General features: G+C 37.9%; 2 protein-coding genes and 1 non-coding gene across 3 annotated transcripts; all 3 read left to right on the top strand.

Annotated features, from left to right (window-relative positions):
- Window positions 1-19,733: 19,733 nt before the first annotated feature.
- LOC104088026 (uncharacterized) lies at window positions 19,734-35,446 on the top strand. The gene is made up of 15 exons (XM_009592630.4): window positions 19,734-20,093; window positions 26,390-26,524; window positions 26,609-26,688; window positions 26,828-26,911; window positions 27,043-27,130; window positions 27,232-27,386; window positions 27,558-29,562; window positions 29,974-30,284; window positions 30,465-30,780; window positions 30,865-31,020; window positions 31,256-31,397; window positions 31,640-31,716; window positions 32,782-32,921; window positions 33,927-34,035; window positions 34,734-35,446. The coding sequence occupies exons 1-15, from the start codon at window positions 19,911-19,913 to the stop codon at window positions 34,929-34,931; spliced, it is 4,179 nt and encodes a 1,392-aa protein (XP_009590925.1). The 5' UTR covers window positions 19,734-19,910; the 3' UTR covers window positions 34,932-35,446.
- LOC117274606 (U6 spliceosomal RNA) lies at window positions 33,506-33,611 on the top strand. The gene has a single exon (XR_004504740.1). It is a non-coding gene; the product is annotated as a U6 spliceosomal RNA (small nuclear RNA).
- A 13,311-nt stretch (window positions 35,447-48,757) lies between the features above and the next one.
- LOC138904285 (uncharacterized) lies at window positions 48,758-49,135 on the top strand. The gene has a single exon (XM_070192787.1). The coding sequence runs from the start codon at window positions 48,758-48,760 to the stop codon at window positions 49,133-49,135; it is 378 nt and encodes a 125-aa protein (XP_070048888.1).
- The last annotated feature ends 3,383 nt before the right edge of the window (window positions 49,136-52,518 follow it).

Genomic DNA, 52,518 nt, shown 5'->3' with positions numbered 1-52,518 from the left:
ATGATGGTAGCTTCGCTGATGTTGAGGAACGGCTATGAACCAGGAAAAGGATTGGGATCCTCTCTGCAAGGAATTGTGAACCCCATTGCTCCATTTTCGAAGAAAAATACCTTTGGCTTGGGCTTTAAACCAACATCAGCTGACATAGACAGAGCCAAGGCCCGCAAAAAGAATGGTTGGAATCTGTCCAAACCAATCCCTCACATTGCCTACTCTTTTGTCAAGCCACAATTTGAAGAAGTCCAAAATCCTTCTACTCAGGATGACATTGACGGAGTTTGCCAGGGTCTCAAGAAGATGTTCTATGAGATCAATATGGTTCATGTTGGGGAGGGCCCTAGCCGTGCAAGTGTTCAACTAATTGGTCCAGATACCTCGCTCAGCAACTGGGAAGCAACTCCTCTTCCTATCAGGAAGGAGTCTTGGTAGCCTGTTTTGTTATTTTTTCTGTATTTGGATTATTTTAAGGGTTGTAATCCAGATATTTTAGTTTAATTGCTTTGCTGTGATATTAACCCTTCTATCCTTTCAAATTCAATGAAATGAAGTTCCGTTTTCGTAGTAAAATTCTATCTTTTTATTTCCCTAATTTTTGTTAATTTCTTATCATTTTCAGTTTCGATAATGATGGCTTTAAAAACATGACATGCACGCGGAATTCATGCCCAGATCTTAAAAAGTTGTCTAATCTCGAAATAATGAATCAAGAAGTTGAGTATGACGAAGATGAGGCTTTTAGAGAAATTAAAAGGGAATTGGATCAATTTGAGAATAAGCCTAAGACTAACTTAAATCAAACTGAGGCAATTAACTTGGGAAGTCCTGAAGAAACCAGAGAAACAAAAATAAGCATTCATACTGAACAAAAGACGAGAGATGCCATAATTCAAGTTTTGTTCGAGTGCAGAGATGTATTTGCTTGTTCGTATGATGATATGCCGGGTTTGAATGCCGATCTAGTGGTCCATAAGCTTCCCACACATCCTAATTTTCCACCAATCCAGCAAAAACAAAGGAAGTTTAAGACAGACATGAGTGATAAGATTAAAGAAGAAATCACGAAGCAACTAAGTACAAATGTGATCAGGGTCGTCTGATACACTACATGGTTAGCAAATGTTGTGCCAGTGCCAAAAAAGGATGGAAAAATCAGAGTTTGTGTTGACTATAGGGATTTAAACAAAGCAAGTCCAAAGGACAACTTTCCCTTACCCAACATTCATATCCTTGTTGATAATTGTGCTAAACATGAAATCCAATCTTTTGTAGATTGTTATGCCGGATATCACCAAATTCTGATGGATAAAGAAGATGCAGAAAAGACCGCCTTCACAACTCCATGGGGAACTTATTGTTATAGGGTCATGCCATTCGGTTTGAAGAATGCAGGGGCAACTTACATAAGATCCATGACTACCATATTCCATGACATGATGCATAAAGAGATTGAAGTGTACGTTGATGATGTGATCATTAAGTCGAGAACACAAGCTTACCATGTGCAAGACTTGAAAAAGTTCTTTGAAAGGCTACGAAGGTACAATCTCAAACTCAATCCAGCCAAATGTGCATTTGGAGTTCCTTCTGGGAAGCTTTTGGGTTTTATAGTTAGTCGAAGAGGCATTGAGTTAGATCCCTCCAAGATAAAGACCATTCGAGAGCTGACTCCCCCGAAGAACAAAACAGAAGTCATGAGTTTACTCGGGAGGTTGAATTATATTAGCAGGTTCATCTTGCAGCTTACAACTACATGTGAGCCTATTTTTAAGTTGTTGAAAAAGAACGCCGCTATCAAGTGGACAGATGAGTGCCAAGAAGCTTTTGATAAGATCAAGGAATATTTGTCAAATCCCCCTGTTTTGGTCCCGCCGAAACCTGATAGGCCTCTATTTTTATATTTATCAGTAATGGATAGTTCTTTTGGTTGTGTTCTGGGTCAACATGATGCCACATGCAAATGGGAACAAGCAATATATTATTTGAGCAAAACGTTCACCATTTATGAGGCCAAATACACTCTTTTGGAAAGGACATGTTGCGCCTTAACCTGGGTCGCCCAGAAGCTTAGGCATTATCTTTTGGCCTATACAACTTACCTCATATCCCGAATGGATCCCCTGAAGTACATCTTTCAGAAGCCGATGCCAACAGGCAAATTGGCAAAGTGGCAAATCTTGCTCACAGAGTTTGATATTGTTTATGTCACTCGCACTGCCATGAAGGCACAAGCTTTGGATGATCATCTGGCAGAAAACCCAGTTGATGATGAGTATGAATATTTGAACACATATTTCCCAGATGAAGAGGTTAATTTAGTTGAAGAAGTAGTCCAAGATGACAGTCAAATTTGGAAACTATACTTTGATGGGGCTGTCAACATCAAAGGCGTAGGGATTGGGACAATTCTGGTATCACCTACTGGGCAACATTACCCTGCTACAGCGCGACTTTATTTTTTCTGTACAAATAACACAGCAGAATATGAAGCTTGCATCATGGGTCTGAACATGGCAATAAATCTAAATGTGCATGAACTGTTGGTGATGGGAGATTCAGATTTGCTTATTCGGCAGGCTCAAGGTGATTGGGAGACTCGAGACGTCAAGCTCATTCCATATAGACAATGTGTGGAGGATCTTAGCAAAAGGTTCAAGTCCATCGAATTTAGGTACATTCCCAGGTTTCACAATGAATTAGCTGATGCCTTGGCCACCCTAGCCTCAATGCTTCCATATCCGGGTAATACTCGCATTGACCCATTAGAAATTCGAATTCGGTATCAACATGGTTATTGCAATACAATTGAAGCAGAACCAGATGGTGAACCATGGTATCGTGATATTAAACAGTTTCTGAAAATAAGAGAATATCTGGAATATGCTAATAGGGATCAAAAGAGAACTATTAGGCGACTCTCTAATGGTTTATTTTTGAGTGGGGAGATCCTATACAAAAGAACTCTGGATTTGAATTTGTTGAGATGTGTGGATGCCAAAGAAGCTAAAATGATTATGAATGAGGTGCATTCGGGAGTTTGTGGTCCGCACATGAATGGATATGTTCTAGCAAAGAAAATCCTTCGGGCAGGATATTATTGGCTTACTATGGAACGAGATTACTTTCGTTTTGTTCGCAAGTGCCACCAGTGTCATATTCACAGTGATTTGATTCACTCGCCACCTTCAGAGTTATATCTTATATCGGCTCCTTAGCCTTTTGTTGCTTGGGGAATGGACGTCCACAAATTCATCTTGGTTGCAATTGATTACTTCACCAAATGGGTAGAAGCTATTACATTGAAAGTAGTTACCAAGAAAGCAGTAGTAGACTTTGTTCACTCCAACATCATCTGTCGTTTCAATATTCCAAAAACTATTATTACAGATAATGCTGCTAATTTGAATACTCATATGATGAAGGAGGTATGTGAACAATTTAAAATTGAGCATCGCAATTCTACTCCTTACCGTCCCAAAGCTAATGAAGCTGTTGAAGCTGCGAATAAGAACATCAAGAAGATTCTTAGGAAGATGATCCAAGGGTCTAGACAATGGCATGAGAAACTACCTTTTGCTCTTTTGGGATACCGAACAACTGTCCGTACATCAGTTGGCGCAACGCCCTACTTATTGGTTTATGGAACTGAAGTGGTCATACCTGCGGAAATTGAGATTCCCTCTCTCCGAATCATTGTTGAAGCAGAGATTGAGGACACTGAATGTGTGACGTCCTGATTGGAACAGTTGAATTTGATTGATGAAAAGCGTTTGGCGGCAGTTTGTTTTGGTCAGTTATACCAACAAAGAATGGCACGCGCTTACAATAGGAAAGTGCGCCCAAGACAATTCGAGGTAGGATAACTTGTTTTGAAACGTATCTTTCCGCACCAGGAAGAAGCAAAAGGAAAGTTCGCCCCAAATTGGCAAGGTCCTTACCTCGTCAAGAAAGTATTGTCAAAAGGAGCTCTACACTTGACAGATATAGAAGGAAAGGTGACTGATATATCCATCAACGCAGATGCGGTTAAGAGATACTATGTATGACATGGCTCTGTTGGGGCATTCTTATAATTAGCATTTTCAGGTTGGGATGACGAAAGGCTATCATTCTCGCTACCCAAACACTGGTCAACCCTAGTTATCCCTTTGGAGCCTTGTTTATATTTCTTTGTTTTCCCCTCTTTTGGAACCAATGTACTTCAAAAAAAAAATCATCAAAACAAGTTCATGTTAATTGAACTACGTCTGACCTGATTCCGAAAGGATACGTAGGCAGCCTCACTCTGGGGTTCGGTCACACCAAAAAAAAATCCACATTTCCCCAGTATTCAAATAAATTGGGGCATGGTTTTATTTTATTTTCGATAGTTGTTCCATCAAAATGGTTCCAAAAGTTGTAATTCAGTTGAATAATTCTTTTTACCTTTCCTTGCTAAGACCTTCTGATCATCTTTCGAGAATGCTAAGTCAGTATACTACGGGTGATGCCTCAGTCATTGTAAAGAGAGAAAAATAAATGAGAGAGTCTTATTGGTGAAAACCCTCACGGGCACTATAAGGTAATTGTGAGTTGAGAGAAAGACAAATGAGAGAGGTCAATTGGTGAAAACCCACAAAGGGCATCATTGATCGATTTAGGTCTTCATATATCTTGGCACAAGCATGGTTAAGACAAAGAACTCAGTTTCAAAGTGAAGTTTATAACAGATTTTGAGAATTAGACGGTTCAAATGGATCGGGCATCCAGTCCAAAGTGCATGTCATGTTCATTGAAGTCAGCATATTCCTCCAGATAAGTCCTTTCTTATTTTTTATTTTTTATTTTTCCCCTGAAAGGGACACTTCTTGATTAAGTTGTAATACTTGTTAGTTCACTTTCTTATTTTCTTTTGCATTACTTTCTTGAGTCCCTTTCAGTCTAATTTTGTCAAAGCAAAGCAAAGCAAAGAAAAGGCCACAAAATTAGGTACAGTTTCCCCGTTATATAAAGCAAAGATTGCTGGGCATAAACCGTATAGGCAAAGGCATAAAGCCATCTGTGATTTTCCTTGACGAGCAAAAGGCTGGAAGGACTGAACAATGTTCCAAGGATCAACAAAAGTTACTCAGTTAAAAGATTTTTGGGAGCAAGGTTGTTTGCACCATGAACACAAATGGTGATAGGCGCAAAATGGTTAGGTTTTGATGTTGAGAAAGAAGATCTCCAGAAAGAAAAGACAGAATCTCCCGGCAATTTGTACAATCTTTGACGGAGTCAGTTTTTCTAACAAGTGTAATAGACGCAAGGTCAAATCGCCCAAGAAATCAAGGCCATAAACTGACCACCATTTTAAAAATAAAAAATCTTTCTTTGTTCAGAACAGGAACATAACAATTTTAGGAAACAGTTCGTGAAAAGACGAACACCACCAAGTGAAGTTCTCAAATCCTTGATTTTCTCCTAATATACATGTAATCATATTATTTTTAGTTTCATTATAGGGAATCAATGCCCTATCTTCAATACAGGGTACTACATCCCCTGGCTGCATTATTTATTGCCTACATAAGATACGATATTCCTTAGTAGCATCCCGGAGTGCCACGAGCCTCATTTTATTTCTAACACAGGGTACTACATCCCCTGCTCGCATTATGTTTTGCCTTCGTAGGGTACAACATTTCCTAGTAGCATTCCAGAGCGCCACGAGCCTCATCTTATCACCAACATAGGGTACTACATCCCCTGATTGTATTACTTTCTGCCAACATAGGGTACGACATTCTCTAGTAGCATCTCATAGTGCTACGAGCCTCATTTTTATTGCAAACATAGGGTAAGACATTCTCTAGTAGCATCCCGAGGGCCACGAGCCTCACCTTATTGCCAACACATGGTACTACATCCCCTGGTTGCATTTCTCATTGCTAACATAGGGTACGACATTTTCTAGTAGCATCTCAGAGTGCCACGAGCCTTATTTTATTGCCAACATAGGGTACGACATTCCCTAGTAGCATCTCAGAGAGCCACGAGCCTCATCTTACTGCCAAACACAGGGTACTACATCCCCTGGTTGCATTTTAGTGCCAACATATGGTACGACATTCCCTAGTAGCATCCCGAGTGCCACGAGCCTCACCTAATTGCCAACACAGGGTACTACATCCCCTGGCTGCATTACGTATTGCCAACATAGGGTAAGACATTCCCTAGTAGCATTTCAGAGCGCCACAAGCCTTATTTTATTGCAAACATAGGGTATGACATTCCCTAGTAGCATATTGAGTGCCACGAGCCTCATCTTATTGCCAACACAGGGTACTACATTCCCTGGCTGCATTACTTATTGTCAACATAGGGTAAGACATTCCCTATTAGCATTTCAGAATGCCACGAGCCTCATTTTATTGAAAACATAGGGTACGACATTCCCTAGTAGCATCTTGAGTTCCACGAGCCTCATCTTGTTGCCAACACAAGGTACTACATCCCCTGGCTGCATTACTTTCTGTCAATATAGGGTACGACATTCCCTAGTTGCCTTCCTTCCTGTTAATATAGGGTACGACATCCCCTATTATTCACAAAAAAAAAAAGAAAAAAGAAAAGAAGAAGAAACCCATGTCTTTTTCAATTCTTTATTCTGCAATAGCAAAGATAGTTTAATGTGTTTTCAATAACTCACAAAAAATTTCTAGTGCAAACTGGGGCAGAAAATTTTGTTCGTTTTGTTTGTTTCTGATGACTTGCAGGTTTTTTTGCAAAGTACGGATTGAATGTGCAAAAATAAATATTCCAGCTCTTATTAGAGAAAGTGAAACATTTGATCGCAATACAAACCGCAACCAGCTTTGACATAGGGCTCAAGATCCATCTTCTCTTCATCTGATCAAGAAACAAGCCTGTGAGAACATTTCATAGTTTGTTACATCGAGAGCATCAAGTTTCAGTCTAAAGTCAATCGGGGAAGCAACTCAAGAATCAAGACAAGACTCCAGATGGCACATAGATAGAAATTTTGTAACTCTTAGATTTCAAGAGTATGTAATTTTCTTTCCATTTTGATGTAATAGTAAGAACCGCGGATCGGAACCTCGACGGAACTTCACTCGACTCTCTATCTAAGCGTACTCCATCACTCTTTTTTCATTCGAACTACACATGACCTGATTCCCTTATAACCGGGATATGTAGGCTGCCTAAAACCAAGACTCAGTCACATCTTTTCTTTTCTCTTCTTTTCCCTTATAAATAATAGTGAGGTAAAAAATCAGTCACCTTGTTCATTTTCTTTGCTTGAAAACTATTCATGTTTCCAAGCAAAGAGGGGCATGCTGTGAACAACTAATTTTTGACCACACCCTAATTTTATACTATTTTAGTGTAAATATATCTTTTAGATCTAATATTAATATTTTAAACTTTTATCTCACATTTAGTAGAATTAATTAATATTAATTGATATATATATATATATATATATATATATATATATATATATATATATATATATATATATATATATATTAAGTTTTTAATAAATAAGCTATGGTATTTGAGTTAGTATAATTTAACTATAGTATAAATATTTAGTTTTCTTATGTATATGATATTTACGTCTCAAAGTAGTTGGCTAATATTTTTAGTTATGTTTACTCTCTTTTCTTTATTTCTTATATATATATATATATATATATATATATATATATATATAAGTCAATAACAAAAAGAACAAAACATTTTATAAAAAAAAAAAGAAGTAAAAGATTTCTCCAAAACTACCTAAACACTCACGTCCCCAATCCCCTAACTTCCCATTTTTTTTTTGCTAAACTCCCCTCTCCCTCACGTCCCTTTTTCCACTTCCCCCACTCAGCACTACTTCCTCACATCAATTACTACAACCCACATACATTTATATATAATTGACATCTTGGAACCGAAGGGGGAAGGACGGAAAAAATAAAGAGAATTGAGTAAAGAGAAGAAGAAAGATCATTGTTCTTTGAGAGTAAATATTCATTTGGAAAACTGTTTAGTTAAGTCAATTAGTGTGAAGCCGGAGTTCGAGATTTCGTTCGCGGTTTCGAGTTCGTTGTTCTAGAAAAGTTAGCATTGCTAGCTTTGAAAATCAGTAGATTGTAGCTGTGATTTTGTTGAAATCTTCACAAAAAGGTTCATCTCCGTCTCTTTAATATTTGGCCTCATTAAATCTTAAGTATGATGAGTAATTTGTGTTTTGCTTGAAAATTGATAAATGATCGTTGGAATTTAGAGTCTAACTCAAAAGTGTCATGGAGCCTATTTCATCCATTTTTTGTGCTTAATCTGGCTTTGTTTCTCGTGTGTAAATGTTTGAGTATTTGCTCTTATCAAAAAGGTTTAAAGCTCTTAAAGATGAGTGCCCAGCATGACATTTTATTCTTTAGTTGTTCTTTTAAAAGTTCTTTCGTAGTATTTGGTTAAAGAAATTCTCTAGTCCTTTAAAATATGTGTTGGTTTTGGTCTTTTTTATTGCTTCTAAGTGCCTGCTGTCATTTAATTATTTTCATGTGCTTGAATGTTACTAGCTGTCCGGGGCATTAAATTGCCATGCCATCTTGTTGTTTTGATAGATTTGTTTAGATACCTATTGTAGTGAATTTGTTTGAGTCACCTATTTAGTTTTGGCCTTTAGGATATAAAAGGAGGCAGTTTTAAACTCACTCAATGAAAGGTTCACATGATACATTTGAGAAGTTAAAATTGGGTGGGGTGAAGTAGTCTTTAGATAGTTTTTTTTATTGCTTTTAATTTATATTTCCCTATTCTACTAGTATTTTACTTTACTTTTTATCTTCTTTAAATGGTTTGGGTGTTATGTGCTGGATGCCTTATTCTGTTGATTTAAAAAATGAATATTCATAGAAAATGCTTCAGGCGCGACTTAATCTATCATCGTGATTGTGTACACGTTCGCGCGACATAATTACGATTTTCAAAATAAATCAAGGTACGCGTTCGCGCGACTTTGGCCAAGCTTTCTTAAATAATTAAGTGTTGTGAATTGTGTACATGTACGCGTGACATGATTCTTGACGCGCCAAACAAAAAGAGTACACATACGCTTGACTTGTTTCGAGATAATTTCATAATTACGAATAATCAAGCAATTAAAAGCGGTAAAAAGGTAAATGTACATAGGTTCTAAAATAAGTAATTAAATAATTTAATTAAGTCATGTATGATTAAAGCGACCGTACTAAAATCACGAAATCCGAGAGTGCCTCACACCTTCTCTCGGGTTAACAGAATTCCTTACCCGGTCTTCTGTGTTCGCGGACCGTAAAACAGAGTCAAATTTCCTCGATTTGGGATTTAAAATAAACCGGTGACTTGGGACACCAGAAATTATCCCAAGTGGTGACTCTGAATCTAATAAATAATCTCATTTCGATTAATGTCACTTAAATTGGAAAAACCCCTTTGGCTGCCTATCCCTAGGGGAAAAGGAGGTATGACAGCTCTGACGACTCTGCTGGGGAACAGAACCCAGAATCTCTGGTTCAGGGTTCAGAATTCGAGCTTGTAATGTGATATATACTTGGCTTTATTGATTTGATGTTATTACTGTATTTTTGGGCATAATGTGCTAATTACCGCTTTGATATTATTTGAACTGTATTAAATTGTCTTCTTACGCCTCCCTTCTGAGTCTTCTGAATTTATGGTTCACACGTGCGCGTGGCCCACTTTTCTTTTGGAAGTCATACCAATTAGAACGAGGCTGGGTCAGTAACTAGGCCGAGTAGACTTTCGTGCTCCCGGTACATTGCTCCCACCTCGGCTCGAGTTGTCCGCTTGGGTAAGCCATGTCTAGAACACACCCCCAGGTTTAAACCTAGAATAACATAGCCTCATGCCGGATCCCTAGTAGGTACGTTTGTTTGCATCACGTGCATTTGACTTTGGGGACTCAACACAGGGGTTGGGTCCGTCTAGGACAGGTGTACCCGAAATTACAAGACCATCCTGATGCATCTTATGTGCTACTTGTGCATTATATTTGATTTGATTTGTGCATGTTGACTGGTTTCTAAAATAAAATAAAAATATAAAAATATTGAGGGAAAACGAGAAAGAAGAAAATATGAGGGAGAAAATTTACCCGATTTTCGAAAATCTCAGTATTTACCCCAAAAAAAGCCTGAATTTTTCATAAAAAGTGTCATCCTATTCCTGAAATATTTACGAACTACACGGGTCTGATTCTCACCGGATGTGAGATACGTAGGCAACCTTCATAGGATTCGGCCCCATGTTATAAAATAACAAAAAAAAGAAAAAAAATGTGTCTAGGGTTAACAGAATTTCTTACCTGGTCTTCTGTGTTTGCGGACCGTAAAACAGAGTCAAATTTCCTCGATTTGGGATTTAAAATAAATCGGTGACTTGGGACACCAGAAATTATCCCAAGTGGCGACTCTGAATCTAATAAATAATCTCATTTCGATTAATGTCACTTAAATTGGAAAAACTCCTTTGGCTGCCTATCCCTAGGAAAAAAGGAGGTGTGACAGGGCCCACATCTCGGAATCCGATAAAGCTCACAAAATCCGAACCCCCATTCAACCACGAGTCCAACCATACCAAAATTACTCAAATCCGACCACAACTCGACCTTCAAATCCTCAATTAAAGTCTATAAATTTTTCTACTATTTTCAACCCAAAATACTAATTTGTTGATAAAAATAATAATGAATTCATGTAATTTAAACGAAACTGAGTTAGAATTACTTACCCAAATCCATATGGTGAAAATCGCCTCAAAAATCGCTTCAATCCGAGCTCCATAGCTCCAAATGTGTTAAAATGACCGAAACCTTAAAATATATCTTCTGTCCAGGCATTTACTCTTCGTGATCGCGAAGCACAAAACTTTTCAGCCCAAAATTTGCCTTTCGCGATCGCGGAAAATGCTTTGCGATCGCGAAGAACAAATTCCCAGCACTTACAGACATCCTCTAGTTTAATGGTCATAACATTTTGTACAAAACTCCAAATTGAAAATGGTTTCACTTTCTGAAAACTAGACACAAAGATCTATAACTTTCATTTGTTTCTTATCTCCCAATTCCTTACATATTTCTAGATATAAGCTTCCAAAGTCAGCCTTGTGCAACAGAGATTTCCAAACTCTTCAAGGATAGACTATAGTTTATCTATCATAACTTTTTTTACATAACTCCAAATGACATTTACATTTCTGAAAACTAGACATAAAGGGCTACAACTTTTATTTTTGGATCATCTCCAAATTCCTTATAGATTGCGAGATATATGCTTTCAAAGTCGGATTAGTGCAACATAGATTTTGTTCTACGTGATCGCGAAAGAGCTTCCGCGATCGCGATTCACAAGGTTCCAAACTGATGTTTTCTCTTCGCGAACGCGATCAAATGTTCGCGATCGCGATGCACACCTCTGTAGGCAGAAACCATCAACTAAAAATGGCCTAGAAATTGTCCGAAACTCACCCCGAGCCCATCGAGACCTCAACCAAATATACCAACAAGTCCTAAAACATCATACGAACTTAGTCGAAGCCTCGAATCACATCAAACAACGCTAAAACTACGAATCGCACCTCAATTCAAGCCTAATGAACTTTGAACTTTCAAATTCTATATCTTGTGCCGAAATACATCAAATCAATCCGGAATGACTTCAAATTTTGCACACAAGTCATAAATGACATAACGAAGCTATTCCAATTTCCATAATCGGATTCCGACCTCGATATCAAAAAGTCAACCCTCCCCGGTCAAACTTCCCAAAAATTCAACTTTCGGCATTTCAAGCCTAATTCCACTACGGACCTCTAAATAATTTTCCGGACACGCTCCTAAGTCCAAAATTACCATACAGAGCTATTGGAATCATCAGAATTAAATTCCGAGGTCATTTACACATAAGTCGATATTTGGTCACTATTTTAACTTAAGCTTTAAACCTTGGAACTAAGTGTTCCAATTCATTCCAAAACCTCACCGGACCCAAAATAATTGCCCTGACAAGTCACACAATAACTGTAAAGCCCAATTTGAGCAGTAAATAGGGAAACGGGGTTGTAATACTCAAAATGACCGGTCGGGTCGTTACATATGAGCGGCTGCAAGAGCAATATGGAAGGTATATTCTCTACTATCCAATGCTTTTGCGTGTGAAAGGATTGTAGATTCAGGGGCCTCTCATCACATTTCACCTTGTAGAGAATTACTAACATCTGTTAAAAATCTAGGAGATCACAAGAGTAGTAAATGCATGGGAGACAATGATTACAGGAAATCATAAGATTCAGAATGTGCTACATGTACCAGAGTTCAAATTCAATCTACTGTCGATTTCTAAAATAATCAGGGAACTCTCTTTGCTTGGCCATGTTTTTCCCTAATTTTTGTGTCTTTCAGGGACCCTTTAATGGCAAGGTAGTGGGGATTGGTGAGAGAGAGAGAGAGAGAGAGAGAGAGAGAGAGAGAGAGAGAGAGAGATGGTTTGTACATACTACAAGAAGGAATAAATCTTGCAGTAGGAGCAACAACCTTCCAAGCAGACAACAATAGGAGACCATGGTATTTGAGATTGGGCCACCCATAAGTCAGTGCAATGCAACTTATACCATCACTTGGAAGCCTAATTGACAAAGGCGTTCATGATAGTTGTGATATTTGCCCCTTAGCTAAACATAGTAGACTGAAATTTCCTAATATTAACAATAAATCAAATAGCCCTTTCCAGCTTATGCATCTAGATGTATGGGGTCCATACAAGAACCTACATATGATAGAAAATATTACTTTGTGACTATTGTGGATGACTACAGTAGATACACTTGAATATGCTTGATTTAGCCTAAATGTGAAGTGTTTGTTGTCTTGAAAATTTTCCTTTCTCTAGTTAAAAATCAGTTTGGAATGAATATAAATTTTTTGAGAACATACAATGGGACATAATTTTTTAATGCTAATTGCAATGAATTACTGGCTGGGATTATACATCAAAGCAGTTATCCCTATACTCCATAACAAAATGGGACAGTGGAGAAAAAACATAGGCGTATAATTAAGTGGCTAGAGCTTTAAGGTTTCAAAGCTCCATGGCAATTAGATTCTGGGGAGACTGTGTAGAACTGCAGTCTATCTTATTAACAAACTATCATCAACTGTGTTGGAAGGGAAAACACTTTATGAATTATTGCTTGTAAAGGTGTCTAAACTGGACCATTTGAGGGTGTTTGGTTGTCTTTGATATGCAAGTAGACTACCCAGAACTGACAAGTTTACAACCAGAGCAAGAAAGGTTGTCCTGATTGGTTACTCAAAAACTCAAAAGGGATATAAACTATATGATTTGGAGTATAAACAATTCTTTGTCATTATAGATGTTACTTTAAGAGAATCCATGTTTCCTTTCAAAGAAAATCAACTAGAGGATTCTTAAGACATGTTTTTACTCAGAGAACCAACAACTGTTCTACCATGTGAGGAACAACATTTTGTTATTCCTACTTTTACTCCAGCAATTGCAAAACCGTTGCCTCAATCTACAGTGTCAGACCCACGATCTCATCCTGAAGGTAGTGAAGGTAATACAAAACCAATACAATTTGAAGTATCATCAGATTCAATAAATCTAGTTACAAAACTGAAATTTCATGATACTCATGTACATGAAGAATCGGTGCAGATTATGTCACATGCTGAACAACAAGAAGAGGCAGTTCTTACGGTTGATGAAGCACATAAAACTAATCAGGAGGCAATTTCTACCAGACCTAGCAGAATATCTAAGCCACCCGTTTGGCTTAGTGATTATGTCACTACAATCAAGCTATCTATTCATTGCTCTTTTCATATCTTCCAGTATATTGCTTATTCCCACTTACCTTCTACCTATCAAGCATATTTAGGCTTATTCTCCTCTGCCACGAACCCAAGACCTTTAGAGAAGCAACCACTATCAGTTTGATTTCTGTTGAACCCTAAGACATTTTAATGCCACTACAAATAGGAGCTTTAATGTTCTCACCTAACAACAGAAGACACACGAAATCACTTAACAAACATAGAAACATAAATTTAGTCTTGAGTAGTAAAATCAGACTAGGGTTTCTAACTAGTTTTGATTTCCTTTCCGGATTTTGAGCTTCAAATTGGTTGGAGTTTGAGTTCTTGATTCTTAACGGCTGAGGAAGACTTTGTTTGGTTTGCTGCTCAAAAGAAGGTCAATGCACTTGACCTTTTCCTCTTTCTTTTTAATTGCTGAAACCATGTCTACTATGTTACCTTTTACTGATTGTTTCAACTTATAATGTTTTGTTGTTAGTTTACGATTGGCCATCTTTGTTCATGATGTGTTCATAATCAACTATTACGCCCAGGCGTTGTAAGATTCAAGTGGATACTAATCGTTTATTGTGTGATTATAATGAGTACTACTCTAAATTAAGTAATTGTATGATCAAACTTCTGTAATTAACTAAAGAATCTTGATGATTTCTTACACTTACTTTGACTATTCTATTACGGTTTTCATGTCTACCTCATTGATTCTGCTTTAGTGTTATCTGTTGATCTATACTTGAAGTTATTTGTATAATAAAACAAACTAAAGAATGGATATGAACACCTAGGTTAAGTATATAGCTGTCACTTTAATTTACGTATAGCAGTTTACAATGCTTGAGTTGTTTTCTTTTCTAATGTGTTCTTCTGTGATTCTGTAACTCTAGAGAGATCGGTAAAAAAGTCTTCTATTAGCTCCTATAATTGTTTGATCATATCTGTAGGCCTCATTGTATGAGATAATGCCTTAAAATAATCAGATTAAGTTTTAATAAATCTCTGCATTCAAGTTTTTGTCTGCTGCTATCTATTTAGTTTAAGGCATGCCTAGAAACATGATTGAAGTTGAACTTGTTATGGTTGGATATCATCTATTAAATTAGGTATTGCTAAACGTCATCACAACAACCTAATCTACTTAATTTATAATTGAACCATGATTACTTAGTATAAAATTTTCACTATTCTGGACCACCATAATGACAATGCTAGTCTAATCCCATGTTGTTTAGTACTCAGTCATGTTGTAATGTTAAGAAGTGGAGTGCTAGTCTGTGTGTAGATTTTCATTAAGTGTATACATGATTAAGTACAGGATTACAACCAATGATCCTCATAAGTATAAAACTACCAGTAGGATTAGTGAGGTTAATACACATGATATCTCTTATGCTCCTTTGAATTATATGATTCACTTGTTCTGAGTTATGGTATTGACATGTTGGTGTTCTCATTACTTGCCAGCACCTATAACTGACTTTGTTGAGTACTCTCAAGCTTGATAAAGTACATGACATTGTATTATGGACCATGATCTTTTATGATATTATCTGCAGTATTCTAAACAGTTGTTATAATAAATGTACATCTCCTTGTGTGTTGTCATTACTGTTGTATTGGAATTTACATTGAGTGCCTCATTAGCACTTAAACATGTAGGGAAGAGTAAGTGTGAGTAGTTAGGGGTATTTAGGAGTAGAATTTAGTTTTTGGCTAGGATATTCTCCCTAACACAAGCACTGCTCGGGGTCCTTGAGGTCCTTGTGAATTTTGAAGTGCCAGGGATCCAAAGGGTATCTTAGCCATTAACAGAATTCTACCTTAAACCCTTAATCTATTAATATTTGCTAATCTCTTTAGGTTTAGTGTTAAATAAAAATAAAGGTTTCATTGTAATTTGCTTTACTGTGTGACTTCACATTAATTTGCATTCCTAACTGTTATTGATTATCATAGTCTTGTCTTGGGCTTATATTGGTGTTACCTATGCTTAAATACCATATTGGGCCATATATCTAGTAACTTCTTTCTTTTTTTCGCATGTGTCTGAGCCTTGCCGAGTTCTAAAAGAACTCAGGCCCAAGTGCTTGCCTGAACCTTGGAGTCATCGGAGCTGATGCTGTTTGTTTTCGCTGTCTGCTAGGCCTAATCTCTTTCAAGCCAAAAACTATGAGTCCATTCCCTTTCTTTTATAGCTCTTATAAGTTTACTGTTATTCTTATGTATATCAGAAATGACGATATTGCTTGAATGTTTTACTTTATTTCTTTGAGCTATAGTAATAACATAGGCAAGCCCTAAAGACGTAGGTAAAAATTAAGATACTACAACTTAGTAGTAATTAATCCTAATTGTTAGTCACTTCCATTATCCAACTTCTATTTTATTCTTACTAACGATCTTCATGAAGTTTTGAAACTAAGACAGATTTGCAAAGTCAACAACCTTCTCTTTTGAAAATAAGAAGAAACCGAAAACCCAAAAAATGATTTCCAAAAGTGGGTTGTTCAAACAAACACTTCTGCAACTAAAGATCTTTCAAACAGTTTGAATTTGAATATGAGATTTGAAACTAAATTTCCAAGGTATATCTAAACCCCATTTTCCAAATAGTTTTACTTTACACAAACAACCACTTTGTTTTCGAAATCAATGTTTTAAAACTCAACCCCATTTATTAACAGAGCAAGTGTTATAAACTCATTTTTTCTAAACACTTTTCAATTGTATAAACATTTTTCAAAGGCATTCCTCTCAAATAAAAACTTACACCTTTTCAAAATATATACACTACCTCTCTCTCAAAATTGAATAGTTTAAAAAAAGAAGGTAAGCCATACACTTTTAAGCACTGACTAAGTAATATAGACATCTAAATTCTCTGAGCCTAGTCTAAATCCTATGTATCTACCTTAGGTAGATTCTGGGAGGGGAGGGGAGGGGCTAACACCTTCCCCTTAGAAGAACAAGAACCTTCACCCAAATCTCACTGATTAGCTTTAATAATTAAATTGGTACCCTAGTATACCTTTAAATATTATGTGGCGACTCTCTTTTATCATCAAATGAAAATCACTAATTGAATCTTATTTTGACTCATGCAAAATAGAATGCAACAATTAGCAGTTGAAATAAGTTATTAATGAATTAGTAAGATTGCACGTGAAGGGCATGTAAGAGTTGAGAGCACTAAAGCTTATATATTTATCTGTACTCTTTCTCAGAAAATAGAATAATGAGAATATCTTTATTTTCTTCTTCCCAATTTCTTCTCTCCAGAATGCATGTATGCGATTCTGTCTCTCTTCTCAATTTTGGTCATAATTGAGCTCAATTCAACCGTTTTTAATATTTTTTTACAACTCCGTCGGTTCAATATATTCAAATCTCTTTGCAGAGTGAATCATTCGATAAAAGCTCAGAAGGAAGATATTTCAAATTGTTTCGAGCATGACTTGCAAGAGCAAAAGATGTGCATGTTAAACCTCGTGTTGGACATTACTTCTTTTTTTTTTATTCACGATCTTTTTAATATTTCTTTTAAATATTTTGAATTGTTACTTATATAATTTTTTATGTAGTTTGTAAATATGTACTCTTTATTTAAAAAAAAACTCAAAGATTCTATGTTCGAATTCACAATCAAAATTTAAAAGTTTGACTCTCGAAATCCGGATTAAGAGTTTTTTTTTTATTATACGGTGCTGCTACACGCTCAATCAAGTTCCAAAAATCTATGTTTTCAACTTCGACTTTAAGGGTGTGTTTGGTATAACGGAAAATATTTTTCGTGGAAAATATTTTCTTGGAAAACAAGTATTAATCTTACTCATTTTTCGGTGTTTGGTATGCAAATTAAGAAAAATAACTTCTCAAGAGAATTCATAGATAATTTAGATACAATAAATATGAAGCCATAAACTTTCGAACCAACAACCTTCCTAACCCATAAATTTGATAAACTTCTGAACCGCTAAACTTTTGAACCCGCAAATTTTTGAACCCGTAAACTCTATAATTTCTAAACCCGCAAGCTTCCAAACACATAAACCTCTAAACTCATAACTTTGGAACTCGCAAAATTTTAAACCTGTAAATCAAAAAATTAAAAAAACAAGCACTAAAAATATTTTTAAAAAAAATCCGCGGGTGGTGGGAGTGGGGGTGGAGTGTGTGTGTGTGGGGGGATGGTGCAGAAAATTGAAAAATACAAAAGAAAAAGTTAATTTTTTTTTGCGGGGAGGGGGAGTGGGTGAGCGATCACGGAAAAGAAAAAAAAAACTGAAATTTGAAAAAAAACCTTTTTGTAGAGGGGGTGGGGTAGGCGAGAGAAGGGGGAGGGGGTTAGGGTTAGATGTGAGAGTCTGTGGAGTTTTTAGAAAATATTTTCCTAACTTTTTCTAGGGAAGTCATTTTTCTCCAATTTCACGAAAATGTGATATCTAGGAAAATATTTTTCAAACTATTTTGTGCAACTAAACAGTGAAAAATGGGAAAATATTTTCCGAAAAATATTTTCCGTCATACCAAACACACCCTAAATTATATCTTTTTTATATTTCACCTTCAAATGTTGTCCAAACACACTAGCGGAGGATTTATTTATTAGTGTTTTTTGTCTTCACACATGAATTCACATGGTTGCTCCCAGTCTGGTGCAATGATCAGTATATTCGCCGGTGTCTTCTTTAACTCTCAAATGCACCTCTTTTGCTTAATTAACTTGACAGCCAAAGATAAAAGAACACTACAGAGGAACGATATAATGAAGTTTTCATGACTAGTTGAGGATAAAAATGTAAAGGTTCCCTTTTTGAACTTGATTTAACTTTTGACTTAGTTAGATGGATGTGCCTAAGGAGAAGAGGTACTCATTAGCATAGAATACCTACTGTAAGCAAAAACTATTGAATATTTAAGAATAAATTTCGTTATTTGGATTTGTACCTTTTAAATCTTAATTTGTCTTTTTTGGGTGCATAAAAATTATATAGTTATATTAGTTCTATTTTTATTTATACTTTTAAATTTTAATTTATGTTTTTGGGTGTAACAAATTTTTTAATGAGTTGAATATAGGATAATCAGAACAAATTCACGATCAAATAATATAAAAATATAATTTTGCTATGCATCCGCAAACACAAATACACAATTAAAAGTACAAAGGGAAAATTTATTGCTTATAAGCCTGTTTAAATGGTTATTACACATTGTTTTATAATGTATCGATTGTATCATATTATATTGTATTGTATTATTTTAATGAATACAACATTTGAATAGATTGTATCGTTTATCTATTATTTCATGATGTCATGCACCAGCAATATGAAAAATAAACTTGTAATATTACAAATAAGTAGAGTACAAGTAGAATTATTATATAAAAAGGTTAGGCTAAAGGATAAGACATGATTATTTAATAATAAGGAATGTCAATATGAGAGGAAGAAATAAGGTAATAATGCAACTACACCAAATCGGTCGTTACATAAAATGATACTTTTTATCGTTACGTAACAATAGATTTAACGATATGATACAATAAAAATTTAAATATCAATCAAAATAAATATTATATTTAAAATAACAATACGATACAATGCGATTATCCAACTCATAAAAATTTGAAAAATTCCATAACATTGTGTTATCAATAAAATGATTAATTAATAAAAAACTAATTGTTTTTCATCTAAGAGTTAAAACAACTAATTAGATAAAATAAGTCTATGGTACAAAAATATATATTTAAAAAGATTATATAATATAATATAGTTTTTTTAAAAAAAAGAATAAACAAAGTGTAAAGATTTCTATTTGGTCCCTCAGGCGAAGGGCACATGGAATGACTGACTCCTCCTACTTACGATTTTCCTGGTAAGTACGAGCAGTTATTAGTAAGCTTTCTCTTCTTCCCCCAAACTTGTACTGCTTGATTACATTTACTGTGAACTCAAACTCATGCATTAAACCCTATTTTTCTCCATCCAAATTTCTGTCGACGAATTGGAAAAACTGAATCAAATCTCAGCTATTAATGGCGGTTTCGGAGGAAGAATCCTCGTCTTCATCCTCTGCCGGTTGCAGCAGCAAGTCACGATCAGCTGCTTCTCGTGGCGCCTCTTATTTAGCTAAGACTGTTCTCAGAGGTAGTGTTGTTCTGCAAGTCGTTTATGGCCGTATCCGCTCTTCTACTTCATACGACGTCGTTCTTGGCAAGGTAGCTCTTTTTTTAAAACTTCATTTGCAGATTGGTTGTGTTAAATGTTAATTTCAATGTGTGATTATCTGCTTTGAAATGATTGGAATGAAATTGGCCAGGACAGAGCAAAATTGATATAAAAAGAAGGCATATGGCTGACTCCGGTTGCTGGATTGCTTAATGTAGATAAGGACTATCAATCCTTTAGATTTAAAGTATCTAAATATAATTCAAATGAATACTTATATATCTGAAAGTATTTTGTAATGGAACGAGGATGATTATTTCAAAGAGGAGGTTAGGCTTCCTCGTTCCCCTCCTATATGTATTTATCTTTTGGATATTAATATACTGGTAAGGCGCTGGCTAACCTCCCATCTTTAAAGACGTATTAACTTAAAGAAAAAAATGATTACTATGTGATTGGGGCATAGTTGATTGATTTAATTTTATCTTGAAATTAGATTAATATCGTGAAACGTAAGCTTGTAAAATAGATTGACCAAATTTAATAAATGGAGTCTGGTAGTGACATTATGAAACTGAACCCATATGGAAGAAAGCAGAAGCACTGGGTACGTATGTTGGCCTCAAATTCTGCCCTCAAATTCTGCCGATCGATGCATAGCCCAATTTTTCTTTTATGCACGTGTAACTATTTTGGGGTGCCAGGTGCTCTTTCTGTAGTCTTCCCTTGTGTTCTATTTGAAGCAAGTGGGTTGCACCAATGGTCAATAACCGGGAAGTCTACACCACTATTCCTTTTTATGAATCTTACAAAACCCCTTTGTGAGCCTCTCTTCTCCTTTTGATGCTTGAAAGGGTTATGGGAGGAAAGTGTCATGATTTAAATCCTTATGTCAATACGAATTCAACCATGATCTAGTTATTTTGTGGGATAATTAGAGGGAAGAAGTGGAATAGCCGTATGTAGAAGGTTGTATTATCATAGTTTCAGGAGTAAGAAATAGAGTTTAAGTTTGTAGATTCAGTTTTTAAGGAATCTTGTAATAGTATGTTGTGACTTTCTTCTTTTCACTTACATATTCAATCTCTAGAAGAAAGTTCTCTTTTTTATTTTCTTTTACATTCTGTTTTATGGAACCTGGTGGTATCGGTTTGTCAATTTTCTCATAGAGACCTACCTCAGAGGGTTTTGGCAATCTCACTAAGCTCCTTTGGTTTTCAATAATGCCAAAAGCTTTCGATAATTTTGTCTCCTCTTGATGAAAATTTTGTTGGTCAAGTGTTTTGGTTCAAAAATAAAATTGGCCTACTCCCATTATGATTTTTGGCCTGTGACACCTATTGGAAATTAGCTTTTTCCGAAATATGGTACTATGTCAAACTTATTAGTACTAAGAAAGTCTATCTACCTTTCTCAACAGACAACTTACATCCTTTAGTAAGTTCTTTTTTTGATGAAATTAGGTGTTCCATTAGCAAAAGGCAACAAGAAGATGCAAAGTTACAAAAGTATTGAAATGCAGAAATAATAAGAATTGCAAATCCCTTTACAATGTCAATCTAAGACAAGGGAGCTAACAGAGTACAAAAAATGGTCAGTGCTAATTACAGCAGTTAACTTAGTCCAACAAAAAAGAGATCCATAAACACCAAATAAAAGCGCCGGGGATCGTCAACCAGATTTTTTTGATGGTCTTATCAACTCTCCATAAACACCAGCTAATGTGTGCCTCTTTCATGTTCTGTGGCATGATCCAAATCTAGCCAAAAATGCAGAGGGACATATTCCAAAGGTCATTTGCCACTAGGCAGTGCAAAAACAGGTGGTTGGCAGCTTCCACATCTTCCAAACGTAGATAACACATGTTGACCAGGTGGAAACCTCTTCTGTTGAGGTTGTTTTGTGATGAGCAGGCCTCATCGAGGGCAATCCAGTTATGGAAAATAACTTTAATAGGTAGTTTGGTCTTCCACATTAGCTTCCAGACCATGCATCATTCACCTGGTTCTGGGAACTAATCTGTTTGTAGCATTCTTTTACTGTGAATATGCCGTTATTCCCCCAACATATGGTATCTGGTTGGCTCACATCAATATTGTACCACTCCACTTTTGCTAGCATATCCATCATCCCCAGTCATGCACAACTCTTCTAAGATGAACAACACCTGTTGCTACCATTTCTGTTTTGAGCTATAGAGGAATTCTTGTCAAGAGCAGTCTGGTATAGGCTAGGATACTCGTCCATGAGTACAATGTTGTTTAGCCATTTGTCTTTCCAGAATCTAATGTGAACCCCATTGCCTGGTTTGAAGTGGATGTTCCGGAAAAATTCATTCCCCAATTTACTGATGTACTTCCCAGGGCCCACTCCATATGGTGCATTAGAACTTTTAGTGCTCCGGTTATCTCTTTTCCCATGCTTGGCAATGATCACTTCCTTCTGGAGACTTGGTTCTCCTGTGCCATTCTCCAAAGCCACTTCATTAGTAGGCATTTATTGTGGAACGCTAGATCTCTGACTCCCAAACCTCCATTGCATTTTGGCTGAGTGACTTTATCCGACTTTATCAGATGAAACTTGTGGGTGTTGCTATTACCTTCCCCAAGGAAGTCCTTCCTGATTCTGTCCAATTGCTTTAGCACCTTCCTTGGGATGGGGAGCAATGACATGTAGTATGTTGGTATGCTGTCAAGCACACTACTGATGAGAGTTAATTTGCCACCCGTGGATATATATTGAAGCTGCCAGGAAGTTAATCTCTTCGCAAATTTTTCAATAACCCCATTCCATATCTCACAATTTTTGAATTTGGCACCCAATGGTAGACCCAAGTATGTGGTAGGTAGAATCCACCAATACTGCAACCCATAATGCCTGCAAGCTCCTCTATGTTAGGCACATGATTAATAGGGTAAATTATACTTTTCAGCACATTGACATGTAACCCTGTCAAAGCTTCAAAGAGGAGAAGTGTGAGGTTCAGGTACATAGCTTGTGATTTATCTGCCTCACAAAAGATCAAAGTTTCATCAACATATAGCAGGTGAAAAATAGTGATCGAGTTCCCAATATTGGAGCCTACTCTGAATCCCTGAATCCACTGCATTTCTCTGGCCTTTTCCAGCATCATACTTAGTCCCTCCATGGCTAGAATGAATAGGAATGGGGAGAGTGGGTCTCCTTACCCGATCCCTTTTTGGGGAGAGAGGAAACCCACTGGTTCTCTATTGACTAACACTGAGTACTTGACTGTTGAAATGCTGAATCTGATCCACCTTATCCATTTGTCTCCAAATCCCATCTTCCTCGGTATAGAGATTAGATAGGACCAGTTCAGTTGGTCAACAACCTTTTCTATGTCCAGCTTGCACATAATGCCAGGATCCCCAGTTTTAATCCTCCAATGTAAAGCCTCATTGGCTATAAGTGCTGCATCAGTGATCTGTCTATGTTCGATAAAGGCATTCTGATGATTGGAGACAAGTTTACACTTTACCGTTAACCTTCTTCAACCTTTCTGCTAGCAGCTTGGCCACAGTCTTATAAACACTTCCAATAAGACTTAGTAATTAAATTAGAGGAGCTTCCAGGTTGCTATCTGCGTACTGAAATCCGTTACCCATCAGCCACCACCACCCGATTCCAGTAGTAGGAAGAGAAATCTACAAAATCAAGATCAAATTGAGATCTGGTCTGCTGAATTTGACCTGACCTCACTGCACATTGAAGGTTTAAGTTCTTGTAGAGCATACATGCACTGTGCCTTGAAACAAATGCAAATTGAACTTTCTGTTGTTTAGGGAATTAGTTCCAGTGGAAGGAGGTCTCATTCTTAATTGTCTGAATAACAGTGTAGCGACAAAAAATGTCTTTAGCAGCGTTGGAGAGTAAATGAGTTATATATTTGTTGAGATTCCCTATCAGGTAAGATCAGTTAATTGAATGATGGTCAGATAAACTTTTATTTTCGCCCTTGGCGAATGAGGGGGAATGAAGATATCAAAAGCTTGAATTTAAGTGTGGGATTTATTCACTATATCAATAACCAAGCTGGATTGGGTCTGTAGGGATTTGCCTTTTGTATCAGTTCTTGTTTGCTAAAAGACCTTTTCTTGGGGGGTGGGGGATAGGTTTGGAGGTTGAGGCAATGTATTTGATGGGAGATGTTCTTTTTTTGATGAAGTAAGAGATATTATCAAAAGCATCAAGAAGATGCAAAATAGAGCATTGTGCAGGCGCTAATACAAAAAAGAGTTTGCTAGCCCTATTACATATAATCCTATGCTAAGGATAGGGAGCAAACAAAATCCAAAAATGACTCAGGTGAGCTAAGAGGCGAGAGATTACTCCAGCTACATAACAATTTTTAACAATTAGCCTTGAGAGAGTAAGTTGAGTTGATATTCCATCAAAACATCTTCTATTCCTTTCTGTCCAAACTCCAAAGTGTCCAAAAGATACATCTAGGAATCATTTTCCAGATCTTCCTGATGGATTTATCAACTTTCCATAAGCTCCAGCTGCTGTAAGCATCTTAATTCTTTCTGGTGTCACCCAATTGAGTCCAAGCACTGAAAGGAACATGTTCCATGTTCCATGTGTCATCAAGGAACATGTGTCATCAAGGAACATGTTCCAAATGCTACATGTGTCATCAAGGAACATGTTCCAAATGTCTGAAGTTACTGAACAATGCAAAAAAAGGTGCCTGTTTGTTTCAAAATCTTGATGACACATGTAGCATCTGTTAACTGTGGGAATGCTCCTTGTGCACAGATTGTCTTGAGTGAGGCAAGCTTCATTCAATGCAGTCCAACTGTGACAGATAACTTTAGGGGGTAGTTTTGTTTTTCAGATAAGCTTCCAAGGCCAGTTGTCCACCATTTCATTCCGGCTAGTGCTGTGTCAGTACCCCTCTTTCACTGTCTAGATTCCTTTAGCTCTTGTTCCCCAAATGAGTTTATCTGGGACCTGCTCATTGGCCATACATCCTCCCAATCTGTCTAAGAGGCTGAGTAGTTCACCCAATTCCCAATCCTGCACATTCCTTCTGAGACTTGGATTCCAGGTGTTGTATGCTCTGTTCTGAGAGATAGTAGTAGTCACGTCTGCTTGCTATTTGATAGATATTTGAGAAGTCATTTTGTAAAGTTGAGTCCCCTAGCCAATTATCTTCCCAAAACTTGACATTTGCACCATTTCCTATCTGAAATCTGCTATAATGGCTGAACTCTCCCCATAGTTTGATTATGATTCTCCAAGGTCCAACCTCATGTGCTGGCTAGAGACTTTTGTGCACCGGTTGCCTTGCATTCACCACTTTCTTCCAGGTTGCCTGATCTTCCTGTACATATCTCCACAGCCATTTCATGGGAGATGTTTTACTTGTAATTTTCATCTCTATCATCTGATCATGTTGATCTAACTTTCAGTATGTTACTTTTTGCTTGGTTTTCATCTCAAAATTATTGACAATCCATTAATAAGGCTCTCTTGTAGCAAACAACTGGAAAAAACATACAAACTCACATGGGAATATCATTTGTAGTTCAATTAATTACACTATCATAGTTACACTAAACAATTCTATGTTATAGAAGTTGTCATACTTTTTAGCCACCACCCAACCATTTTGCCCTACTTCTATTTGTATCTCTGAATCTTAAGATTTAGGTGTTGACGAATCTGGCTTCTAGATTGATACCCGTATTGGATGCTTGTATCGAGTCCATGTAACATGACAAGTAAATCTTAGATGCTTTAACCAATAGATGTTCTTGCTCAACCTTGTAGCTAACAATTTTGTTATCTTTCCTTTAGATGCTTTAACCAATAGATATTTCCAGTCAACCTTGCAGCTAGTATTGGTTTTTGCTCCTTTTTTTTTTTTCTTTCTATAAGGTAAGAATTGGTTTTTTGGCGTTCGCATACTATCAGTTTTTATAAGGTATATAAAATTTTGTTAATTTGGAAACTCCCGTATACAAGCAGTTAGCCAAAAAAATAGAGAGCCTACATAAAAGATGTGTTTCTCTATAAATGACACCCAATATTCTATACAAACAGGAGCCTTGTGGGTGCATAAAGGGGTCAACCAGGATTAATCTATTGTTCACTGCTTTATATTTTATTAAAATATGTTTTTAGTAGCACTTGCATGTTCTTTTGATTTCTGGATGAATTATAGTATCCTATGCTTATATAGCACGGGTGTGCTGCGTGCTTAACTGCTTCTGATTGGATACTTTGCATATGGGCTTCAACATGTTGAATGTTAGCTTCTCGGTTTACAGTTTTATTTAGCAAGTTTCAATATGTAATATGACAATGTATTTTGATGCAGGAAACATCTGTAGAGTTGGTGATTATAGATGAAGATGGAATTGTGCAATCTATCTGTGAGCAGCCTGTATTTGGCATAATAAAAGATATAGCTGTGCTGCCCTGGAATGAGAAGTTTCGTGCTGGAAGCCTGCAGGTGTCTTAGATTGTTCCTTTCAACTTATCCTTTATTTCTAAGATTCTATACTAATGGCATTTTGCTTTCACTTCTTTTAAATAGCTTTTGAGCAAGGATCTCCTGGTTGTTATTTCGGATTCAGGGAAGCTCTCAGTTCTCAGATTTTGCAATGAAATGCACAGGTTAATTGTTTCTCAACTGTATCTTTTTCCTTTTATTTTTGTTACACATAAAAGGAGCAGTAAATTCTTTTTAAAATCTTGATTTAGTCAAGACAGTCATCCTTTTCATTAAAGGCGTACCTTTGCATTGTTCACATAGGTTTTTCGCTGTAACACATGTTCAACTTTCATCTCCTGGAAATCCGAGGCATCAAATTGGAAGGATGTTGGCCATTGATTCCAGGTAAGTTGTATTTTTGATGGACGAATGAAACTAATTAGATGGTTGGCAACAATTGAAACCAGTCACCTTCAGCTACTACCTAAAGATTCTTAGATGTCCGTGTCGGTAATTTCTTACTCTGCCCTATGCAGTGGCTGTTTCATTGCTGCTAGTGCATATGAAGACAGATTGGCTTTTTTCTCCCGCTCTGCTTCAGCTGGCAGTGATATACTTGATAAGGTTAATATTTTTGCATACATTTCGTGCTAGATATGTATACTACTTAACCGCTTGGATAGCTATGTTCTATTCTACTGATTTGCTTTAAATAATGATATTAGAGAATCTTTTGTCCCACTGACAATCAAGGGAAGATTGAGACTGCCAGTGGTTTCACCAGTCTCTGTGGTACCATATGGAGCATGTGCTTCATCTCAACAGATGTTCGTCAACCAAATAAGGAGCACAATCCTGTATTGGCCATTCTTCTGAATAGGTAGGATGATGGATAAGTTCGCAAACATAATTAATTGTAAGATTCGCAATTGTTAAACTGGCTTTGTGATGGAAAGTGGATTTTCTCTCTTGTAGTTGTATATAACAAATCGTCATCTTCTAATTTCTGCTATGCTAGTATTTATATGATGTTTCAAATTTGACCCTGCAGGAGGAGATCATATAGGACTGAGCTCATGTTGATAGAGTGGAATATGAAGGAGCATTCACTCCATGTAATATATCAGTATTCTGAACCTGGACCACTAGCACATCGTATCGTAGAAGTTCCTCATTCTTATGGAATCCTGTTAGTATTTCGTGCTGGGGATGCTATTGTGATGGACTTTAGAGATCCTCACAACCCTTGTTTTCTTTATCGAATAAGTTTAAATTTTACACCACCTTCAGTTGAGGAGCAGAATTTTGTAGAAGAGGCTATTAGAATTCCCGATATTATTGACGAAGACGGTATGTATAGCGTTGCTGCATCTGCATTGCTTGAGCTTAGCGACTTGAATAAAAATGACCCAATGAACATTGATGATGATAGCAATGTAAAACCGGGTTCAAATTTTGTCTGCGCATGGAGTTGGAATCCTGGAAATGAGCAGAGTCCTAGGATGATATTTTGTGCTGATTCTGGAGAGCTTTTCCTGATTGATTTTTTATTTGATTCTGATGGCCTGAAAATATCTCTGTCTGATTGTCTTTACAAGACTCAACCAGCCAAGGCACTTTTGTGGGTGAGAGGTGGGTTTTTGGCAGTTATCATTGAGATGGGTGATGGGATGGTGTTAAAAGTTGAAGAGGGAAAACTTGTTTATAGAAGTCCAATCCAAAATATTGCACCAATATTGGATATGTCCGTTGTGGATTTCCATGATGAGAAACATGATCAAATGTTTGCCTGCTGTGGGATGGCACCTGAAGGATCTTTACGAGTTATACGCAGTGGCATCAGTGTAGAGAAATTGTTGAAAACTGCTCCTATTTATCAGGGTATTACTGGAACTTGGACAGTGAAAATGAAAATGGCTGATTCTTATCATTCTTTCCTTGTACTATCATTTGTTGAAGAGACAAGGGTTCTATCTGTTGGTGTGAGCTTTTCTGATGTAACTGACTTCATGGGTTTCCAGCCGGATGTTTGCACGTTGGCTTGTGGTCTTGTGGGCGATGGTTTACTGGTGCAAATCCACCAGACTGCTGTGAGACTATGTGTACCTACTATTGCTGCACATCCAGATGGTATTGATTCGTTATCACCAACTTTCACCTCATGGTCCCCTGATAATATGACAATAAGCCTTGGAGCTGTTGGGCCTAATTTGATAGTTGTTGCAACTTCCAGTCCATGCTTCTTATTTATTCTTGGCATCAGGACCTTATCAGCCCATCATAAAGAAATATACCAGATGAAACATGTGAGATTGCAAGATGAACTATCCTGCATTTCAATCCCCCCGCTTGAGCAAAAACCTTTTATATCTAAAACTAGTAATACAAATGGAGTTCCTTTGGATTCTCTTCCATCCGGATTGGACATTAGTAACACCTTCATTATTGGTACACATAAGCCTTCTGTAGAAGTTCTATCATTTACTTCTGATAAAGGCGTGAATGTTCTTGCCATTGGGTCTATAACCTTAACAAATACTCTTGGAACAACCATAAGTGGCTGCATTCCTCAAGATGTAAGACTTGTACTCGTTGATCGGCTTTATGTTCTTTCAGGATTAAGGAACGGTATGCTACTCAGATTTGAGTGGCCCTCTGCCTCGATAATTGCCTCACTAGAGTCGCCTGCCCTTCAAACTTTTGACAATTCTTGTATGGCTAATTCCAGTGGTTCCTCAATTTTTGCTTCTCAGAATTTTAGAACTCAACCTATGCAAGTGTCCAGTTTATTGGATAAGACAAAGGATTCTCCTGTTTATCTGCAATTAGTTGCAGTTCGTCGGATTGGCATCACTCCTGTTTTTCTGGTTCCATTGAATGACTCTCTTGATGCTGATGTCATCGCTCTAAGCGATAGACCCTGGTTATTGCAAACTGCAAGGCATAGCCTCTCGTATACTTCAATCTCTTTTCCACCTTCCACACATGTTACTCCAGTCTGTTCAACTGAATGTCCCAAGGGAATTATCTTTGTTGCTGAAAACAGTCTTCATTTGGTAAGAGAAAAGCCATATTATTGTTAACAGAGCTCAACATTGGTACATCACCTCCCTAGTTGCACTTGTAGTTTACATATTATATGTTGGAAAAGCAAGCACAAGCCACATAGGATTTCTTCTCGTTGTTCTCATATCCAGTTGATGGCGGATATTCAATGGCACTTTATTCATGCCACTCCCGTTTGCATGACCTTCCCTCCTCATCTCCAAATCCCCCCCCCCCCCCGTTTCCAAACACACAATCACACCCAAAAAAAGAAGAAGAAAATAATAGAGAATGAAAACTAAAGAAGCGAAAAGCAAAGGATGGAATGAGGGAGGTTGACTGTGTTTAGTTGTATATATCGATCTTGGTCTTTTTACACCTTTAATAGTCAGTCAAAGTGGCCGTCTATTTTTTTGTTTCAGGTGGAGATGGTGCCTAGTAAACGGCTTAATGTGCAGAAATTTCATTTTGGTGGCACTCCTCGAAAGGTTCTATATCATAGTGACAGTAGGTTGTTGCTTGTATTACGGACTGATCTCAGTGATGATTTATGTTCATCTGATGTCTGTTGCGTAGATCCTCTCAGCGGATCGGTATTGTCTTCCTTTAAGTTTGAGCCAGGGGAGATAGGAAAATGCATGGAGTTGGTAAAAGTTGGAAACGAACAAGTTCTTGTTGTTGGAACTAGTCTCTCTACTGGTCCAGCTATAATGCCTAGTGGTGAAGCTGAAAGGTTAGTGCCATCCGCCAAATGATTATAGCATTTTACTTCCATAAATCTACAAAGCATACATTGTTTTTGCTTATATTTTCTTTCCCAATAATATATCTTATCTGGGTAGATCTTTGTTTGTCTGAAGTGTATAAATGAATTGCATGTTTTTGTATTATTTAATAAAGATGCTTTTTACAGTACAAAGGGCCGTCTAATAGTTCTTTGCATCGAGCAAATGCAAAACTCGGATAGTGGGTCAATTGCATTTTCTTCAAGGGCTGGATCATCTTCTCAACGGACTTCACCTTTCCGTGAGATTGGTGGATATGCCGCTGAACAGCTGTCTAGCAGTAGTCTTTGTAGCAGTCCTGACGATAACAGCTGTGACGGGATTAAACTTGAGGAAAGTGAGGCATGGCACTTAAGATTAGGTTATTCAACCACCTGGCCTGGAATGGTGCTTGCAGTCTACCCATACCTTGATCGTTATTTCTTGGCCTCTGCGGGCAACTGTGTAAGTTGAAATAACTCTCATCTACTGACTTTCTCACAAAGTTAGTGTTACCTCTTACTAAAATATATTTCATGCTTCCCGTAGTTTTATGTTTGTGGTTTTCCAAATGATAATCCTCAAAGAGTCAGACGCTTAGCAGTAGGGAGAACACGTTTCATGATCATGACTCTTACTGCACACTTCACCAGAATTGCTGTTGGTGATTGCCGTGATGGTGTCCTCTTCTACTCGTATCAAGAGGTAAGTAGCTAGAGTTGATTTTACTTTAAAAATTTCCCTTCTTTTTTTGTTATTCATGTTTTGTTGGGAATTGGTTGTTTGTATTCCATTATGGGGCTGGAAATTTGAAAATCCTCTTTCTAGGTTGTAGTTTGCATGGGGCATGAAAATACTTATATCAGATATTACCACCTTGCGTTGGTAGGTTTGGAAATTTTGTTGCCTTACAAGCCATCTTCTTCTGTCTTGTGATCAGGATGCAAGAAAACTAGAGCAAGTTTACTGTGACCCTGTCCAGAGGTTAGTTGCTGATTGCACTCTTATGGATGTAGACACAGCTGCTGTTTCAGATCGAAAGGGGAGTCTATCCATTTTATCATGTTTGAATCACTCAGAAGGTAAATTCAACTTACAATATCTATGTAAAATCCGAATTCTAAAATACAACTGCATAGGAAAAGAAAGATCAGGATCTCTGTTCATATTTAATGCCTTATGATTACCTTTTCTGCTGTTTTCACTAGCTGAGATTCTTATGGCATATCCTCATCATTTTCTTTCTCATGCTTTTCTTCCTCTAATAACTATTTGTAATTTAAATCTTTTACTTGTTTTTTGAAAATATGGCTTTGTTTTACAGATAATTCCAGTCCAGAATGCAATCTAGCTCTAACTTGTTCATTCTACATGGGTGAGATAGCTATGAGAGTTCGAAAGGTAAGCATTTGTCTGGAGCCGTTTAGTTTTGAATGATGGGTTTAGATCATACTTGTCAAAGATGATAACTTTTACACCCTATAATGCACCTTCTAATGAACCCTCTTCTTATTTTGTCCTTATGAAATAGTATAAAAATGACATAAACAACCATGTATAATATTTGTCAGTGGAAAGCAGGTGCACTTTCCTATAGGAGATAATTGTTGGATGCCTTATGGTGTTTGTGGTCCAGAAAGTAGATAAAATGCATACCATAGGATATATAGAAGATGGCAAATCCGACACAAGCGTAAACCACAACTTGTGATAGACCAGAAAAGATGATTGTAGCTGATATTTCATATTTCAAGGGATCTGAAAAGACAAAACACCTTTTACTGCATTGCAAGGTCACTAACCACTGAACCAGTTATGGAGTCTTCTATTTTAACATTTATGTATTCTCTTAGATGATGCCCCGAGCTGAGAAAAAACAAGTATGGTGTTGAGTGGTGACACGGGTGAGGTTATGAGTAGAAAAATTGAAAAATTTCCTCGGTTCTGATTTTGGTGCTTGAGGGAGATGGAGAGAACAAAATTCTTTTCAACTCTTTCCATCTATAGCAAATTATCTGATTTCATCGATTATCTGTTTTTCGCTTTACAAACTGTATTCCTTATTATATATCTAATTTAACAGTATTCAACTGTAATTTCCGAAGAAATCTATTAATTCATAGTTCTTATACTTCTTCTTAATCAATCAATTTAAATTGAATTTAATTTTTTTACATATATAAGCTTAGGTTAAAATAAAATCAATACTCGAGCACCTTCACTTTCTTTTAAAAAAAAAAAAATACTCCTATAATTAGTGATATTGGCTTCATTTGATTTTGTAAGAAGTCTTGAATGATTTGATGGAATAGGATATGGACTTTGATGATATGGGACAAAATCGTTAACAGTTTGATGGAATGGAATATGAACTTTGATGATTTGGGACAAAATGCTGCAGCATTATCACCTTGGCTTAGTTTTGGTGGCAGCCTCAATTGATTTGAGAATTATTATTTGTTGCAGGGGTCATTCTCTTATAAACTTCCAGCAGATGATGCACTTAAGGGCTGTCAAGTTGCCAGCAATGTCGGTGACATATCACAAAATAGTATCATGGCTAGTACACTTTTAGGGAGCATAATTATTTTCATTCCTCTTACTAGGTATTTCACAATTATCCTGTCAAACTTACTGTTCATGTTACCTGAAAAATTGAGTTTCTTCACCTTCGTAGGATGTGATTTCGTCATTCTTCGACTCTTTGTGCCTTTTATTTCACTATTTACATGCATTTTTTAGTCTGTTGTTCTAGTGTCTGAGCTGCAAACTTAAGATATGATTATCATCTGATAATAACATTTGGGTGGTTGCTTTTGCTCCTCGGTGACAATCAGCTTAGTCTCTTCATCAAGATGTTAAATAATTAATATATGCATTTATAGCTGTCTCAGCATGTTGACTCTACTGGAGTATTAGAATGCCAGTTTTGGGACTTCTCGTGATTCGTGAGATTTAAACTGATTGAATTCAACTACTCTTTTGAACGGCTAGTGTCGGGCAACCCGAGTTAGATGTTCCTGCTTTATAGTTGGTTTAGGAGTTCTTAGTCTCTGTAAGTATTATCTGGTGTTTTTTTTTCCCTTCCTACCCCACTCCTTGCTGTCCTGCAGAAATGGGAGGGAAAACAGTGACTTGGAAATTGGAAAGCAGGTGGTCATAAGTAGTTTCTGGAGTGTATTTATACTCTGTTTTATTTCGGGGACATCCGATAAAATTGGAATGATAGAGAGAAGATTAGCATGGCCCCTGCACAAGGGTGACACGCACAAATCAAAAAAATGTTTCATGATTTAAATTGAAAATGTATATGATTTTCAAAAAGCTTCCGGAGTTAAATTGATTTTCATGCATATGGTTGGGGTGCATCATATGTGTTTTGGTTCATTCGGGTGGGGTAGTGTGTCGGGTGCCAGTCACATGGATTTGGGTCGTGACATTAAAATAGGAGATGGGTAATTTGGTACAAAAAGAGAATTACTCCTAACATGGATCAAATGTTGAAGTATTTTAATTGATTGCCAAAACGCAGTGTTTTCAGTTGACTATCTATTTTCTCTTGCATAGAAGTTAGTGTTAAACTACCTCTGAAGAGATTTACTTTCTCATAGGGAGGAATATGATCTCTTAGAAGCGGTACAGGCTAGGCTTGTCATCCATCCATTGACTGCTCCTATATTGGGAAATGACCATGCTGAATTTCGCTGTCGGGGGAGTCTGGTAAGAGATATATTTTTCTTATGATAGATCTAAACTGTTTTGAAGTTCTTATTTTTTTGTAATTTTTTTAAAAAAGTTCTTATTTAATTCCGGCTTTTACAAGGTGAAGTTTCTAGTCAAGCCTGATGATTTTTTATGAAAAAGATTTGTCATTAGATAAGACTATTATGTTAGATTGTGATGTCTCACTCTTGTAAAAGAATTGTCATTAGCCTTTGGCTATTTAAAGCTTTTGCTTTGTTCAAGTATAATTCTACAATTCACATGCTGCTCATTGTGCTCATGTCAGAGGAGTGCAAATAGAATGTCTCAATAAGAATGTGAACAAGGACAACGGGAGATATAGCGTAGTGGGAAGGACCATTCACCTCCTGCCATGTGGCTGGCGGTTCAAGCCACCTAGGGAAAAAGTGGGGAAGGGCCATTGTTGAATGTTGTCATCTAAGGGGTGGAGGGGTTACTGGAGTAGGATTTTCCATATCACACAAGGAAAAAAAATTGGAAATGCAAACAAGAGGAATCTGTGACTACAGTCTTTCACTCTTGCTCTCTATAGTTCTCGTTTTCCTTGACAAGGTGTTTTAGGTTTGCAATGCAGAAACTAGAGGGCCATGCTTTTTATGATTGATGTTTAAATATCTGCCTAAAACTGTCACTCATTATTCTTTGTGCCGGGCTTTTGCCTCTTCCAATTATAGGCTAGGGCACCGAAAGCTCTGGATGGTGATATGCTTGCTCAGTTCTTGGAGCTTACTAGTATGCAACAAGAAGCTGTATTAGCATTGCCTCTCGGTGCACAAAACACAATTATGTTCAATTCAAAGCAATCTCCTCCTCCAATTACTGTCAATCAGGTTGTGCGGCTACTAGAACGTGTTCATTATGCCCTGAACTGAATATGTTCTGATGCTTTGAGAGCTGTAAACTTGGTCTTCCGTTGACTGCCAATCAAGTGTCCTTTCAGCCTTCCTCCAGATAATTACCGGTGCCAAGGCCATTTGTTCATATTCTTGGAAGCAAGGTGATCTGCGATTGATACGTGATGTTTAAAGCTGGATCAAATATCGTGCACGGGCCAGGCTATTCTGCTTTGTTTCGGCTTTTGTGGGTTGGGGGGGAGGGAGACAGAAATAGTTTTGCAGGGTTGTGCTTCTGGGTGCCTCTTCCTTCATTGTCCGTACACAGTTTTGTAAGGCAATTTTTTAGTTGACGTGAAATGCCTTTGCTTCCCGACAGGAACGCGGGGTGTTTTTTTTTGGAGGGTGGGATGTGGGTGGGGGTGGGGGCTATGGACTCTTTTCTGTATAATATGGGCTCCAGTAGGTTCAGTTAATTGTAAATATATCTAATACCACAGAAATCTTGTCGAGAACTTTTTTCTTATGCGCAAATGTTTCCCCCTTGCCTCTTTTATTCTTTTACCCTTTCTGCTGCTGCTTTTATATTGTCCTCTGGAAGCAACAAATGGTTGTACTTCAAGGTTAGACCCAACACTTACCCCGCTCTGCAAGCAAATCAAAGCTCTACCGGGGCCTTTCCTCTAAAATCCGCCTCCAAACCAATCGAGTCTAACCAAAATTGACTCAATAATATCAAATAAAGGTAGGGAATCAATTACAATACATAAAGTTACGATCTTTACATTTTTCTCAATAAGTCAACAAAAGTCAACCTCAGACTCGCTTAGTCAAAACTCGAGATTCGGACCAAAATCCATTTACCCATCCCAAATTTGCAAAACCCCCCAATTCTTCCCAAATCTCTAATTTTCTACTATGAAAGAACAAGGTTTAAGGCTAGAAATTAATGGGTAATGATGAAAATGGAAGAAAATAAGTTAAAGTACATTAATCTATGAAATGGTGATGAAATTTCTCCTCCAAATCACCTCTAGGCCAAGCTCTAATGGAAAGATGGTGAAAAATGGGTGAAATCCCGTGTTTGGAATACTTAAGTGACTGGGCGTCAGGACTTCTTCGCGTTCGCAAAAGGCCTGCCACGTTCGCGAGACACAACGACCCAAATGGCCTACGCGTTCGCGAAGGCTTCTCCCCAAGGCCTTCGCGTTCGCAAGCCAGGGCTCGCGTTCGCAAGCCAGGGCTCGCGTTCGCGAGCCAGGGCTCGCGTTCGCGTAGAACAAACCACCGATCCCCCTTCCCAGGTCCCTTAACGCTATGCGTTCGCGAAGGAAAACCCTCCAAAGCTTCGCGTTCGCGTACCAGTCGTCACATTCGCGATGAAGAAAGGCCTCCCTAGACCAGGTTGCTCTTCGCAATCGCGGGAGTATCTTCGCGGTTGCGAAGAAGAACACATCAGTAACCAACAGAAGTCAAAAACCAAAAATTTCCTTAAGTTTAAAAATATCTGCAACCTATTCGAAACTCACCCGAGCCCTCGGGGCTCCAAACCAAACACGCACACAAGTCCAAAGATATCATACAAACTCGCTCGTGCGATCAAAACACCAAAATAATGCATAGAACTACGAATCATACACCAAAACGAATGAAATTTTCAATGAAACTTAAGAATATGCAATTTCTTAACCGGACGTCTGAATCACGTCAAATCAACTCCGTTTTGCACCAAATTTTGCAGACTAGTCATAAATATTGAAACGAACCTATACCAAGTTCCGGAACTGAAATCTAAACCCGGTAGAAACAAAGTCAAACTACTGTCAAACTTATGAATTTTTTAAACCTTCAAACTTTTAGTTTTCAATAAATTATGATAAATTAAGTTAGGTACTTCCGAATTCGATTCCAAGCATACACCCAAGTCCCAAATCCCGATTTGCACCCACCGGGACCATTAAAATATTGATCCGGGTCTGTTTACACAAAATATTGACCATAGTCAACTCAAATGAGTTTTAAGGCACGATTTTATATTTTCATCAATTTTCTCATAAAAACCTTCGGAAAAAAGACACGTACTGTGCACGTAAATTAAAGAAGGATAAGCGGAGCCATTTAATGTCCCGGAACATAGAAATGAAGGGTAAATCTATAAATGACCTATCAGGTCATCACATTCTCCACCTCTAAAATAAGCGTTCGTCCTCGAAAGAACATAGAAAAGTACCTGGACTGAGCTGAAATCTAACACATGGGACTGATCACCGTGATACTTCTGGAGCATGGACATATGGAACACCGGATGGTCTGCTGATAAACTAGGTGGCAATGCGAGCTTGTAAGCCACCTCACACACTCTCTCAAGAATTGCAAATGGTCTGATATACCTAGGGCTCAACTTGCCCTTCCTTCCGAACCCCATCACACCCTTCATGGTTGAAACCCGGAGCAGTACCCTCTCTCCAACCATGAATGCAACATCACGAACTCTACCATTGGCATAACTCTTCTTCCTAGACTGAGCGGTACGAAGTCGATTCTGAATGATCTTGACCTTATCCAAGGCATCCTGTACCAAATCTGTACACAACAACCGAGCCTACCTAGGCTCGAACCATCCGATTGGCGAACGACACCGCCTCCCGTATAATGCCTCATAGGGATCCATCTGAATGCTCGACTGATAACTGTTGTTATAGGCAAACTCCGCAAGCGGCAAGAACTGATCCCAAGAACCCCCGAAATCCGTAACACAAGCGCAAAATATATCCTCCAATATTTGAATAGTGCGCTCGGGACTATCCGTCCGACTGGGGGCGAAATGCTGTATTCAACTCAACCCGCGTGCCCAACTCACACTGTACAACCCTTCAGAAGTGAGGGGTGAACTGCGTACCTCGATCAGATATGATAGACACGGGCACACCGTGAAGACGGACGATCTCACGGATGTAGATATTAGCTAATCGCTCTGAAAAATAGGTAACTGCCACTGGAATGAAATGTGCCAACTTGGTAAACCTATCCACAATGACCCATACCGCGTCGAACTTCTTCTGAGTCCGTGGGAGTCTAACAACAAAATCCATAGTGATATGCTCCCACTTTCACTTAGGAATCTCTAACCTCTGAAGCAAACCAGTAGGTATCTGATGCTCGTACTTTACTTGCTGACAGTTTAGACACCGAGCTACATATACAACTATATCCTTTTTCATACTCTTCCACCAATAATGCTGCCACAAGTCCTAATATATCTTGGCGGCACCCGGATGAATAGAATATCAGGAATTATGGGCCTCCTCAAGAATCAACTCACGAATTCCATCCGCATTAGGCACACAAATACGACCTTGCATCCTCATAACCCCATCATCCCCAACAGTAACTTGCTTGGAACCACCGTGCTGCACCGTATCCTAAAAGGACAAGCAAATAGGGATCATCATACTGACACTCTATGATACGCTCATACAAGGAAGACCGAGCGACTGTGCAAGCTAGCACACGACTAGGCTCTGAAACATCTAACCTCATGAACTAATTGGCCAAAGCCTGGACATCTGCTGCAAGTGGCCTCTCACCAACTGGGATATATGCAGGACTACCCATACTCACAGCCTTTCTACTCAAGGTATCGGCCACCACATTAGCCTTCCAGGGATGATACAAAATGGTGATATCATAGTCATTCAATAGTTTTAATCACCTCATCTGCCTCAAGTTGAGATCCTTCTGCTTGAACAAATACTGCAGACTCCGATGATCCGTGAATACCTTGCACGACACGCCGTAAAGATAGTGCCTCCAAATCTTCGGCGCATGAACAATGAATGTCAACTCTAAGTCATGAACAAGGTAATTATTCTTATGAACCTTCTACTTCCGCGATGCGTATGCAATCACCCTGCCATTCTGCATCAATACTACACCGAGCCCAATATGAGATGCATCACAATACAATGTGTAGGATCCTGAACCCGTGGACAACACCAACACTGGTGTCGTAGTCAAAGCAGTCTTGAGCTTCTGAAAGCTCAACTCACACTCATCTGACCATCTGAATGGGGCACCCTTCTAGGTCAATCTAGTCAATGGGGTTGCTATGGATGAAAACCCCTCCACGAACCGGCGATAGTAACCCACCAAACCCAGGAAACTCCATATCTCTTTAGCTAAAGTAGGTCTAGGCCAGTTCTGAACTGCCTCAATTTTCTTAGAATCCACCTTTATGCCCTCTGCCGATAAAAAATGCCCCAAAAAGGCGACTGAGTCTAACCAAAACTCACACTTTGAAAACTTGGCATATAACTAGCCACCTCTCTGAGTATGAAGTACAATCCGATAATGCTAATCATGTTTCTCTCGACTGCAGGAGTAGATCAAGATATCATCAATGAATACAATCACAAAAGAATCCAAGTAGTGCTTGAACACCCGGTTCATCAAATCCATAAATGCTGCTGGGGCATTTGTCAACCCAAATGACATCACTAGGAACACATAATGCCCATACCGAGTCCGAAAAGCTGTCTTAGGGACATCAGATGCCCTAATCTTCAACTGATGGTAGAAAAATCTCAAATCAATCTTCAAAAACACCGTATCACCCTGAAACTAATCAAATAAGTCATCAATCATCGACAACGGATAATTGTTCTTGATAATGACCTTGTTCAACTGCCGATAGTCCATACACATTCTCATCGACCCATCTTTCTTCTTCATGAAAAACACAGGCGCATCCCAAGGCGAGACACTAGGTCTAATGAATCCCTTATCAAGAAAATCTTGCAACTTCTTCTTCAACTCCTTCAACTCCGACGGGGCGATACGATATGGTGGAATGGAAATGGGCTGAGTGCCCAGAGCCAAATCAATATAAAAGTCAATATCTCTATTGGGTGGCATCCCCGACATATTTGCAGGAAACACCTTTGAAAACTCACGAACAACTGGTACTGAATATATGGAAGGAACCTCCGTACTAGAATCACGGACATAGGCCAAATAAACTAGACATCCCTTCTCGACCATACGTCGAGCCTTCACATAAGAGATAACTCTGCTAGTAGAGTGGTCAGGAGTCCCTCTCCACTTTAATCAAGGCAACCCCACCATGGCTATGGTCACCGTCTTGGCGTGACAATCTAATATAGCATGATAAGGTGACATCCAGCCTATACCTAATATAACATCAAAATCTACCTTATCAAGAACTAAAGATCAATGCTAGTCTCAAGACTTCCAATAGTAATCACACACGAGCGATAGACACGATCAACAACAATAGAATCTCCCACAAGTGTGGACACATACACAAGAGCACTCAAGAATCACGAGGCACATCCAGATATTAAGCAAAATAGGATGACACGAAGAAATAAGTAGATCCCAGATCAAATAGAACTGAAGCATCTCTATGAAAACTGGAACAATACATGTGATAACGGCGTCAGATGACTCGACCTTATGCCTAGCTGGAAAAGCATAACATTGGGGCTGGGCTCCACCACTCTGAACTATATCTTTGGGACGGACACTAGCTGGCTGACCTCCACCCCTAATGGCGTGACCTCCATCTATGACGGCCTGACCTCCACCTCTGGCTGCCTGACCCCTGCCTCTAGCTGGCTGAGCGGGTGGTGGAGCAACCAGTGCTGGAACTATGGCACGAGAACTTTGTTGTGGCATGCCTCCCAATAATCTTGGACAGAACCTTCTAATGTGACCAATACCATCACACTCAAAACACCCATCATGCTGCTGTGGTTACTGAAGCTGAAGCTGACCCGAACGAGCCGAATAACCACGGTGATAGCTCTGAATCCGAGGTGCACTGATAGGAGTTGATGGCGCACTATGGGCTGGCTGCCCAGAGTAAGGCACATAAGAACCGCGACTCCCCGAAGCACTGTGAGATTCCTGAAGCTCTAAATGAAATGGCCTCGGAGGATAGCCTCTACCAAAGGTACCCTTGCCTCCAAATGATGCATCACTAAAACTATCGTTTTTGACGAATCCTATTATCTGACACCGGCCCCCTCTCCTGAGCACGAACCAACTCAATCCGTCTAGCAATAACTATGACCGTTTGGAAAGAAATATCACTCCCGGTCTCCTTGGCCATCTGAAGCCTGATAGTGTAAGTGATCCCATCAATAAATCTCCTCGCTCTCTCCCTCTCAGTAGGAAGCAAGATAGTGGCATGGCGATCTAGGTCCAAAAATCAAGTCTCGTATTGGCTAACAGTCATACTACCCTGCTAAAGACGCTCAAACAGCCTGCGGTACTCCTCCCTCAAGGTGATAGGAATGAACTTCTCTAGAAATAGCTGTGAGAACTGATCCCAGGTAAGTGCAGGCGACCCAGCTGGCCTAGTCAACATATAATCTCTCCACCATCTCCGGACGGAACCAGTCATCTGAAATGCTACAAAATCGACCCCATTGGTCTGAACTATACCCATGTTGTGCAACATCTCGTGGCAATGGTCCAGAAAATCCTATGGGTCCTCAGAAGATGCACCACTGAAATGAATAGGAAAGAGCTTGTTGAACTTATCCAACCTCAACATAGCCTCAGAACACAAAGCGGGCCTATCACCAGCCTGCGCCGCAATAACTGGCTGAACTACCCCAACTGGCGGGGCTGCTGGAGTCTGATACTAGGGAGCCACCTGCTCCGAGGTGTAAGTAGAAGGAGTCTGTGCTTCTCCCCCAGCCCGAGAGACGGCTAGTGCCACTGGGAATGTACCGGTCTGGGCCACACTCTCCATAAGGCCCACCAAACGGACTAGAGTGTCCAGAAGTGCTGGAGTGGCTATGAACCCCTCCGGGACCTGAGCTGGTCCGACGGTTACAGTGGCTAGAACCTCCTCCTCAAAATCCACCTGAGGCCCCACTGCAGGTGCTGCTGCTTGAGCTCTAGGCTGAGCTCTGCCTCTGCCTTGACCTCGACCTCAACCTCTGCCCCTAGTCGTAGCTGCCAAGGGGGCTCCGGCACTTGTCGGGCGGTAGATGCAGTGTGTGTTCTCGCCATTTGCTAGAGAACAAGAATAGAAGCGTTCAATAATCAATGATAGAATAAAATTGCACGATAGAGTAATAAAGAAGTGATATTTTTCCTAAACTCCATAGCATCTGGAGATAAGTACAGAAGTCTCCATACCGATCCTCCAGACACTACTAAGTTTGCTCGTGACTCGTGAGACCTAGGCAACTTAATGCTCTGATACCAACTTGTCACGACCCGGAATTCCCACGCTCGAGACCGTGATGGCGCCTAACATTTCACTTGCTAGGCAAGCCAACGTTAGAATAGTCTTAAGCCATTTTTAATAAATCAAATTAAATGATGCTAATTAAACTAAAATAACTATAATAGAACTGTAATAAAGTGTGAAAAAGTCATAACAACCGAAATATCTAAATACAACCCAGAACTGGTATCACAAGTGCACGAGCAACTAGAATAAGACATATAATGGTCTGAATGAAAGTAAAACTGTCTGAAAAGAAATAAACAGTTAGGATAAAGTAGAAGGGGACTTCACGGCTGCGAACACCGAGTAACTGTACCTCAAGTCTCCGTCCAATAGTCAACCCGAGCAATCTACTGACCGCCGCTGAGACCGACTCCAAAATTTGTACAAGAAATACAGAGTGGAGTATGAGTACAATTGACCGCATGTACTCTGTAAGTATCAAGACTAACCTCGACGAAGTAGTGACGAGGCTAAGGTGGGTCACTTATAATAACATGTTCGCAGTATAATAATAATGACAGGAAAGGAAATACGAAAAAAATAAAGCAGTTAACTCATGACAATAAACTCAATCCTCGAAAACGAGTAAAACTAGTAATACCAATCCTCAGAATCTCATAGGAAAACACCGAAGCCAACACAACACAACACAACAAGGAATACAAAACACTCAAACCGTTGCGGCGCGCAACCTGTGTTTGGAATATTTAAGTGACTCGGCGTCAGGCTTTCTTCGCGTTCGCGAGGCACAACGGCCCAAATGGCCTACGCGATTGCAAAGGCTTCTCCCCCAAGGCCTTCGCGTTCGCGAGCCAGGGCTCGCGTTCGCGTAGAACAAACTACCGATCCCCCTTCCCAGGTCCCTCAACGCTATGCGTTCGCAATGGGAAACCCCCTAAAACTTCGCTTTCGCGTACCAGCCGTCGCATTCGCGATGAAGAAAAGCCTCCCTAGCCCAGGTTGCTCTTCGCGATCGCGAAGAAGAACACATTAGTAACCAGCAGAAGTCAAAAATCAGAAATTTCCTTAAGTTCAAAAACATCTACAACTTATCCGAAACTCACCCGAGCCCTCGGGGCTCCAAACCAAACATGCACACAAGTCCGAATCACGTCAAATCAATTCCTTTTTGCACCAAAATAACCAAAATATCATATGAACATGCAAACAAATATCATACAAACTTGCTCGTACCCTCAAAACACCAAAATAACGTCTAGAACTAAGAATCAGACACCAAAACGAATAAAATTTTCAATTAAACTTAAGAACATGCAATTTCTCAACCGGATATTCGAATCACGTCAAATCAACTCTGTTTTGCACCAAATTTTGCACACAATTCATAAATACTGAAGCGAACCTATACCAAGTTTCGAAATCAAAATCCGAACCCGGTATAAATAAAGTCAAACTACGGTCAAACATATGAATTCTTTAAACCTTTAAACTTCTAGTTTTCAATAAATTGTGTTAAATCAAATTAGGGACTTCCGAATTTGATTCTGGGCATACGTCCAAGTCCCAAATCCCGATACGGACCCACTGAGACTGTCAAAATATTGATCCGTATTCGTTTACACAAAATATTGACCGTAGTCAACTCAAGTGAGTTTTAAGGCATGATTTCACATTTTCATCAATGTTTTCATAAAAATCTTTCGGAAAAAAGATACGGACTATGCACTAAATCAAGGAAGGAAAAACGGATCTATTCGAGGTCTTGAAACACAGAAATAAAGGGTAAAACCATAAATGACCTATCAGGCTATCACAAAAAATAGTTGGTAGGCAGTGGATGTACTAAAGTTTCCGTTGGATGTGGGATAGTAGAAGGGTGTGTCTCCGACATTAGGATAAGGTGATAAGTAAGTATCTTTGATAAGTTTGATGATATCAGGGGTAGTTCACTCAAGAGATCAAAAGCTACTAGTTAAGAAAAAAATAAAGGATAAGGATATTTTAAAAACAAAAGATTTGGCAGAGAGTATTTAAGAGTGTTCTAAAATCAATGAAGCACATTCACCTTCATCTTTTTAGGTGGAAGGCTAAGACTTATCGCCCTCTCAAATAATGCACAGATCACATCCACCTATCCTAGTCGAATCTCCTGTTCATATGATATAAGATTTTGAGGCATGTACAACCAGAAAAGAAAAACAAAAAGAGAAAGGAGATTTTCTTTAGACATAGTTTGAAGTTTCGATTTAAGAGATACCTGATCGAGATAAACACTCCATAAGTCGGTTCTCTTTGGATACTCTCGAAGCATATTTTCAAACAAGGATCGACCCCAATTAGGAACTCCACACTTAAACTTGAGAATAGCAGTCTGTGTATTAAACATGATATGCTTATGGGGCGGAAGACTAAGCACAACACAATTCACTATAGACTGAACACTGACTTGGCCTTTCTTAAATAGCCATTGAACCCTCCTTAGCCAAACCTAAACACAAAGAAAAATTTAAAAAAGTTAGCAACAATGAAATAGGGAATAAGATATTCTCATAAACATTTCTAGGCCCCGGGTACATTGCAGGAATGTTTGAACTTCTTGTTAGCATTTTGCCCTCAATTTTTTATCTATTCTTTCTTTTAAAAAAAAGGGAAAAAGACTCATAAAAGAATAAATCTCTTTCATATGTCTTATCCTTTTATTGGAGGAGAAGTTTTGTACTTCTATAAATTAATATTTTCTTCTTACAAAAAGAACAAGAACAATAACATCCACAATGTAGTCTTTACGAAATATTTAGGGAAGATTATTCTCTCAAAAATATTTATTTTCTCTTTTTATATTAGTGATAGATTATATATAGGTCAGTTGACCAAACCCCATTATAATATCCTATTTTAGTATAATTCTTTTGTCGTTTGATTTATTGTCCATTAAAGTTTTTGCATTGTTAGCTTCCGCATGACGTCTTGTTATTATTTCGACCCCAACACTTCTTTGCCATCTTGTTAAGAAGTTCATCAGCCAACTCATTTTGCTGATCGGTCCTTTGATACATTCAACTTCTCAAACTCTTCCCAGATATTTGTTGTTGTCAAAGCCCTTCAAGAAGAAATTAAGACAATTAACATGTTGCAAAATCATTCTTCCATAGAAAGTGATAGTATCAATAATATAATATCAAAAGTAGCATGGGAAGGATCAAACGGTAAAATTCTAACTCAGGATCCTAAATCTAGGGGCTTAAAAGGCCAAGCACAATAGAAATGGCACCTTATATGTTGATAGTCAAAAGTCAAGTGATAGAATTGAAAGTAAAAAAGGGGAGGTGAATTGTCGATTTTTCTTTTTATAACAAAATAGTCGACTAGTTTGCCAATTAGTCGATTATCTGAATAAAAGAGATAAAAGGTAAATACTGAAAGTAAAGTGCAACAATTAAATGACATAGAATATTTTATACTGCTTCGGATTCAGTGTGAATCCTACTCCAGTCCCCTTGGGTTGCAATGGTGTTCTCTCTTCAAAGCTCCTAATAAACCTTCGTATAGATATGTTGATGTTGTTGCGAACACCAACTCACTTCAGATCCTAAGTACACTCGTCATATTGTTGATACAAACTCACCAATATTTTTCTCTCTTTCTTCTCTCTACTAGTTACACAATAAACTAAATTCATATTACAATGCTTGTTTAGAGTAGAACAAAGAACGCGAAGTTGGTTTGATCAAATTATGCCCTCTTTCTAGACCAATACTGGTATATATACTTCATGAGATCTTCTTTGATTCTTAATTGTTGTGAATCTCGAGAGATTACACACCCAAGGGAATTAATCCTTGAAAGGAATCGTAGAGTGATTCTTTCCAAGAATAGGTGTGGAGCTTCTGTTGATTTGCCTTGACTTGTGGTCTTGATATTCTGCAAATAAAAGATATGTTATTTTTTATCATTAAAACGTGGATCTAGCAAGAATCTCAACTATATCTTCAAACTGCTAAAGATGCTAACATCTTACTTGCTTAGAAATTCTACATTTTGTCTGAAAGGGATTCATAAATGTTTTTGGATAGAGAGCTAATTGAAAACAATATTTTTTTCAATCGAAGACTCTTCTTTTTAGGAAGACGATTCACCGCCATTCTTCGAAGATGATTTAAAAATAAAACATTTATTCTGTGACATGAGGCTCCAGCTTAAAACTTTGAAACTATACCAAATCATACTCGACAACTGAAGCATAGAGGAAAAGAGCCGGAAAGGACGAAACCTGTCTTTTCAAAAGAAAGCGACCCGCCCCCAATTGACACCCAACGAGTAAAATCTCCTTGTGCTTTAGTACTCCATAGTAACAACAACTCGGAGAAGGACCATTGGCATGATCTGACTCCCCACCCAACCGCCCTGGCGTATGTTTCCAAATCAACTGCATCGTAAGCTGCTATAGCTCTTGCCAACTACCCTCGAAATGAAAAAGAAACTCTATCCTCAACCCTTCCAATCCTTAGTTCATGGTGACAACTTCACCCCGTGCATCCTTTTTTTTATGCCAATGTTGGTGACTGAAGATAACTCTCTTCAATTATTCGTGGGATGGGAGGGAGTAGGTCTTGCTTCATATTTGTTAATTCATTTCTGGGCATCCGTCTCATCGCAAGCACCTACAATGTCACGATCACATTGGTTTACCCTAGTTTCTTTGGTAGTTAAATGTACGGTCGCCCCTCCAACAAGAAAAGGTATAAATATGAAAACTTCTCGGTTCATCGATCGAGTGGATCTATATGATTCCGGGTGGTGAGACGAGGTGTAGCGCAGTCTGGTCATTGTATCTGTTTTGGATACAAAGGGCGATAGGTTCGAATCCTGTAACCTAATAGTAAGTGTGCGCCATACCTAAATACCTTTCTTTAACTTTCTTCATTGCGCATTTATTGTCCTTTTCATTTGAAGTATCTGCATAATTAGCATGATCTGAAACTTGATTAACTATAATAACCATATTTGAGTTTTCGGAATCATCAAGTGGTGGGGTTCGTTGTCCTAGATACAGCTTCAACGTTTGTAATGAACTTATAAGTAAATCGCGGGAATTTTCTAATGCCATATATTCTTCCGTTTCACCTTGTTTTGCTTAAATTTGGAATCCACCTTAGCTCGAAATTTATCGAGCTCAACCACTTCCCTTTCCTATAACTCCAGAAAATGTACACAGAAACATAGATTTCGGAAACATAACGACACAAAAAATACGTTCATGTTCATAAATTCCAGTAAACTTACAAAGATGACGATATGCTCACTAAATTTACATAAATGTAGTTTTTAGTAATAGTTAATTACTAGTAATTTTAAGAATGCAATAGCCAATATAATCCGTAATGCTTTTTCTCAAACACATAAACTGGGAAACATAATAACACGGACACTTGCAAAACTTATTTAATACTCACTAAATTTACTTTAAATTTCTCGTTATACCCTTAATGAGATGATTTCTAGCGACATAAATTTTTGTAATTTATTTTAGACCATAAATTTTAGAAGTCTTCATTTATTTCTTAAGTTTCGTGCCAATCAAACACTTTCACAAAAATTGGGATGATAGAATTAATATTTTTCTTTCTAATTTTTCGAGGACATACTAGTAAATGACAAGCATGGTATGAGCAAAAGAACCCATATTTTACGAATTGTACGCCGTTGTTCGAGCCTTTACCTTTTATTTGGCTTTTGGACATTCCACATTGCTGGTTTAAAAAATATTTTGGTTCGAGTTTTTTTTGGAAGGAGGTGTCATGTCTGAATTCTCTTGGAAAAATTACGTGATACGTCAAATATATAGTAAATTCATATATTAGCATTCGTAGCTATACTTTCTAAAATATTATCATTCGTAGGTATATTTAAATTTTATAGCAGATCCATAAAACAAAAGATAAATTGTTTTGAACTGAAATAAGAGAGCAACAAGCTCTCGTAGCTTAGTTGGTTAGAGCACCCGTTTAGTAAGCGAAATTCTTGAGTTCAACTCTCCCAACAAGAGTATTCTATTTTTGTGTATTTCGCCTTGATTGTGCAACGATTATAAGCTCCACCTAGAATTGTTCTTTTTTCTCTAACTTACCAAATAAAAGTAATTTTAGGCATTTAAGCTATATCTGTACATGCTAAAACATGCTCGATATTTGTCCAGCGCATATAATCTGGGCCTAATGCTCTACAATATTTATTACGAATTTTTCTTTAGACACATATATTTATATCAAACCAATAAATACATTAATTTATTTTTATTTGATTTTACCACTAAACCATACCAAGGGAAAATGCTTCATGCCTTTATCCACATTGACTTTTCCTCAATGCAATACCTTATCCATACGTTTCTACTACCAAAACATAAGGCACAAAATGGTTTCTTATAGAAAGATATTTCCTCCTACCCTAACGTTTTGAGTTTGACAATTTTATCTTTATAGTTCCTCCAAAAAATGTGGGGCAACCACTTTAGTCATTTTCTTTCCCTAAGTCATCAATGCCATACTAAATAATTCATCCTCTCAACTCCATTCAAATGTCCATCTAAAATATCCAAGAATCAAAGCTTCTTTTTTTAAAAAAAGTTTTTTTCATGGCTTCAATCTCATTCAGTCATTCATTCCACAACAAAAACACTGCTTCTATTATTCAAGAATGTCACACAAAGTGCCCTAGTCCAAGATCATTTTCCATCTTAATTTCTTGTCAAAATCGCAAACCAAGTGATCTTAAAAATGTGAAAGAAGAGAAGCAAATCAACAAGGAAAACAAAAAGGGTGTATTGCCACAGCTTATATTTGATGTGGGAAAATTGGGAAGTGGTTTGAAGGATAATTTGAGTCCTAAACATAAGGGTGATTGGAAGGATTTGACATTAATGAGCTTATCGTTTGCAGTGTATGTGTACATATCTCAGAAAATTGTTTGTGCTTATTGTGCTTGGACGTCCTTTGTCGGACAAACTTGGTAGGTCAATTCAGCGGCGGATCTCGAATTTAGAATAAGTGGGTTCTGTTTTCTATATGTATGTATTTTTATTTCTTTTAACATAGTACGTAGTATATATTTAAGGGTCTGAATTCGATTAAATCTACTGCGTCTACTCTAGATTCGCCACTGGATCAATCCAACATTCATAGTCTTTCTACAATTTCCTCTTCTCTGTGAAAAACAAAGGAAAATTCTTGATTTTTCTTCTTTACTTTAGAATGAGATGAGGAAAAAAAAAACATATGTTTAAGGAGAACTTGTTTGTTCCTCTCATAAGAACTTGTTTCAGTTGTGACCTTTTTGATTGCATTTTGCCACATTCTTTCATGTGTAGATATTTGTCGAAATTTTACAATTTTAGGAAACAATTCCACTTGTGATCGATTAGGAGAAACTTAATTTCGAAAATAAAGTGGACTGTCTATATATATACAGAATATACCAAAAATTGAATGTAATTCTTACCTGACTGCTAAGATGATTTTCGAGCAAAGATATATGGGCCCTTTAGTTTAGAAACTTTTTTCAATATTCAAAACCAGTGGTGCTTCGATTATTCGGAGACCAAAAGCAAACCGAAGCACCTTATTTTCAAACCTAGCATAAAGGTAAATATGAACATTCAACATTTTTCCAGAATTATTTTCAAAAACTAAACTAAAAAACCAAGTTGTATTTCATTGTGTCTCAAGATCAATTTCTCTCTCCATATATATAGATAGAATCCACTACCTCAACTCAGAAATCTCAAGGTCTATATTTTGACTTAGCACAAAATTTGATCACGCCCAACTATGCCTTATAAAAAGGACTAAGCGGTCCATGCAAAAATAATCTGGTTCAAGAGTTCGGAGTCGAATCCCACAGGAAACTAACCTATTTGCTACAACTTTTTAGTATCGCTAATGATAAGCCCAGACAACTTTCAGAGTTCAAAAATTGATTTATGAATTAACAGAAATTACTAAACTAAGAAAAAATAAAAATAAAAACTATCAATTAGCAAGAATGAAGTTGAATTCAAGGATAAAAGGATCTAGGGTTTACGATTTCCCAAATTGTCAGATTACTTCCTGTCACGTTAGCTATAATCTCGTCGTAACACTCTCTAAAGATGATGAGTTCTTGTTTAACGCAATTACCTCTCGATCAATTACGATAATTTACTAGAAGTATTCTCTCGAACTACTCTAGTTGACAATTTGTAAAACTCATAAATATCGCCCAAAATTTCTTTATCTCTAATCCCGCTTTTAAATTTAAGTAATTAATCTCTTAATTTACTCGAGAGTGGCGTTGTTCAACAACAATCTAATCACGTGTTCTTATTCAAGCAACACAAGATAACTAGATACGATTAATCAAGGGACCTTCAATTAATCACAAGAAATACATAGTTGGACAATTAAAGAGTAAAAACGGCTCAATTATATCAAAAGGTAATCAAGACTTCATCCAACAATTGGTTCCATCAACCCTAGATGACGACTTTAGCTACTCAAACTGTGTAAATACATAGTAATATCTAAAAGCATTAAACTACAAATTAAAGGAAACCAGAGAGAAAAACTAGAGTGATTCGTGCTTCCGAAGTATTCCGTAGCCTCTTGCCTCTCTAATGATGTCTCTCCCTAAAAAAACTAACTTTAAGGGGTATTTATAGGGCTGGGGCCGAATTCTACATGTCCAAAACTAATGAGGAATTAAAATTTGCTCGGATGGCATCGTCGGCGCGAGGCACTGTCTATGGCGCCATTGTTTCGGTGCAAGGCACTGTCTGGGGCGCCAATGACAGTGCCCTGGACAATGCCTTGCACTGTCTATGGCACTGTTGTTTCTGCGCAAGGCACTGTCTGGGGCGCTAATGGTAGTGCCCTGGGCAATGTCTTGCACTGTCTATGGCACTATTGTTTCGTTGCCTTGCACTTCTTCTTTTATTGCTCCATTTTTAGCTCTGAGGTACCATTCCGTGCAACGTTTCTCCAATTCATGTCCAAGCATTTCTACACGTGAAATAAGCTCTATTAAGCGCAATTGTCGCACAAATTAGTATCCAAACAACAAGCAAGTAAGCTAAATAACATCAAAATATATGGAATTATAGCACGACATCAACACCCCACACTTAAATGTTGCTCGCCCTTGAGTCAACCAACTAAACACTTCCTCTTCAATAACCCAACAAGCCACACATTCACACACACTACACCTATGACCATGATTGATAGTAACAATTAAGCTCTAGCATATGCTGTCTACATTTCCCATACTCATGCCCAATTTCAAAACATCCAACCCAGGAGCAATAAGATTATAACAAATCCTAGCCTCGAAAACTAACTCAATGTCACAATGCACCCTAGGCTTGAATACTTAATCTAATAGAGATGTCTAATAATGTTACCTATCATTTGTGAAATCATGTGCCCTCACAATAAAACAAAGAGTAAGCAAACCACACATCCAAATCACATGATCGAATACATTTTAAGGACTCACACATATGAATAAAAATCACTCACTCTCTCAAAGAAGTCACATGCACGCAAAAGGTACCATAGGCTTGCCCCTTATATAAACCTCTACTAATGTAGTCCCGCTCGGTCCGAAATCAACTAGGACTTTATTACGGTTGTAATGTGGGCTAAGGGACGGGTATGATATATTTAGGATATAGTGGCTAACTCTCGTAAGCACTTTAACACATCACATATTTAACTTTAAGCGCAAAATTCCTTCAATCCACTTCAATTATCACAAGATAGCTCACCCAGAATATTTTTTTTGTTTTTCTTTACGCACTGCTTCAGATCACATCCACTAGCAAATATAAGAAACCTTTATTTATTCTATCACGACCCAAAATCCATTAAAGGTCGTGATGGCGCCTAAAACCGCGGTCAGACAAGCCAACAATAAATGATTATCCTAATTACTCATATTAGTATTTGAAATCATAATTTTCTTTAATTACATAATACAAAATGGGATTTACAAAGTGAATGAAAATATTTTTCGCAACTACATTTATAAATAACCCGTAAGCACCCCTAAAACCCGGTGTCACAAGTGCATGAGCATCAACTAGGAAGTAAAATAAAATACAGCATCTGTCCGGAATATAAATTAGACAAAAAAAATATAAATAACTCTGAAGGAGACTCTATCGGATGCGGATCGTAACATGAAATACAGCTCGCAGTAAGTCCTCGCATAATCCGCGCCTCCGCGCCAAAGGACCACCAGACATAAAAGTACCTGCACAAAAATGTGCAGCAAGTGTAGTATGAGTACATAAATCAACGTGTACCCAATAAGTATCTAGTCTAACCCCGGAAGAGTAGTGACGAGGGGTCGACATCG

The sequence above is a fragment of the Nicotiana tomentosiformis genome, chromosome 2, assembly GCF_000390325.3.
Source record: "Nicotiana tomentosiformis chromosome 2, ASM39032v3, whole genome shotgun sequence".
NCBI classification, from domain to species: domain Eukaryota; kingdom Viridiplantae; phylum Streptophyta; class Magnoliopsida; order Solanales; family Solanaceae; genus Nicotiana; species Nicotiana tomentosiformis.
Note: the sequence above shows the minus strand (reverse complement) of the source record. Positions and strands in the feature narration are given on the sequence as shown.

Coding starts and splice junctions, on each gene's coding strand:
- LOC104088026 (XM_009592630.4), top strand. CDS start 19,911: ATGGCGGTTTCGGAGGAAGAATCCTCGTCTTCATCCTCTGCCGGTTGC. Junction 26,689..26,827: donor TTTTGCAATGAAATGCACAG/GTTAATTGTTTC, acceptor TTGTTCACATAG/GTTTTTCGCTGTAACACATG. Junction 31,398..31,639: donor ATGTTTGAATCACTCAGAAG/GTAAATTCAACT, acceptor TTTGTTTTACAG/ATAATTCCAGTCCAGAATGC.
- LOC138904285 (XM_070192787.1), top strand. CDS start 48,758: ATGGCTTCAATCTCATTCAGTCATTCATTCCACAACAAAAACACTGCT.